Source organism: Pleuronectes platessa, chromosome 8, assembly GCF_947347685.1.
Source record: "Pleuronectes platessa chromosome 8, fPlePla1.1, whole genome shotgun sequence".
NCBI lineage: Eukaryota > Metazoa > Chordata > Actinopteri > Pleuronectiformes > Pleuronectidae > Pleuronectes > Pleuronectes platessa.
This window is the reverse complement of record NC_070633.1, coordinates 2,552,998-2,625,086: the sequence shown is the minus strand read 5'-3', so window position 1 is coordinate 2,625,086 and position 72,089 is coordinate 2,552,998. Positions and strand designations below refer to the sequence as shown.

The following is a 72,089-nucleotide window of genomic DNA, read 5'->3' as shown; positions in this document are numbered from 1 at the left end:
AAAGCTATTAATTAAGAATAGTAAAATAATTAATTAGAAATAATACGGTTATCCATTAATAATAGTTAAATAATTAATGAAAACAATAAAATCATCAATTAAGAATAATACAATCTGTAATCATTGCTTATCGTTGCGGGGCACCACCCTGTTTACAGGGACCAACGAGTCAATCTTTAAATATCAGTCTCAAATTATATAAGTTATATTAATAATCTCAATAATTAATATTAAAGATTATATAATAAACAATGAAGGGTTTTAAGTTCGAGCACAGGCTATAGTAATCCAGCTGTATTCACATACATATGTACAAATAATCACAGAAATACAAATACTTTAATTACAAAAGTATTTATTAAAAGGGAAATAAAGTTAATGTCATTCAATGATTCTTCATTTAACAAACTCCAATATTTCTAGGATGACAACAGCAGCAGCAGCAGTTATCACAATTGTCACACATGTAATACTGAGTATCTATGTATTTGTGTGGTCGTGTGTGTCTGCCTGTCTGTGTCTCTGTGTATGTGTGTGTGTGTGTGTGTGTGTGTAAGAAAGAGAAAGGGGAGTGGCTATGGCGTAATGACGAGATCACGTGGTGACGTCGTCTGGCCGAAATCAAGAGGTTCAAGTAATCTCAAGATGGAGGTTTATGACCTCTGTGACGACATGAGGTCGAAGACAAGATGGCGGTCGGTCGCCAGTTACACAAAGGAATATTTCTAGACAAAGACATTTCTTATCTCCTGGTTCTGGCGCCGGACGGCGTCGAGATGAATTTAGGCTCTTTTAGTCAAGATTTAGCCATGTAACATGAAATATGTAAGTGTAGGTTGGGACGTGTGTAAAAACAGGTTTAGGAGAAAAGAGACAGAGAGAGGGAGAGATAGAGAGAGATCAGGAAAGCTCTCAAAACATCGTCAGAGACAAGGTTACAGAAACTTTACCACTCGGTACTCAAATTGGAGTTGTGTACCGAAGTTTTAATCGGCAAAGTCTCTGCAAACCCAGTCGGACGATAACAGTGCTGCCATAGACTCTCCATAACGGCGCGAAGCACTTTAAAACATTTCAATACGGTACAAAGGAACCGGAAGTGACGTATCGTTTCGCCGCGTTTAAACACGGACTGAAAAATAGATTCGGCGATCTTCAAACAAACATACAATCCAATAAATGACACGCTAAGTATTTAAACTAGTTCTCTGCCAAGACAATTAATAAGCCTCTTACTGTGACCTTCTCGGTGTTGCATGCGCGGATATTCCGGAAGTCCAGTGAATGATCGTTGTTGAACCTCAGGATGCGTGCACGAACGGGCGGATTCCTGGAAAACAAATGAGTGAAGTCCTGGCCTCTTAAGCGGGGCTCCGGTGGGTCTCGTGGTTGCAACGGAGGTCAGTGCTGGGCCGAATAGAGCGAATTTCTCTTGCTCTTGGAACAGTATTAAACGTCGTTCGTCTTCTTCGACGGGATTCTGCTTCGCCCTTCTGCGACAGAATGATGCTTTGTCCTGCAGGGATTAACAGCTGTAGCGCAGTTGTGGATTGTGGAAAAGAAAGTCTCTGAGCTCGGCCTGCGAGCGAGTTCCTGTGCGCGGCCTTTTCAAGTTAAAATAACAAAAAGTCCTATCAAAATAAAACGTTGACTGAAGATAAAAGAAGGGCCCTGGTTGAAGTCCTTAGCAGGGAGAATGGCTGCGATTTTTGATGAGCAGCCCCTCTTATTAACCTGAGGAGGGCCAGCCTCCTTGAGGTGTGGTCATGGGATGATGCTGGCTTTAAGCCAATAGAGTGTCAGAGGTCAGATCAGAGTGGGAACGGCCAGGAGCAGAGCAGGGGTTTCTGGGGAAACCCCAGGGATTAAGTTACCACCAGAAGATACAATCTCCATGCTTGATCTTAGAGGGAAACTTTAGCTGGCTTCATCTTGGCTCACAGGCCTCACTTTTATAACCTATTGTGTGGACTCCACCACATGGTTAGTTCAGTAGGGACTCTTGCCCAACACTGTTAATGGGTGAAAAGCCTTCTGTCAATATCACACTGTCCCCAAGCCTATTTACAAGAATGGGATGTATCAGACAAAAAAGGATAAGAGTGCTTACTAACTGACTCTAATCAATTGCTAGGTGTTGTACTGATCACTCTTTGAAAGAAAATTGACATATTTTCACATTGTTGCACACCTGGCTAAATGTAGCACAGAGTGAGTGATTGGGGAATAATCTCCACATAGTTACAAAAACAGCTGGACGCAGCCTCTCCACATCCTGCGGTTGCAGACATCTTTGATTTCCTTTGAATGCAATGGATAGTCTAATCTGAATGGTGTTAGTTATGTTAAAGACTTTGTTATGTGTCATTCATAAAAGCAAAACTGGAAATAAATATGACACGAAAACAGCATCAGAAAAAACACTGTTACAGTTTAATAAAAAAACTATGATTATTATGACAGAGCCCACAAAGCTTTATTGAATGTCATTTAAATGGGAACGATAAATAAAATTGAAAAACTAAATGTGGAAAATTGGGAATATTTTAGTACCATGAGCATTTGAAACTGGCTATCTGGTGAGTGGGTGTACAGGTACCTTTAGTTCATTAGTAATACTTGGTCATTTGTGGTCTGATGCATGTTCAGGATCCTGACTACCCCACTAGCTTAAAACCTGTGCGTGTTTGCTGCTGAAAGGAAGCGATCTCTGGGTTACATTCATTTTGTATCTATGCTGGAAGAAAAATTATCACAATCATCTTACCTGGGGCTTCTAGAATTGCCATACTTTCTTTACCACAGCAGGCTCAGTGCAGAGCTAAAAGCTCCTAGGGTCAATTTTGGCAAGCATAGGTTTCTAAACCTTGAAGGGATAGTTCATCCAAAAATGAAAATGTACACATTATTTACTCACCACTATGCCAATGGAGGGACGGTAAAGTGTTTAAGTCCACAAAACAGTGTCTGGAGTCTCAGGGGGTAAACTTTGTTAGAGCAGAATCCAATACAATTTAAGTCAATGGTGAGTCCTTTTTGAGACGTAATAAAACAACAGAAAAAGACAGGCCTCAATACTGCTCCTGTGGTATCATCCAAGTGTCCGCAAGCCCCAAAATTATTCAACTCGAAACTACGTAAATTACATCGTTAAGCATAAAGTCCATCAGAAGTGGCTAAGCTAGTGGACGTTAGCATTTCCCCTGATTGCACTTCGTCGGAAGATATCAGGAACATTTAGGCTAAAAATATGGTGTAAATGACGTTGTTTAGTGTCGAATAGGAATGTCGGGGCTTGTGGACAACTTGTATGACACCACAGGATCAGTATGGAGGCATGTTATGTTTTTTATGTTGTTTTATTACATCTGAAGATAGGTCACTAATCAGCTTACGCTGTTTACACCTGAAATTCCAAAAGTGTTTTGTGGACTCAAACACCTATCCCACCCCCTATCGGCATAGGGTTGAGTAGATAATGAGTGAACATTTTCATTTTTGGTTAAAGCATCCCTTTAAAGTAGTCAAGGTTTGCTACCCAAAATTTGTTCAAGAAACAGGAGTTATGGGTTTATCTACTACTCTAACAGGACTGGGATAGCTGTTAAAGCTCTCTCCCCCATGTATTTTCCAACGTTTGCTCTAGTGTGCTCTATGGTCACTGTCTTCCAAGCCAGTATACAGGCGTCAGCAGTTGTTAGTGAAACTAAAGACAAACACACATTTAATGAAAAATGTGGCAGATATACTTTGAGATACTTTGATAACATTCTCCTGACTGACAGCTTGCTGAATGAGCTGTGTGCTTTTCTCAGTTCATGCTAGCGATTGGCAGTTTGAAAAATACTGGTTAAAATGGGATGTGACAGTTATATAGATATTTTCATGCAATTGTTAATGCAAAAGCAATTCAGTTCACACTTAATGATATTATTGATCGTACTATAAATTTTAAAAAAAGTGAGCACAGTAGCAATAGTAAATGGTGACCACGGATGCTGAGGCACTGCATCGCTGGATATGTTGTGTCCGAGATCACCCACTCACCTACTATTCTCTACTTCACTATAAAGTAGGGTTTTCAAAAGAAATAAATATCAGCTACTTATCGATAAAAAAAAATTGTATCGGATTAGCTTTAAGCTGAGAAGAGTCGACCAGCAACTATACATAAACAGTTATGTTGATGTTATTGTCTGTATTGTTATAATCTTTATTTTATTTTTTTAAATGTATGCTTCTTAATTTTTGGTAATCTTTCCCCTGTGGTATCGAAAAAATTCTATCGTGTCCTTTTCTTGGTATCAGTATTGATTTTTAAATTCTAGTATTGTGACAACCATATTTTACAGTGACTTCTATATAGAGAACTATATCATGAGCTCATCAGGAAAAGAAGAAAAACTACTTTTGGTCACTACGTGCGCTTTTTCTCTGCATCGGTAATCACGTCATTGCCACAGGATTTTGTACAACAACAGTGTCGGTCAGTGGAAATACACAAAATACATTTTAAATGTGCATTTTACACTTAGTATTAAGTATTATGTAAAAAAAACATGGTGAATGATCATCTTTTAATGTAGGAATACTCCTTTTAATGTAGTTCTAGCTGTGATGCACTGCTCGGCTTGTATTTACATTGATAAGACAGGTTGGGCTGTTCCTGCTGCGATCGCTCCTCTCGTCTCACCACCACGAGTAGTATATATTAGTCGGTTGTGCACTGTTTTTCATGATGCCTTATGAGAAATAATGAGTGCACTATTTAGGTTATAAAAACAGTCACTAAACCTTCAAACACAACTACAAATTGGCAAACTCACTATATAGTGTGCTATAGTAATGAGGGAGATATTTCAGACACAGCCAAGTTGTGGTCTATTTAACATTTGGGGATTTATAGTTAACAAAAGAAGCGAAATCCTCAACGATACTTTCAGTAACTGACTCTGTAAGTGTTAGTTCTGTAATGTAAAAAAAAATATTGTTTTGATGTGTAGGTGTTTATAGGAGGTAAAAATGACATGGATCACTACTTGGCAGAAAAAACACAAACTATTCAAACATGAACTCAGGTTGCCAACAAAAATTCCCAAAACGATGTCCTAATGAGGGCCCTAATTTGGATACCCTCTAAATTTGTACCATGATGACCCTCTTACTGCAGTTCTTAGCTGATGCCTTTTTTGTAAAAGAGAAAAAAATAAGAAAAAAGCAGTCCCACTCAGCAGGAGTTAGAAATTGGGAGACATTCATCACAGTCTGAGACCTTTGCAACATTTCAGACATGATCCATTATTTTGCTCTTTGATCATTATTACAGCTTCTCTATTACGTCAGTCTTTCATAAACAAGGAAGTGAGCGAAATGAGAATGTCGAGGCGTGCAAATTCAGAGCCTCAGTGTTGGACTTTGCAGGTAACTCACTGACTACACATTTTTAGAGATATAAGTGGACTTACCCTGGTGTAACATAGCTAATTTTACCAATGCGATGACATTTTTACTCCATTGAAAGGTCACCCGGACTCGGAAAACTCAGCCATCAACCATAATTGGACCCTTGTTTGAAATTCAATGAAAGCTGCATGGCAGAGAAAAATGAGATTTTGTAGAATGTTCTTTAGTTGAAACTTGTGTTACAAGATTGTTCTATGGTTGTCTGATCAAAAATCATCATTGGCTGTGATTCTTACTTAAAAATGTACCATTTTGGGTGTTTCACTTGTTTCATATTATGAAGGATCCTCATGTTCGCTGTTTTCAGTAATGACAACAAAAAAAAACTAGAAAAATACAGCCCAACCCAACATGAAATCTTTCCAATGCAGGTTTCAGAGAAAAAATCTTTTTGAGGATTGGCAACACCTTGAAACTCATCCTGTTTCTTTGAGAGTCGACCAATCAATAAAGGAGGACTCATCATCATTGGAGACTTTTCTCTTGTTTAAATGAAGCATGAAATATGGTTATATCAGATCACTGTATCTGATCAGTAGCAGACTCAGACTGTCATGCTGTTGAAGCATCAGAATCATTTAACATTTTACAGTTAACACTTTACTGACTTCAGTCTCTTTCGGCTCATCAGCCGAGACACATGTGATTTGGTGCTGTTTTTCTGCAGTGAAGCTGTCGCGAGACGACATGAAAACTTGTTTTCACTCATCATGAATTTACTTCCTCTGCCACAGCAAAAAGAGGATACATCCTGCAGGTTAAATTGGACTGGCCAAACACTAAGTGCTGCAATACCAGAAACACACTGAAACCCTTGGCTTCAACATCAAGGTGACAAACAACATATAATGTAATACGCAATAGAAGATTGTGCGACAGTGGGTTATGTGAGAAGTGTAGGATGGATAGAAGAAATATATTTCCAGAAAAAGAAATATCATATATTCCACAGGAATACTTTGACTGCTTTATTTAGCTCAGAGACAAGCTAGTTAATTGGCTTTGATATGTGCTAATTCTGTCAGGCTGTTATGTCATTTTTAACAACAAATTTCACATGAGGAATGAAAGTATAGACAAATGCATAGTTTATCGATAGGGCAGCTTGGTTTGGAATAAACCATGACAGTGCAGAAGAAGACACCATTGCTTTATGTGTTCATAATGTGGAATTAGAGGATGGACGTCTCTGTTCTAACAAAAGTCCATCCATTTGCTGGACGCTGCACTTTACCATTGCTGTAGTAAGTCAAAAGCTCCTGAATTTTCTGTATATCCCTGATAAAGTATGAAGAAGCTTTCCATAAATAAGGCAAAGTGTATTGTATTCATCACATCTACTGTTACTTTACTCAAGCCCTACTTCAGCTTTACAGTGCAGTGAAGTGCATGAATAATGAAGAAGCTTCCTGGTCATTTACTGATGATCTCAATCTCCATGTGATTATGACTGTTTTGGCTCTTGCTAAGCACTGGTTGTGCTTTGTGTGGTTTTTGCCTTCTGTACAGTTATATTTTCCAGCACACACTGCTCCCCACAAATAACCTTTTCTGTGGTATTAAATTTAAGTTTTTTTTTTTATAGATGTTTTTTCTTCTTTTTGTCTGTTTGTTCAGTTCTTGTTGCCATCACTTCTCAATCTGACCAGCCAGTTATTCCTCTCTTTGTCCCAAACAAAACCAGAATGTGAAACACATCACTTTGACTTCCACCAATGGTGGAATTCATTTTCCCACCCAGAGTAACACATTTATTCACCACAGCCAGCTCAGAGGTTTGCTGTGTATTTTCTTTATATGAGGGAGGTATTGGAACAGATAGAAGGATACGTTGAAGCATATTATGCAGGTAAGTCAGTGAGATAAGTAGTTACAGAATAGAAATGGAATCACATGTGGATTACTTGCAGATGTCCTTTGTGCTGTAAACTAATCCAGCAGCTTTCATATTAAATCCAACCCTGTGGCACATGATATAAACTGTAGTGTTAGCCAGCAGTATCTGCTGCTATATTTTAAATAATGATATCACTGCCTCAGAATTAATGTAATAACGTTTTATTGATGTTGGAGTGCATTATTATTACAAGACGAACTGTTTGAACTGTAGCCTCAGGTGATGGTACAGTATATTGACCTCTTTGTCACACTTCATTGGGGTTGGGCAGCTTGTGATTGATTTATTTTTATCAGGTTTGTCTGTTCATTGTCCTTCACACACAATATATCAAGAGTGGTGAGAAAATCATTATAACAATGCCAATCAATTTTATGTTATCAAAATTCAACAATCCCTTGATGGGGTTGAATGGTCTGTATTAGTTTAGCACTTGTCTAGTCTTGATAACCACTCAAAGCGCTTTACAGTACAGATTTTGTGACGCTCAGTCATTTAGGTTTCTGGTTTTCTGTCTTGTGTTTTCTATTTCCTGTTTTATTTTGTAGCCCCGCTGTCACTGTCTTGTTTCAGCTTCTCTGTGTCTCACTTCCTGTTCTTTGATTGTCTTCTCCAATCCTCATGTGGTTCACCTGTTTGTAATTGTTCCTGCCTTCCCTCTGTGTCTATTTAAGCCTCTGTGTTCCCCAAGCCCTTTGTCGGTTTGTACTCATTTGTCTGCCTGTTTCCACACGTATAGATAATATGGTTTGTCTGTGCTTGCTGTCTCGACCAGCTTCTCCTGCTTCGTTGTTCTCTGTGCGCTTTGTCGCCTGTTTAACTAGTGTAGTGTTCCTGTTTTGTTTCTTTCTTGTTTAAAGCCTTTTTTATATTAAATCCCCTTTTTGTTAACAACCTCTGCATCCTGGGTCCATCTCCTCCATCAAACCGTAACAGATTTCCATTCATCCATTCACATACACATTCATACAGTGCATCTATTACCAGTACTTTATTTTCTATAAGGTGCAATTCGTAGTTCAGCATCTTGCCCAAGGACACTTACGACCTTCTGGTTGGAGGACGACCGCTCTACCGCTCTACCGCTCAGCCACAGCTGAAAAGTTGCGTAAAAGTAGCAGTTGTTCATATTCCCTTGCTGGGCTCACCACTCACAACCAAGTTAATAAGTGTGTGTTAACAATGTAAACTGATGGTAAAGTAGCAGCACTCCCACTGTCGCAACAACCCCAGTCCTCTCTAAAGCAAGGTTTGACCCCTGAAAACCTGACATCACTGCCTCTGAAGCAAAACATAACAAGTGTGTTTTTTATTTGTTGTTGGCTGAATTTTCAAAACCCTATTGATAGACATCAGAGGAGTGGCAATGATGTACAATAAAAATTGTATTGTCTGAATATTACTGCAGAGAGCGACGCACTCAGAGAACACTACATATTGATTAGCAGAGAAGAAAATAACCTACGAAGCAGAACAGAAGTAAAGGTTTACAAGTGTTTAAACCTATGCATATCAGGTTATCTGTATATGTGATGTTGACCAGGGCAATGGAAAAACAGGACCAGGACATCTGAGAGCAGTGTCAGTGACAGAGGTATCTTAAAGAAATGAAGCAGACCAGTCTGCAACAGTCATACATTTACAGTCATTTCATCCTGTTGTTAAATCTATTTAACGGTAATTGATGATGAATCAGTAACCAGGAACACTAACACCAGCTTGTGACCATTTTACATCATGTATTTTTACAAACCCTTATTGACGACAACAGGCATGATTAGATAATCTGCAGTTACTGGAAAATAGGGTTGAAATGACTGACCTCTGTTGACTTCATACTTTCATCAGACTGACATCTGGCACCATCTTCAGCAGTACATGGCCTTCAATGCAACTTGCCTTGCTTTAAAATGAATGTACATCTGTTTTAATGGCATCTATAAACTAAGTGACACCTTTCAATCCAGGGAAGGTGTAAAGCTAATGTTGGCTTCTACTTTCTTCCAAAAGCAGCTACTTATTTAGCTTTAGTGCTATGTTACAATTACTGAACCTTCCACATTCCTTGTGGCTGATTGCTTTTAATGGGGTTTGATTGCATGTTTTGATTTAAAATCTAACCGAATTTTACTTGAACCAGAGTAAACCTGAAATGGCACCGAGGGTCGACCAATCACATAGATTGAAAAAAAGTAAATCAATACCAATTTTGTTTAAATAAAAGTGGGAGTGTCTGGGGTGCAGAGAGCTGCATCCTGTTGAAAATCTTCAGAAACCAATTTAAAAGCGGCCTCAGGCCGGTGGTTGCCGAAAGTTTAAGGAATTGCATTGTAGGGTGCTAGCCAAATAAGGGTGACTACACCCTACACCAGGAAGTATTTCAGGTATTTAGAAATAAATCAAATGTATTTTTAATTTTTTTTTTATTGAATTCTCACAGGCACTGACGGTCTACCAGGTGCTTTGTCTGAGTAAACTACTTAAATAGTTTAACACCTTTAAATTGTTTTTTTTCTCAGGATGTGGGAGGGGTTGGTGCCTAGTGGCCCATAATAACAAGCCACCACTGGTCAACACAAATATTTATTACTAAATGGTAATTTAATAAAATATTAAATTGACTATATCATAGTGACTAATAGGGATGGGGGATATGACTTCAAATCAATATCACGATTATTTCAAACTTTCAACCTGATTACAACTAATGAACGTGATCGTGACTTGAATCCCCCATCCACATGAGGCGCATCACTCGGTGCCAGTCAATAAGTGATTCTGCTCCTATACTCTAATCTGATCACTCACACGTAGAACTGATCCTTATTAAAACCTACTGAATTCATATTCATGTTGATGGTGAAATGGGGCGTTGCTTCTTCTGCAACAATGAGTTAATCATTTGTTAACATAATCTGCAGGAAAAACTTTTCTCCTGTCTGTAACAGTGTGCGTGTGTGTGCTTGTCTCTGTTGCTCTTCACACTATCTGATGATCACATTTATTTAGTTATTAATGGATAATGTTGGATCATGAATCTGGATCATTCTGGATATTAAGTGAGTGAGTGGAATGAAACCTGAAAGTTCTGGTTACAGTTTGTCCCTCTTTCTGCCTGCACTCTCCCAAGTCTGCATCGTCAACTTAAAGAGCCTAGCTAGCAACACTTATAGTTTTGTGTGTGTGTGTGAAGACTTTTTTTTGTTGCTGCAGCTCAGCCTCTGACTGATCTCAAAACTCACCATGCTGTTACTTTCCTCCAATGTCTCAAGTGGAGTTATAAACTTTTGGCATAAATTCAACTCTTTTGCTCAGCCTGAAACACTTTCACTTCACACACAGATAGCTGTTTAAAACATTTGTATCCTTCAGTGTATTGTGTATGTTGTGATCCATTTATTAAAATAATTTTCAAGTAAAAAATATGAATTTTGAGTTATCAGCAACATAATATATTTTCTTAACAGAATTTGTTGTTGTATGTGATTATATGAATTATATGTATTTCTTGGCTGGCAGTTCTGACTTTCTGGTGTCGCAGTGAAGCCATAGACCGAGGAGAGAGGCCCCAAATTCAGATACAAAAGACAGGCTGAAGTGGTGAAGATGCTTTCATCTAGATAAGGCCGGCTGACAAGCCGACGAGATGTCAATGGAGGCAGGCAGAAAAAAAGGCTGGAATATAAGGGGAACCAAAGCAAGTATCAGGAATTAATGCAGGGAAACCACATTGGAACTCATACTAATGACCTTTCAACGAGTGTGGGGCACTTAGAGACTAAATATTTAAAGAAGACAGGGATTATTGGAGACTAGTATGAGTGCAGGCAATCAAGAGTAATTTTACATTGCTATATTGATACCATTTACTTAAATCAAGGGTCTAAATACTTCAAAATCCATATCCTTCTATTCAGCTGAATTGCATTAGCTTTATTACAAATAAATGCCTCATTTAAGTCACCATACTGTACCGCTGCTGGCTTTTCATCCTTCTCTTTTCTTTCAGACCTTAATCCTTGGACCTTTGTATTGTATAATACAGTCCCTGACAAAAGTCTTGTCACTTATCCATTTTGTAGAAACAACAGCTTATAACCTGACTTTTAATTAATCCATTGGTTTTAGAAATGGCTCATATGAAAGCTAAAACCCTCCCAAATTATGTTTAATATACTAAAATAAATTTGCTTCACTGAAGAAATATTGTTCATTTAATGAACACAGAAAGGTCAGATTTTGGCAAGACAAACGTTTTGTCGCCTACAGAGTGTAATGTGAAAATTGAACAAATAATTTACTTCAAATACAAAAATATGTTGCATAACATCAGTGAATTAAGTAGTGGTGCTGTGAGATCCATATTTAATATCTTGTATGACTTCCATGAGCTTGAAGGACTGCATCCATACGGTTCGACAATGATTCATACAATTTATTGATGAAGTCATCAGGAATAGCAAAGAAAGCAGTCTTACATGCCTCCCAGAGTTCATCAAGATTGTTTGGTTTCGTCTTCCATGCTTCCTCTTTCATTCTACCCCAGACATGCTCAATGATGTTCATGTCTGGTGACTGGGCTGGCCAGTCCTGGAGCACCTTGATCTGCTTCGCCTTGGGGAACTTTGATGTAGAGATGGAAGTATGCGATGGAGCACCATCCTAATGCAAAATTTGACCCCTTTTATGTTTGGGAATGTAAGATGTAGCTAATACTTCTTGATATTTTAGGCTATTGATATTGCCTTCCACCCTGCGAATAACTCTCACACCCCCATACTGGATGTAACCCCAGACCATGATTTTTCCGCCACCCAACTTAACTGTTTTCTGGGTGAATCTCGGATCCATGCGGGCTCCAGTAGGTCTCCTGCAATATTTGCGGCCGCTGTGATGTAATTCAACCGAAGATTCATCTGAGAAATCCACCTTCTGCCACTTTTCCAGCGTCCATCCGTTTAGCAGGCTGTGGACCTTGGCAAATGCCACACGCTTTTTTAATTGCCTTTTGGGCTGAGGGGTAGAGTGGTTGTCCTCCAACCTGAAGGTCCTCCAACCTGAAGGTCGGCGGTTCGATCCCCAGTCTGACCCATCTGCATGCCAAAGTGTCATTGGGCAAGATGCTGAACCCTGAATGGCCCCCCATAGAATAACAAAGTGCTACAATTAGATGCACTGTATGAATGTGTGTGTGAATATGTGAATGTAAAACTGTACTGTAAAGCGCTTTGAGTGGTCATCAAGACTAGAAAAGTGCTATATAAATACAAAACCATTTACCATTTACCATTTTGTTTAGTGCTGTTCTCTGGGCACTGATTTGATCATGGAAGCCATTTCGAGAAAGAATTCTACAAACTGTCCTGGTTGACACAGGGACTTGAGGTGACCAGGCCTGGTGGAGCTCTGCTGCATTTGAAAAGGGGCTGGCCTTTGATTTTCGAACCAACAAACGGTCCTCCCGAGCAGTTGTCTTGCGGGGTTTGCCGGACCTGGGCTTGTCAAAAACATCTCCAGTCTCTTCAAATCTTTTTCTTATCCTTTGTAATTGACGCTGAGACATATTGAAGGTGTCAGCCACCTCAGTAGTGGATCTGGTCTTCAGCCTCTTGATAATCAAAGCTTTGGTCTCAGGGTGAATCTTAGGCATGGAGTCAAAGGTCAAGTTGCAGTTGATGTGAAGGTCTGGTGTGCTGGGGCTCTTTTTATACACACCCACTAATTGATTGATGAATTATTAATCACAGGTGATGCTGTAATCTAGGATTGGGTGCATCATATGACAAGGCGACAAGACTTTTTTCTTTGCAAAAACTGACTCAGTGGGCTTTACCAAGCTGTGAACATTAGAATGCTTTTCAGCAGTTTCGTTTGGCACCAAAACATTATTTCAAAAGCTGTTGGGAGTGAAATTAGCCATTTCTTGTATAAAAAAAAAAATGATTACAAATATATTTGAGGGGCACTTAAGGTCAACTTGTACCCAAGCGACAAGACTTTTGTCAGGGACTGTAAGTGGAGCTATATTATATCGAGGTATCCTGCTTGGTGAAACATTGGTGGAGAGACTTTACTCAGGACAGAGCAAGTCTCAAGGTCTGGCTTGGGGATAGGGGTTCGGAGGCTTTATGGAGCTCCCCAGCTAATGCTGTGGAGCTACCTTGTTGAATCTCTGTGGAGTTTGGCAGCTTTTGGGATTTGACAACTTAATGACCCAAGCTTTCTTCTCAACCGATAGATCTCTTGGGCAGTAGGCCAGTTCAAAATTAAGGGGATTGCTCAATGTTTTCAAGGTCAGGATGTGACATAATGCGAGCAAACTTGGGAGCAGAGACAGGCAGGTGGCTACCCGCCTTGATTGTAGGCCAACAATGGGCCCAATGCCAACTGAGTAGAGGCCAACAGAGGCTAGATTGTTTGAACTGGTTGGTTCCGAATAACTTGCCACCAAATAAAATGTCACTGATTGATGATCTGATCTAGCAGGCTGGGAGTAACCCAGTTGGGAAAAGTTGCTTGTGGGCCTGAACTTGGTCAAATGGGAAACAGATTTGGGACTTACAGATTTAATGCTAGCTGAATCAGGGGTGTTGTCAAGTTTCTAAGTCACTGATGCAATTGACTCTTGAACAAAGGTTCCTTAGACACTTCTCGGCATTTCTTGCCTTAGCTTTATACCAAGGAAACATGTCTGTACTGCAGCATTAGTGTTTGTGATAGTTCATTAAGTTCATCATTGAAAAAATTTCACTGGGTCCATTTTTGAACTGTCACAATGAAGAGGAAAGGACCCAAATAACATAGGCTGAAGCGTTGAAGGTGCTTTGACACCAACAGACACACAAGGTAGTCAGTTTAACAATGTAGGGAGCACAGAGAAATTAAAAAAGAAACATAGAATGTTTCAGAAACCTCTTTTTAATTCTACAACTTAAAAGAAGCTCACAGTTCTATTAAGTTAGTTCAATCTTGAATCTACATACAGCTGCGTCATGTAATGCACATGTCCAGTGGCGGTTTTGGGCATGGGCGAACCGGGCAGCCGCCCGGGGCGGCACCTTTTCATGTCACGTGGGGGACGGCACGAGCACTTAAAAAAAAAAGGAAAAAAAGTAATCTGGCCCGCGAAGCGGTTTTCTATTATCTATCATATCACTGTGTGTGGAATTGGCAAATTGGCGCCCCTGCAACTGCAGCGCCCCTGCTTGATGCTGTGTGAGAAAGGGGAGGGGGCGCGGGGGACAGTTCATCTCTGGGTCTCCCAAATGGAACGGACAAGGGGGGATCCACTGTATAGAGCAGTGATTATCAAACTGTGTGGCGCGCCCAATGTTTTAACGTACGCATCTCTTTAACGGCGGAGCAGTAAACAAATCGCTCTGTCGCCGTAGACAGGGGTCTGCAACCCGCGGCTCTGAAGAGCCGCCCCTCTGCAGTGGCTTCCTGAACAGTGTTGTGTGTGTATCGGACAGCACGTACACACAGGCGCCGGGGCTCTGCCCCCCGCTCCGCTCACTCTCTCAGAGACACACACAGGAGATCAGAGCTCGTTCACGTGAAGCAGGTCAGGGACAAACAAGAGACGGTGTTCAAAAACCAAGTTTAAAAGAAAGTACCATGAAGCCTGTCTTGCTCTTGGGTTCACAGTCAATGTGGTAGGACATGAGGAGAGACCAGTGTGAAATTTATGTCTGAAAACTCTATGAGTACCAACAAATTAAGAAGACTCTTAGAAACAAAAACAAATCAAGAACTTCCCTGACCTGCCATCAAAAACCTATAAATTATTCTTGATATTTTATATTTTATTGTATCTCTGCTCTTATTTGTATATTATTCTTAATATTTTATATTATTGTATCTCTGCTCTTGTTAACTTTTTTCTATATCTGATTGTATATATTTTAGCCACTTATATGTTGTAACTTATACTGCGTTGTGCGAAATTGTGTGCATTGATTTTTTTTTTTCGGGGGGGGGGGGGCAATTCCATGTAGAACTGCCACTGCACATGTAAGTCATGAGGTGTTTCCACAATTAAAACATTCATAATTCTGTGATTTCTCATCCGATTTTCAAGCTGTTCTCTTTGTTACAAATGACAGATGTGTATATATGTTAAAGAATGCTTGGTTACATTCCAAATCAAGTCTTTTTTACAAACATATGTGATCTTTTGTAGATGATAATGTTATATTTCTATAATATTTAAGATTAACTTACCCCAAACAATATGGTTCTAGGGGCATTAATTTTTTCGTATTTCATATAAAATGGTTGTATTGGTTTTTGCCATGCATTTTCTGTATCCATTAGGAAATAAATTATTATTTCATTGAAAAAACACTAAATCAGACTGTTAAATATATTCAGTTTCTAGAAAGCTTCATAATGTTGTGGACTTTTACACAGTGCCAGCAAACAATTAGAGATCGGCTTCTTCAGGATAACAATACCTAATAAGGCGTATTGTTTGTTTATTATTAATTTATTATTAATGGGTGTTGCTTCTCTACTAGTAGTGTAAAAAACTGCTGCTGTAAATAGCCTGTAAAGAAAAGTCAAATCAAGTTTATTATATAGCACATTTCATACAACAAGTGTAAACTGAATTAACTTAAATAGATTTTATCACTGCAACTAAATAACAAGTAAGTAAAAGGATCCCAGTGATATCAAATGTAAGTCTATATAAGAAAGAAATTAAGTGCTTATGGAAATGATTGAAAAATATGTCATCAGGCAAAGGTAACTCAGAGAGGGGCTAGGCAGAGACAGGCAGGGACAGTCACACAGAGGCATAGACATAGGTAACTCTGTCTCCAAGTTATGATGTAGACCACTATCGTATTTAGACTTGTAAAAAGTAAAATCATTAGTCTTGTCGGGTTGAACTCTGTAGTTATGATTATGGAAAAACCCTTATTTCTCTTCTAGGACACAGACTGTTCGGGGTCATTGACAGTGGTTGAAGGGTCAGATCCAGGGAGAGAACCAAGTGACAGGGGTCCAGCACATCATCTTTAATCTTACTGTTGGGGGGGACAATAAACAGAGAAATTTCTCAAGAGCAATTCCTGGAAGGGACAACAAAGGGGACCACAGAATGCACTGTAAATATATATATATATATATGCTGCTCACCAAACTGCCCCGCATCAGCCAGCAAATCATCAGCTCCAAGCCTTTAAAAGAAGACGATGTTGAGTGAATGTATAAAAATACTGTTATTATGCTGTAAAGGGATTTCAGACACTGCTATTCATTCACTGTTTGGTATGTGTGACTGCGGATGTGTGAGAGTTTTGTGTGAGAGCATTATTATGACCCAGTTTGGTCTGTGCGTAATATACAGTGAGTTCTGTGGTCCCCTTTGTTGTCCCTTCCAGGAATTGCTCTTGAGAAATATCTCTGTTTATTGTCATGCCCAGTAGTAAGATTAAAGAAACACCCCTGTGTGACAAAACACCAGGAGCCTTAAAGCCGGGGTTCCAGCAAAGAACCGTCTTGCACAAAACTACCCTAATATTATGTGATATTTGGTGTAAAATTAAAGACTAGCTGAAAGCAAGTGGTTTGTTAATTTAAGGTCTCTAATTTCAGTGACCCTGAATTAGGTCATGTCAGTCAGGCCTGCACAGAGGTTGGAAGAGCTTGGGTATGGGTAATGTCTCTCTGGCCGGGTGAGCATGAGAGGAACACCTCTCCTCCAGGAGCAGTGATAAGAAGAGAGTAGGAGAAGTGATAAGAAAAAGAGAGAGCAGAGGAGGACCTGGGGTTTTATTGGCCTGGTGACCTCATGGGTCCTCAGGCACACACTGAGTGGGAAGGTTTCACATCTAGATGAGAAAAAAAAGTCCTGGAAGCTCTCCTTTATCTTCAGGACAAAAGGCATCATGGGGTCAGGATTTGTCTACACATGTAGTCCAGACTATTGATCACAAATAGTAGGTCCCAACATTTGGAATGGAGATGATATTTTTTCTACTTTTCCGACTTTAGCCCCCTTCGCTAAATTTAGCCAAGTTCATGCAATATGACTTTCAAAGTTGTCTGAATACTGAGCAGTTTACACTACACAACTTGCTTTGTTGTGATCGGCAGAGTTCATATATGACGGACTGGTGACAGCGGGTCGCACACAACACAATCTTTCACAAACCCACAACCAGTGGGCTGTGTCTGCTCTCCAAACTACATGTGATTATGAAAACACATGCAAGATGTGACACGGTTAGTCCAAATGAGTAATCAGTTAAAATAGGAGTTGGTGATCCAACATATATTTCTCTTGGGTGTGAGTGAGAACAATTAAAGCTTCAAATTCCCTTCAAAAGCTTGAATGTTTGATGACCATGGTTTTGAATTGAACTGTGAATATTTAACATACATGCTCAGTATGAATGGTCTTCCATAGAAGACTCTTCTGTGATGTCCCACATTGCTGATGTGCAGCAGATGGCATTTGGGATGCTTATCATCCATCCAGTAGGAAAACAATGATAAACTCAACTAGCACTGATGTGGTAACAAAAGTTGAATCTTCCCTTCTGCCATCTACTTATGACAAACAGCTTTAGAAAATGTGAACAAAACTGATACATGTTCATTTATTTGATAAATATATTAGTAAAGTGTAAACTTTCTCCATCAGATGATTTTGAAATCTGGGAGGGAAAACTCTACCAGGGCCTATGATAACAAGGCAAAACAAAAATCTATCTACCTTATTCATTTCGATCGATCATACTTACTGTAATTTATTAAGAGAGTCCTAACAGTGTACTACAACCAAAAAGGTAAAATATTACAGCAAAGAAGGTGCTTCTATTTTTTGCTTTGTTTACCAATATAGCAAGTTGATACAGGCTGTTGACATATAGTGTGAGTGTGTAGGATTTACATTTTTATATCGGCAGAGAAAGATAATACACTCATATTAAGAAATGTTATTTCATTGGTAGTAGGGCTGGGCAATTGGGCAAAAATATATAGGACCCGACATTTAGAACCTCTAACTGACCTCATCCTGTTCATGTCGGTTAATTGAGTTAATACTTTCCCCAATGCATGCATTCATGAACTGTCAGTGTTATTAGGACATGTACAGTCCTTCAAGTTAACTTTGTGTTTGTTTGATTCACTCTTGAGTTTATGAGGAACATATTTAAAGACATTGAAAAAAAGTCCAACACTTTGTACTCACTCAGTTCAACTGCTTCATACAACACAAGAAATAATGTGACGTGCACAGGACATCAGGGTTAAAGTGTCCAGAATGATCTGGATTCCTGATCTGACATGTGATGAGCACACACACACACACACATCTATCTAAGTGACGACACTCATCGGGAGAATGCATTCCCTAGCCCGTTACCCCATCCTTAACCAACAAAACAAAAAAATGGTCCACGATTACAGACACACACACACACACACACACACACACACACAGGCACTTCTGCAGATTATGACACAAAGCAATGTTTTTCCTTTATTGTTGTAGAATAAGCGACGCCCTGTTCATGCATGAACATAAAAATGAATTCGTAAGGTTTTAAAAAGATCAATTCTACGTGTAAGTGATTAGAAAAGAGCAGAGGTGCAGAGTCTCTTGTTGTCCAGTGCTGAGTAATGTGCCTCAAGCGGGGCGGAGAGCATAGTATAATCATTAGAATTTAGGTAAAAGTTTGTAATAATCATGATATTGATTTTAAGTCACATTGCCCATCCCTAATTGTCCTGTTTTTGTTACTTTAGAATGATTCTTTTATTTAGGTCTTCTTCCTCATAGTCCACTATGTTGCACTACCATGTTTCTAGAGTAGCCCTTGGTCCCCGTAGGTTTTACTACAAACTTGGAGGTGGACGGTAGGGCGAGGTTTAGTCAGTTGTTTGCTATCTGTATCCTCACCACTAGAGTCATCTTGATCTTATACACTGAACATTTAAAGTCACATGCTTTCTCAGACCCTCTAGCTGCCATTCCTCTTATACCTTTATTCCTCACAAGTCATGATTTACAGAAAGCGTTCTTTTCTATCTCGTGTCTAATATTTATCACGATAAAGCTGAATTAGATGTGTTGTCATATTTCTGCTGGATAAGAAACTAGTAATTAATTTAATTAAAAATAAAAATGCGGCAATGGCTCTGATAAGGTTGACAGTTTACTACAATATATTCCCTTTGCCCATAATGAGCAGTATTGCAGATCCTGTACGATACACAAAAAGTATGTATGGGTCAGATGTGTGGTCCACCTAATGGATATTTGTCTTGATTTGGGAAACATCCCCCATGGTTAGCAGTCACTGCTTAGGTTTTACTCAGAGAATGTGCTGTGAATTGTTTTCTCTTAAACCTCTAGTACCTTCTTGTGTGTATTCCTACAGAAAGCTTAGCAAAGGCCAGCAGACAGCAGTGTTTTTGATGTGGTATTAGGCTGTCAACAGCTTTGACACAGAGCCAAAGTGGCCTGCTTTCTGCTGGATTCACTTGTCTGTTTAGCATTGAATAAAGCTGTTTTGATTAGTGTCTCAATAGAGATAAATAAATATCAAAGTATTATATAATTATTTGTAAAAAAAAAATATTTGGGGGTTTTGCTTTATCCATTTTGCTCCAAGTGAAAATGCTCTGGAACCCAGTTAATCATTTTAACATCTCTATGCTTGAATTTATTTATTGGCTTTATTTTTGCGAGAGTTTTACCAGTTAAAAAACAAGATATAGCATGTTAATTAGTCAGCTTTTGAGCTGTGGTCAGATTACCTGCCTCCTTGTTTCCTTTCTGTATGCTGTGCAACAGTTTATTAGATTTCTTCGAGGGATAGTTCACCCCAAAAATGATATTCACTGATTATCTGCTCTCCACTATGCCGATGGAGGGGTCGGTGAATTGTTTGAGTCTAAAACATTTTCAGAGCTTCAGGGGTAAACAGTGTTGCTTTTAAACAGAAAAAAAAGTACTGCTCCTGTGGTGTCATCCAAATCGTCATTAAGCCCCCACATTCAGATTCGACTGGAAACAACATCATTAGCATCACCTCACATGTTCTTGCGAGAACTGCAGCAGTCATTTGGAGGAGGAGAACACCTGATGTCATGTCCTCCATGTTATAGCGAACTGTACCTTGAATGCTGTTAGGCACCGGGATGAAATCCTCAGAGCGATTGTCAGACCTTTCGCTGGTGCAGTGGGCCCTGGGTTCCTCCTGGTGCAGGACAATGCCCGGCCTCATATTGCCAGAGTATGTAGGCAGTTCCCGGATGAAGAAGGGCAATGATGACATTTCCCTGAAGTAAATCTACCTATTGAACGTTATGTAATAAAATACAACCACAGACTGTCAAGGAGCTCGCTGATGGTCTGATCCAGGTTTAGGAGGCGATCCCCCAGTGTGATTTTGAATCCAGACCTCAACGGGTTGATGATTTTGGTTTCCATCGACTGTTGCTATGTCATTTTGTCCTCAACAAATTATACAATGTACATCGGTAAAGATTTTCAACTAGAATAATTTGTTTAAGGTTTTGACTAGTGTACATGATAGCAGCAATGGGGCTTGGTCAGTAAAATCAGGTTAACACTCACAAATAATAAGTGAGTGTTGCTGGGATATAAGATGTGGTACAAAAAAACTGCTGTAATATCATGGTATTGTCTTAAACCATTTCCCAAAGGCAGTGGTGTAGCGTTATTGTAGTATCATCTCGGCAGAAATGGACTAGTTGCTTTCTTTGAGATGACCATGTAGCTGTCTGAAAAGCAGAGTTTATGTGCTATTTGTACCTAACTGCACATATAACATGCTCGTATACGTGCATGGTTCATTTTTGGCTCATTTCAAAGGACATGTAACATTGTTCCTACAATGTCAACTTTACATACATTAGTCATCTATAATGACCACATGTTCAATATAACTAAATAGACCCTTTCATTAAGTCGAGAATGTTACGCAGTAGTCAGCCAAACAACTTACCAAGTAGTAAATGGACTGTAGTTATTTAGGGTTTTTGTAGTCTATCAACCACGCATGTTGTGGTTCAATATCTTTGGGGACATTCCAAGATACTTCAGATAGCATACTGAAGTCCCTTGACAGAGATCAGTCATGATATGCCGTGCATTGTTCGACATGTGAGCTGTGTGTAAATTAGTGCGGCTGCTTTGAAGGATAGCACAGAGAGAGAGAGAGAGAGAGAGAGAGAGAGAGAGATGGTCTGTGACTTGGGCACAGTGCAATATATGAGCAGGTTAGACTGTTAACCAATAAATATATTATACAACACCTCAAAGCTGCATGCTGCGAAATTGCTAAAAATATTCTTGTCCACCATCAACGACTGCAGTCGAATATGACCAGATGATGGTAAATTCAGTGTAATTCACGGTTTTACTCATTCCTGATACCTTCTAATGGAAAGGACTCCAATTTTGCAGTACTCTGCTTGCCTATTTCACCACATGCCAGCGCAATATACATTTGAGAATGACCAATTCAATTGCTGTTGCTGCCAAATTCCAGCGGCAAGGGAAATAACAGAGTTCAAACTGACTCAGGTGTTTTTAATTGGTCATCGGACTTTTACTGTGAAATAAAAAATCTTTAACTGAAATAAAGTCTTGGTTGGCAGTGCATACTCGGTTCTGTGTGTGTTGAAATGCTACTGTCAGACATTATGTTTATGACCTGAGCTTGACATGACCCCACATACAGCTGTGAACATCAGAGGACACTGTGTTTAAATCTGGAAATGGAGTGTCTCCTGTGAGATGAAATTGAATTTGTTTGTAGAAGTTTGAGGATGGAATGAGTGGACAGGTTCTGGTCAAAGCGGTGGTCAGGATCAAGCCATTGGGGCTGGGCCTGATGTGTGGACACAGTGAGTGTTGGGATGTGGTGCTCCACAAAGGCTGTTTGTTCACCCAACAATGTTTTATGTATGTGGTTAGTCTTTCATCAGCACACTCAGTATTCAATTTACATACTGTGTACTGATCCGGCACTGAATGTTAAGCTGTTTATGCTATCTCAGCCACTTTATTCTGACACTGAGATGTGTGTGTGGAAGTGTGTATGTGTGCTCTAGACAGATTGCTTTGCCCCCTCCGCCCCCTCTCCTGTGGTTGTGCAGTATTGTGTTCTGGTAATAATGATGGGTTCCGTGCCTCCCAGTCTCTCTCCCAGCAGGACAGACACATAAAAGGGTCCTTCTCAGGGTCCTTCTGTGTGTTGCTTTTGCAATTGTGTATGTGTGCGCGTTTGTGCACAATTTTGTGTGATTCTAAGAACATCATTTTCGGAGGTGCATGCTGATTGTGCCCCACACTGTGCGCGTGTCCAACCCATCAAGGTTCACATTGGTTCGCTCGCTCTTTGTCTCTGCCTCTATCTCTCTCGCTCGCTCTCTCTTTCCCTCACTCCCACCTCACCCTTTTTCCATCTATCTTTACGTTCCCTTATTTTTCCTCCACGTTTGATTTCTGCTGTCCTCAAAAAACATTTCTGTTCTTCCCCTGTGCAACTGAGTGATTGGATTTTACCAGGGTACCCTCTCGTTTTTGCTCGGATGTGTGGCACAAATTGAAGCAACGGTGAACGAAAACAATAGTTCCTCCTGGAAAAACTTTGAGTTCCCATGACCCCTTATTCCAAACGCTTTCTGTTATAAATAAATAAATTAAAACAAGTTCAGAACTTCATCCATGCCAGCCAACTGTGACTGTCTTGGCTGAAGACACTGTATTCTGCTACAAAAGAGGAGGACAGTTGGACAAGGAGGGAGAGAATAAGAATGAATCTCACTGAGATAGCTGAGTGTTTTTTTCGTCTGAAGCACACCATGGTGTGAAAGCACCCTGCAGGTCAGAAAACACTGTGGACCTTAATGTATGTGGTCAAACACACTTGTGCTGTTTGTTTTTCCTGTTTGTTTCATTTCATTGAGGCATATGTGAAAGCTTTACATTGAGCTCTCATGTTGTTTGATTCATGTGTGGTATGAAAGCAAAACAGACAAACAGGATTTTTTCATGATAGATTTAATTTATTTTTAACATGATTAAAAAGGCCAAACCCTTGTTAATTGATTCTATTTAACCATGGGAACTCTCCGGAGAGTTTTTCGATCACTTCAGCAATCTATGTCAGAACATGTATATTGTAGTAAGATGCATCTTTTCCATTCTCCTCATGGCTAACAGTATGTTTCTAGATAATATTGTAAGGTTACATATGTGTCAAGTGCCTTGAGATAATGTATATTGGGATTTGGCGCTATACAAAATAAAACTGAATTGAATAACAAAGCAAAGTGTCCTTACAACACAATTATAAAACAATGTTCTGTTGATAGAACACCTAAACTGCAAACAAGGTTAATTACTAGTCATTATTATGACAGGATATAGTGATTCATTACCAGTTTTTTATTTAAATTCACAAACTCCAAAACTATTTCTGTTCCAAAAACTGTATCCTTACATTAACCTTTGGAACTTTCATTTACTTTACATTAAACAAATGAGCAACAATGTTGATTGTCTTTAGTAAGAGATGTTTTATGTCACATAACCGGCGACATTTTTTCCTGATAGTAACTGTTAGCAGAGGATGCTTCAGCAAAATACAGACATCCCATTTGTCTGAACTCATTTTGAGCACAGACAGGAGAGAAAGTGAAAGTCTTCTCCCTGAATCATCTGCACTTTTTCACCCCATATCAGTCTGATATTTGCAGACTGCTGTTAGCAGCAGGGACAGCTGAGTCTACGGCCCCACATCTCATAGCAGAGATAATAACTGTTCAACAAACACAAACTGAGCTACAATCGGTCTTTGTCAGTCTCACAATTCTGTTCAACTCACAGTTGGACTGTCATAACTCAAGGTGCCTCATACTTTCTGTTAAATTATAAGTTAAAATCATAATCACAATTTATTGATTAAAACTCTCAGCTCTAACTGAAAGCTGCAGCAAGTAATCACTGAGGGGTTCTCAAACTCTTGCAAGCTGGGCCCCCCAAAAGCTGGTTAGGGGTAGTTGGGGCCCCCCCATCCCCCGCGGCCCGCCACCGCCGCCCTCAACTACACCACCATATATAGATAGATAGATAGATAGATAGATAGCATATTGTTATTGATAGGCCTGACATGTCAAGGTTTGGCCATTGTTATTGTTAGGCCCATACAGACAATTATTATTACTATTTTGTTATTATTATTGTTATTATTATTATTAATATTATGATCAGTAGTAGTAGGCCTATAAGTAGGCTTTTAATATTAGCAGCTATGTGAGCCAGCGCTTTCTTATTATAATAATCATCATTATTATCACCATCATTAAATTATTATTATTATAATTAATGATAATCAACAAATTATTATTATTATATTATTATTATCATAATAATAATAAGTGTTATTGTTACTATCATTAGGATACTGTTATTATTATGGGCCTCTTGTGATCTTTAAAAAAAATCTTGCAGGTCTGTCAACGTGAGACATGAGCCTGCTTTGCCTTGCAAAGGTCCTCAAATCTTGGTGCAATGTTTGACAAACATATCCTCAGGTCATCCTCGATCTGTGCGCGGTTGCGATATTTAGTTTTGAGCGCAGTCAGTCTGGAAAACAAATAAGACGACGAGAAAGGAGGATGATTTTTTAAGGCTATGTAGCAAAGCTGAGGGTATTCCGGCATCATTGCTACCCAGAATGACGAAAGAAGGGAGGTGGTAAACAGATGCTTTACGCCGGGTTCATACCGGACGCGGAAGCGACGCCAAAGCGTGGCGTAAGCGCTAATCCGTAGCGCGCCGGCGCTTGGCTGTTTACAAAGGACGCTGAAGCGATGCTGAAGCGCCGGGCAGCGCTAATAATATCACCCGTTGATCCAGTAGTATACAAGCATATACTTACTTGTTGCTCCAACATTAAGCAGCAGCGTCCCACTCCCAACATTTGTCTTTTTTAGTGTTGTCTTTATACAACATGTTCTGAGGATCATACAACTCACTGTACTTCTCCACTTCAATTATTAATTTAATGTCATCCATGTTGAAGAACTTCTCCGCTGTTTGCTCCGTTAAATGTCTGGTGTCAAGGGTAAATTCCGTATTCTCCACTCAAGCCTATGTGGAGAATACGTAGCCCCCCCCCCCCCTCTCTCTTTTTATCTTTATGACTGCTTGTGTGGCTGTAGTGGATGGGCAGAAGGGGACATTTAATAATGTGGTTGGTGAAAGTGGTAAAATTAAAACTCCAGGACAACAGAAGGGGAATTCAAAGTATGGGATGCACGTTTGATAATTTATATCATATAAAATATGTCATCAATATCGTTTAAAATCATTTTTCAGTGTGTTTCCTGTCGCGATACGCTCGCGTCAAGCGGAAAAAATAGACTCAGTGTGACCAGCACAACGGTTTAACATGGGAGTGGATGGGAGCCAGCTGTTATTTAAGGCTTGGCGCTGCGCTTACGCCACGCTTTGGCGTGGCTTCAGCGTCCGGTGTGAACCCGGCGTTAGTCTAGTGTCACTCTTCAGCTCAATAAGCTGCTCTTGCATGTCTATTGACAGCTTGTCTGCTGAGCAGAGAAATGGATCCCGAACCCAGGCGAATGAACGGTAGTCCTCTTTTCCAAAGCTTCTCTATTTGCGAAGCTTTGGCTTCTTCGCAACTGGCGCATCGGTTGCCTGACTTTTACGAATCGGAAACTTGTCCATAGTTGTGTTTGTTTGCTGATACAGTGTGTGTGATGTTAATAAAGTTCTAATTGCAATGTCGTGGTCCTGTGAGTGTGTTTGTATGTGTGGCTTTGAGCGACTTGCACACGAATAATGAATAAGGCTGTGCTAGGCAATGGTTCCTAACAAAACGAACAGTACACAATGTAGACAGGGACAGCACAGAATAGTATTCAAGTGCTGGTGTTTTATTTGTTGCAACACGGTGGATGATTGAAGATGTAAAAGGTAGGTGTTAAGGAGAAAAGGGCTAGCTGCAGTTGGAAGAAGTTAGCTAGCTAGAAGGCTAGCTCTTGGGGCTATGAGCTTTCTAAAAAGACTGTGGAGCAAATTACTCCTTAGATTAGGCTACGAATAGGCCTGTTGCAAGTACAGGAAGGCATTACTAAGGAAGGAGTGAGTTTTTAAAAAGACTGTTTATAAATCAATGAATATCTGAATTATAGAGGAAACAAGAGCAATCGCACAAACTCTGCAGGGTGTCGTCTCAATGAGGGTGAGCGCTGACCATGCCTGCAGTTACTTTTATACTCGGAAGCGTACGTGCAACTCGCGTTCAAATGATAACACTCCTCTTTTGATTGGTGGATCAGGAACGAAACAGTATTTGATTTGCATTTCGCCACTTTTCTTTTCTTCGTCTGTGACATCGCGCCCCCCCTGGAGAGTGTTCGCGCCCCCCACTTTGAGAACCACTGATATAGGGTATATAGAGAACTCTGGTTAAACAACAATAAACAGAGAAATTTTGCTAAAGTCACTATAAAATAAGAGGAACTCCAGATTTTTTAATTACCAAATAGTTTACTGTCACAATACACAGCTTGTGCTACTGCTAATTCAAATCAAACCAATTCAATAATATTTGGTGTGCGGACATCCACTGAGAAATGTCAGTCAGACAGGCAGAGATTCGTGCTGCTACCTGAGTTTCAGATTGGTAGGAGGGCCATGTGAGTGAATGACAGAGCTGAGAGAGTTGGTGAAGAGAGAGAAAAGGAGGGGACCCAGGATGGAACTTTGTGGGACCCCAGTAGTGGGAGGACAAGGTTCTGACACAGACTCTCTCCAAGTTAGAGAGCAGGGAGAGAGCCTGAAGGGAGGAAATACGGATCTGGTGGTTCAATGTGTCAAATGCAGCAGAAAGGTAAAGAAGGATGACCACAGAGGAGAGAGAGGCTGCTCTAGCAGTGTGAAGTTGTTCAGAGACAGCAAGAAGAGCAGTCTCAGTTGAGTGACCTTCCTTGAAACCAGATCGGAGAGGGTCAAGAAGGTTGTTCTGGTGAAGATAGGAGGAGAGTTGATTAAAGATAGTACGCTCAAGTGCTTTGGAAAGGGGAAAGAAAAAGGGAAGAACAGAGACAGGTCTGTAGTTGTTTACATCAAACCCGTTTAGGGTGGGTTTCTTGAAGAGAGGGTTCACTCTCTCCTCTTTTAGAGAGTTAGGGAGATAGCCAGTTGACAGGGAAGTGTTAAAAAGATGGGTAAGAAAAGGAAGAAGGTCTTGGGTTCTAGGATTGGGAGACAGGGGGGTGAAAGAGGAAAGAGAATGGGATGAAGATGAACATGAAGTTGATGGAAAGGTACTTTCACAAGGTGGGTTGGAGAATGAGGAGCGTATGTCATCTATTGTTAGTATGAGCTCTTTGACAAATGAAAAGGCCTGATTATTAAGGACTTTGTAAGGAACACGTTTTGCGTAACCTTTTTAGTGAAGTTGCACAGACATTGAAACCCATTTGTTTTGTGTCGTATAACTTCAATTACAACTATGTAATTTTGCCATATAAAATATGTCATGTTGCAAAAAAGCATGGATATTGGAATTTTACAATAACATAAAAATATTTCCACGAACAAATGCAAATTTTATTGAATAGAATCCACCAGCTACACTGAAGTAAGATTTGGTTTACAGTGACTGTTAATCGACGTTTCATTCTTGAACTTGTTAAAGCATACTTTTTCAGAGGGTCTCTGTATTTGCAGAGACACATATAATGTGAATTTGCATTCAGTCATTTAGTGCTCATCATGGGACAGAAGAGATATTATTATGATGAAACATGTCAGTTAAATTAATAAATCTCCAAGCATTTTGGATATGCTACCAGCTGTGTCTCAAACTATTTTAAATCCTGCTGTAATAATTTTGGCAACCCTTACTGTTCTGAAAGAAGTGTTTATTTTCATCCTTACTTGGATTAAATACTGTAATTTTTTGTAATATTGTTAAGGTGTGTTTAAACAGAACACAAAGCAGATGTGGGCAGAAATATTTGCATGAATTTAACTGCTGGATTGTTTGTTCACTCTAAACTGAAAACTGTACAGGCGTTACCTGACTGTGTCTCACACTCTCTCTCTTTGTGTGTGTGTGTGTGTGTGCGTGTCAGTGTCTCCGTTTCTTGTTTCCCACCAGTCCCTCTCCTTTGTCATCCTATCTGTTTCTGTTAATGAAGTAGATTCATAAAACCTCAGGACAGTTTCAGTGCACATTTATCCCACATTTTGCATGTGCACAGGTACATCTTCACTTAGTTAGTTAGTTCACAATCTAGCCGACCACACCTATTATCGTGCCGATTCATACAATCTCTTTTGGATAAAAAGGTCCAACAAAAAATGTTGAGGCAAATTCAAAGGAATTGCCACATTTAATGGCTTCACATGCAGGTGTTTAGTATGTGTATACTGCTGACAAACAGCAGTAAGAGTCAAAAACAAAGGTTGCTGGGAGATACCTTATTAGCTCTGTCCAATAACTTTATGCAACCTCTGCAAACCTTCGATACCAGAACCAACCTGTTGATCACAATTATCTCTCTGATAATTGACATGTTAATGTGTGTCCTGCTACCCGAACCCATTTTAAAAAGCATAAGCTAACCAGTCAACCACTTTAACTAGTTATAATTTTGCATGCACATGAGGTCACATTGCTTCAACTATACAAAAACAATATGGACTTCACTCTGTGGCTCATGATTGGGTTTAATAAAACATTTCGGGATGTGGACCTAAAGGGCCACAATAAGATTACACAAAATACAAATACAAATGGGATAACTGAATAAAGCTGTGTGTGGGGCAGCTTTAATCAAATGTAGAAACATGAATTCAATTGTAATTACTTTAGTAATTATTTCAATTACTCTCTGGATTGCAAAAAAAAACATTGGTTTAAGCTGAGTTCTCCACTCTGGAGTCACACATCCCGCCAAATAAAAGTCTCTTTTGCTGGCTGTGCTTGATGCCAGGATGGCAAGCACATTCTGCACAAACAGTGCCAGGTTACAAAACATTCTTTCCATAAGAACAAAACCTCAGCGTCGTTGAGGCTGCCACCTCACCCTGAGGCTGTATATTTCTGTTTCTGGAGTTCTCCACATCAGAGAAATATTCTACTGTGGAACATGGAAAGGGTCTGATTTCTGGTGGTGGGCTGAGGGTGAAAAGCAAGTGGCTTCCATGTTTCTCTTTTAGTTCTTACACCTACACCTGTAAGCACCTGACTCACAAGAAACACTGAAATATAAAATAGAAGGCTGCAGTTGTTGCCGAGGTTCTCCAATCACACAACAGTCCAGTGAATGGTTGGATTTCTGGATGTCTTTGGCAGAGTGTGAAATTATTAGTCCACACCATCGTCAAGTTAAGTCACTGATATTTTGATCTTGTGAAATGATTTTCAAAAATAATTTCACACCAAAATGTGATGTATACACATTGATTTTCCATATATATATTTTTTATTTAAAGGGGACATATTATGCCCATTTCACCACATTTGATATGGTTCCTTGGGGTCTTAATGAAATTTCTGTAACATTTTTTGGTAAAAATACCACAAGGATCATTTAAAACAGCACCTTTTTACTCTGTCTAAAACAGACCTCCTCAGATCGACCTGTTTTGAGGGCCCCGCCCCCCTCTCAGCCCGCCCCCATCTTACCCCACCCCCTTTCACCCCTCTCATCCCTCCCCCTCCTCACCCCTCCCCCCTCTCATGGAGGTGTAGGACATAACGTTTTTACCTCCATTAATTAGCCTGTGTGTTTGAATGTGTTCTCACTACAGAATGCATTCAACATCTATAGGGCAGATTATGGGCCTTTATGTCCAAGAGGAATAGAGCAGTAAGTTTTGTTTTTTTTATGCATGAGATATCAGTCATTTCTGCAATACAAATATGACTGAGGAATAAAATACATAAATTACTCTTCCCTCTGTATTACTTTGCTAACTGCTCATCTTACACGTGTCAATTGTTAACATGTTACATATCAAACATTAAAAGCACACAACTGTTTCTATAAACTTTTATTGTCAGAAAGATTGCTAAAAAGAATGCCACAGAGCTTTTTAAAAATAGTTATTAAACGTACTGGCTGGGACAGAGGTAATAAATACAAAAAATACCAAGTATAATGAAAACATTGATTACAAAAATACAATTTGTGCCATCAGTAGCCATACTGTAAACAAAGGAACACTTTATATTTGTGTGTCACCTTTATTCTCTAAATACAATGTAAACTTTGCTCAGCCGTTACAGGTATTTGGCGTACAGAAGCTTTGTGAGCTGGTGTTGAGGCCACCTGGGCCGGAGAATCAGGGTGGTCCTGCCCTCCTGCTCGGTGCTCCAGATACGCAGAGTGTTCCCTGATGCTCAGGGAAGTTATACAGGGTTCAGACCTGCCTATAACTTCCTGCTTGTCAGGTTTCTCATACTTAGCAGAGAGGTCCTCAGGTTTTGAGATCTTCAGCACCTCATTCACATATGGGGCCGGGTCCTGAAAAACCTCGTGAAAGATGAGGTCCAACAGGTTATCCACGTAATCTGTAATACAAATTGGGGAAAAAGTTGGACATTTTGCACTTTTTGTATTTATCATTTTCTTTTTATAATTATTTTATTCTATTTATCGTGAAGACGATAAATAAATGGTCTTTAAATCGTGAAGACCATTTAAAGACACCAGTTAATCGATATGTTATTTATGTTTCACATACTGTTTGTACATTGTTTGGCTTTTAAATAGAGCCTGTGAGAATCACGGAAGGTTGCATCTGCTTTCACCGGCTTTCTGTGCACTCGCCCTTCTTATGTATTACATCTGTCCCCCGCCGACACACAGGACAAACCTCAAACAGCTCCAGGAGGCAGTTTTCATAGACAATATATGTGGGTGTCTTATGAACAGGGTTGGAAGATTCCATTCTATTAGAACGACAAAGATTTCACCAAAAGGCTGCAACAGCTAAAAAAGTGTAGGATGGTAATCCATCTGATTATTGAAATGTTTAGATTAAATATTGAGTCACTCACGTCACATCTGCTGACTCAGTCAAGACTGTGATTGAGTCATCAGGATCATAGGTAGCATCCTGTGGCTCTCCGAAGTCCATACTTGAACAACTTGGGTTGTCCTCTCCCTCCTCCAAACGAGGTCTCTTACAGCTGAGGTCCCAACACCAACATCAGTGCAGCACAGTTTTCTGTGTGCCTATGATAAAACAGACACAGTATCCATGGAGTCACAACAAATGAGATGCTGTTACAACTTTAACACGGAGACACAATCAATGAATGAAGTAACTGAGGGTAAACCAACCTGTACTTTTGTAGTGAGGTCGCAGTGTTTTCATAGAAAGCTGCGTTCCATGTGTGCGCATCTGTGGTGGGTCCGTCTGGCATGCTACGTGATGTAGCCTAGCACCGTGAACAGATGTGCTTGCCTGAACACCAAAAGCAGCAATGTTATTCATGTTTGTATTACTGTCATGCATACAAGGATACAAGGGCACATTTCCCCAACTAGGGCTGGTAATGAATAATCGTTCTAGTCCCGCACATTATGACAACAACATACTCCGGTATCTTGAACGAGCGGCCGTAGCAGCAGCTGTAGCTGGAAGTTAGGTTCGTGAGTGTTGTGCGCTCTCCCCCTCCCCCCCCCCCCAAGCTCGCGTGTCCTCCCGTTAGTACTGTGCCGCTGATTTTTTCCCACGGCAGCACTGGGCTGGAAGTTAGCTACAGCCGGAGCTCGTAGCAGCTACTACAAGCATCCGTAGCTAACTTCAAGCTCCAGCAGCTACAACCGGAGCTCGTAGCAGCTGCTCCAAGCATCCGTAGCTAACTTCAAGCTCCAGCAGCTACAACCGGAGCTCGTAGCAGCTGCTCCAAGCATCCGTAGCTAACTTCAAGCTCCAGCAGCTACAACCGGAGCTCGTAGCAGCTGCTCCAAGCATCCGTAGCTAACTTCAAGCTACAGCAGCTACAACCGGAGCTCGTAGCAGCTACTACAAGCATCCGTAGCTAACTTCAAGCTACAGCAGCTACAACCGGAGCTCGTAGCAGCTACTACAAGCATCCGTAGCTAACTTCAAGCTACAGCAGCTACTACCGACGCTCATAGCAGCTACTACCGGGGTTCGTAGTAGCTGCTACGGCCCCTCAAGCGGAGGGGGGGAAGAGCGTGGAGAGCGCAACACTCACGAACCTGCCGTGCGATCACCGTTCAGTGGACTCTCGCCAGCCGTCCTTGATTAATGAAAACTCCTGTAAAGTCTCTCCCTATCCCCCACCACTACATACTAGCCCCCCACCGCCTCACACACGGCACAACATGCTAACGGCACTAGCCTCCACACAAAATGTCTAAAAGAAGCAAATACCAGAATTATTTAAAAAAAATACTTACATTTCCCTCGTCTTCAGTATTGCGATGGAAAGATGGCACCGACCCCTCTTTCAATAACAACCTTTTAGAGAATCCAGCGTTATATTGGCCCAGGTTGATAAAACAGTCCGATTCAAAGTGGTGGCAGGAACGTTGCCATCATATATGAACTCAATCCATCTCAATCTTGTGTCTTCTGAAGCTGGAGTCACATGAAGACATTTGTGCTGATTTGTGCAGCCGACCACTGAGCATCTCGGTTGTCGTAATTGATTCATGCTGCTGTTAGCTTATCCAAGTGTTTCCAAGGCTTGCAAGAATGAAATGGCGGACACCGGTGGACCGAAATTCTATAAAGTGGGAGGGTCCATCTAGGGGTGGGTCGAGTGGTAGTGGGGGAGTGCATAGAGCTATGGGGGAATGTACTAAATGGGCATTTTTCGACTATGACGTCTATTTCGGGGGAAATTCCATTGGACGCACTTCAGCACATAGTTTCTGAAATAGAGGAACCACAACAAATCGCGGGAGTGATTTTTTTCCAGAGTTTTTGGGACGGTAGACATGCCAGATACCCAAACTAATGTGTAGAAGCACTACAAAAGTGGAATTTTCATAATATGTCCCCTTTAAAAAAAATCTTATTTTTAAAATTGTAAGGCTACATGCATCAAGTTGCTACATGCATCACCTTGCTCCATTCTAAGTCTCTCTGTGTGTATAGAGTATATATAATAGGAGATATGGTATGGTATGAATAGAAAAAAATCAAGAGTACTTGATACCTATCGGATTTCTCAGGACAGATTTTGCTGTCAGGCCTGAAAGGTTGATTAAATGTAGGCATGTATCTGAATGTGTGAATTTGTAAAGGAAACGTTTTTGATAATGTATTGACAAAAATATAATTTGCATGAGTTAAAAAAGTTTTTGTAGTTGTAGAATTACCGTATGTGTTATTAAAATTTGTGCTGTAAAACAGACATTTACTCTCTGTCCACATCATACTGAAGTTATAGGCTACAAGCAAAACTTACAGCTTATCTGCACATTGTCCTCTGACGAGCCAATATGACAAAGTCAAACTGTCCAACTGGGCCAAAAAAGACCCGCCCCTCCTGATAGGATAAGACCTTCAAGAGATCTGCTAACATTAGTGTAGCTACAATGTTAACAGGTGCTATGAACCTTACAGGGCCAGGAGGAGAGCCCCCGCAGCCCTTGCAATTCATGTTGTTTATAAATTCAATTATGGGCGGCATCAAATTGTTGAAAGTATATTTGGTCTTGCGGTCGAAGGTTCCTCACCCATTCACTCAAAGCTGTGGTTGTCTAAACATGTTGCCTACAATGAATACATCTTTATAGCATGAGATTTACTACTTTGGAACCACTTTTTACTACATTCAAGGTGCCAAGAGTTAATTTCTCAAAGATGTTACGTTTTTAACATTTTTTTTTTTTGTGATTACTTCTCAATTTATGTCCTTCTCCATCTTTTTTCCCCTCTCTTAGATGCCTTGTCATCCTCATCACCAATTTTCTCCTACCCCTCCACCCTTACTAACTGTGTTGAAGCTCATCGGGTGTGCTCTGCTGATCTGCGGTGTGAGGCATTGTACCGGGGCTTGGAGCTGTGTGCGGCTGACGCAGCCATTTCTCCACTAGGGGAGCAGGCCACAGCTGAGTGCCTGGAGAGACGGGATGTTCTGCTGGCCAAACACCCCGCTCTGTTGGCCTGCAAGTGCCCCCGTGGTTTTCGCAAGGAGGAGCAGTGTCTGCGCATATACTGGAGGGTTCGCCTGCTGCCAGGTCAGTCCGGGTGCTGTTGGGGTGGAAACGGGTACTCATAACAATCTGTATGTGGATGCATATCTGAGCTGGGTTCCCATCCAGTATTTTGAAGATATAGACAATGTGTTAAAAAAAACTGGATCAGTCATCCTTGATCTAAATCAGTTGAAGATTACTGTACAAAATATTTAATTTGCAGAATGTAATTTAGGTGAAATTGATAATCAATCAATCAAATTTTATTTGTATAGCTCATATTCACAAGTCAGAATTTGTCTCATACGGCTTTAACAAGGTGGAACATTCCTCTGCCCTTAACCCTCAACAAGAGTAAGGAAGAACTACAAAAAACGACCAACATTTTTTAGCAGGCTAAAAAGAACGTAGAAACCTCAGAGAGACACATGTGAGGGATCCCTCTCCCAGGATGGACAGAAGTGAAATATATGCTACATCCACATTAGCTTATAATATTGTTGTTGCTTACCATCACAGCTCTTGGTAAGTAAAGGAAACCAGATTTAGTCTGAACTTGCAATGTATGCAGCAAAACTTACAAAAAGCACCTTCAAGACACACTTACTTTCACTGACTGCCATTTGTGTTAAGCAGCTGTTTAGCAGAAGTTAAAGAGTTACTCTTCTCATAGATATACATCTTTTTATATTTTCATCTCCGACCTTGAACACTCAGTATTTACTCCTTCCTCTTTAAGGCTTCTCTTCCTAAAACACAGATAAAATGTTAACCTGACTTTCACTGTACTTTTCAAAACTGCTTTTCAAAATGAAAAGTTACCCTCAGCACATTTGTGCAGGAATCTGATTGGAAATCTGAAAAAAACAACATCAGCAATTAAGATGACATGTCCATGACTTTTTCCTCATTTAATTGTAATGGGATCTTTTGATAGTGCACTAAAGTTTGACTATGAAACATATTTAATATCTTTCTTTCAGTAACTGAACGATGCCCCAAACTTTGCCTGTACTGAGTGATGTGTGATTGAGAAAGTGCTTCACAGAGATGAACTGTATGAGTGTGTGTGTGGATAGAATGGCGTAACTGTACTATAAAGTGCTTTGACTGGTCATCAAGTAAAAAAAAAGCACTATATAAACACAGACCATTTACCATTTATTTTCAATAAGCTTTGTACTTTTCACAATGTGATCTGGGTCCAAAGCAAGCACCCATCACTCACCAGATTCAAATACAAATACACATTGGCAATTAGTATTAATCAGCTCTTAATGCAGGATACAAAAGAACAGTATTTGACAATGCATATGATATTTAGAGTGTTTGATCCTCTAAATTGAACTTGATTGTTTCGCTCAGCTCTTAAAGGAAAGGGTCTCCTACAGATGTTGTGAATTGTGGGTAATACACATTCCCATTGTAGTGTAGGGTAGTTAGATTCAGACAAAATAAAATGTGCTTTCAGAAATTGTACCAATGTGCCTATTTGCCCTCTAGAGGTTAACATACATGGTACAATAATGTAAATGATTTTGTTAACAGTGCAGCTAGTTGTTTACACAAATATGTTGTTAAAAAGCAAATATAGCTTATATTCTGGCCAAGCTTGTGGCTGTAGGAAGTGCGGTTTGACCAACTCTTTTTTCAAAGTCATCTCACGGCCGGTCTATTAAATAAATGCATATAACATTATATCGGCGACATACATACTGGGGATCACAGAGTAGTAAGGTATTTACTGTTACAACTAAGCTAAGAACCATTAATAGCATCTTATGTATTGTTGCATAGCTCAAGCCGTAGTTGTCTCACAGTTTCTGACTGTCCTTCAAACAAAATTAACATTAGTATAGTATTGCTACAATCTGTGGATAAAAAATGTTCTGGCCACAGTCTGAAAATAATATGCAACATTGCAAAACTTACAGACTAATGAAGTTTGTCAGTTTATTGGTAGTCAGTAGCGTGGACTGCCCTTACACAACAACTCCAAGTGTTTTACAACGAAAGTCTCATTCACCCTTTAACACACACAATCACACACTGATGACACGGTAGTAAGAGGTTCAGAATCTTGCTCAAGGACACTTCAACACACAACACAGAGGAGGAGGAGCTAGACACATACTCTACCTCTTGAGCCCAGCATCCCTGACTGTCACTTGTTCAGAAAGCAGTCAGAAGTGCAGTGATGTGCATAAACATTTTTGCAGTCTTGGGGACATTGCCATTGAAATAAACGTAAGCCACTGGGTCTTCACTTCCACAGTTGACGGGAGGACAAAAAGGCTGTTGTGTTGGTCCTTGCATCCAACAAGAAAGCATTTTACATGCTCTTGTTTTTCTCTCTTGATGTCAAGAGGGGAGCAAAATCTGACTGGCATGTTTGCAAACAGTTTTACTGAATGATGGACCAAGAGAAGAGACTGTCTGTACACACACAAGAGACACACAAATGTTGAATAAGTGCATTTTGCATTATATCGTCCCTTTAAAGGGTAAGGCAGGTATTATCCTTTCCTCTTGTTGCCAACAAATCTAATGAAAATGCCAAAGCCAGCATACACATCTGTTTAAATTTTTCCTAACTCCCAGTGGTTTTTCTTCAAGATAAAAATCTTTGGAAAAAAACACAAAACCAGCAACTGCTGATAGGTTATAAAAATGTCGCTAAGCTAACCTCTATTCTCAGCAGGCATTGTAATGCAGCACCAGCCCGTCAAGTTTAACCTTCAATCAATCAATCAATCAAATTTTATTTGTATAGCTGTTGGGCAACAGCCCATTGAGTTGACCAGACAATAGGTTATAAAAGTTAGGCCTGTGGGCCAAGCTGAAGCCAGCTAAAGTTTCCCTCTAAAATCCAGCATGGAGATTGTATCTCCTGGTGGGGTAAAAATCTCGCTCCTGGCTGCTCCCACTGAGATTTGACCTCTGACACTCAATCGGCTTAAGGCCAGCATCATCCCATGACCACACATCAAGGAGGCTGGGCCTCCTCAGGTTAATAATCAATCAATCAATCAATCAAATTTTATTTGTATAGCCCATATTCACAAATTACAATTCGTCTCATAGGGCTTTAACAGGGTGTGACATCATCTGTCCTTAACCCTCAGCAAGAGTAAGGAAAAACTACTAAAAACCCTTTTAACAGGGTAAAAATACGTAGGGACCTCAGAGAGAGCCACATGTGAGGGATCCCTCTCCCAGGACGGACAGAAGTGTAATAGATGCCACGTGTAGGAAAACATCATCAAGATTAAAGTCTTCAAGATTAAAGATTAAAGTCTCTAGCAGCATTGATGAGGGTAAACCTCCCGAAGTATAACCCCAACATGACATGCCAAGCAGTCCCGCTGCAATCACAGTCCATGGTCAGCAACCAGTAGGACCACGATCCACCATCCAGACCAGACGCCACTCCAGACCTCAGTCACCGTCCACCGCCGCCCACCAGGACCCACCACGGTCCTGGTCCACCACCCGTACCCAATGCCAACGCGATACAGGGTCCGCCACCAGCACCACGATCAGCCCACATGACACAGAATCCGCCACACTGGGTCCACCACCGCGACCCCCGGTGCGTGATCCACAAACCGCAATCCATGGTGCGGCCACAGAGGCCCTGGATCTGCGGGTGATAAAGCAAAGGGATTCCGGGGAAGGGGGATAGGGATGGAGAAGAGGAAGGAGAAGCTGGAAAAAGAAGCTATGTGTGTCATGTGTCATAAAATAGAACAAGTAACGTTCTGCCGCACTAATTAGCTCTAACTACAAGCTTTATCAAAAAGGAAGGTTTTGAGCCTACTCTTAAACGAACAGATGGTGTCTGCCTCCCGAACTGAAAGTGGTAGTTTATTCCACAGCAGAGGAGCTTGATGGCTGAAAGCTCTGGCTCCTACCCTACTTTTAGAGACTTTAGGGACGACAAGTAGGCCTGAATTCTGGGAGCGGAGTGCTCTAGTGGGTTTATAAGGTACTAACAGCTCTTTAAGGTAAAAAGGCGCTATATTATTAAGGGCCTTGAAGGTGAGGAGGAGAATTTTAAATTCTATTCTAGATTTAACTGGAAGCCAGTGTAGCGATGCTAATACTGGAGAAATGTGTTCTCTTCTCTTTGTTCTCGTCAGGACATGTGCTGCGGCTTTTTGGACAAGCTGTGGAGTCTTTAACGACTTACTGCTGGAGCCTGATAATAATGAATTACAATAGTCCAGTCTCGATGTAACAAAGGCGTGGACTAGTTTTTCTACATCTTTTTGCGAAAGGACATGTCTGATTTTTGAGATATTACGCAAGTGGAAAAAGGCGGTCCTAGAAATTTGTTTTAAATGACTATTAAAGGATAAATCAGGATCAAAGATCACTCCCAAGTTCCTGACTGTTTTGTTGGAAGCAAGGGCAATGTCGTCTAGCGCAGCTATATCATTAGATAATGTATCCCTAAGGTGTTTGGGGCCAAGTATTATAACCTCTGTTTTGTCTGAGTTTAATAAGAGAAAATTGCGGGTCTTCCAGGTTTTTATGTCCTTGAGACATGCTCGAAGTTTATTTAATTGATTACTTTGTTCAGGTTTTATTGACAAGTATAACTGGATGTCATCCGCATAGCAGTGGAAATTTACCGAGTGTGTCCTGATAATGTTTCTTAGTGGAAGCATATATAATGAGAATAAAATTGGGCCGAGCACAGAGCCCTGTAGAACACCATGGTTAACTTTGGTGCGCACAGATGACTCATCATTAATTTGCACGAATTGGGAGCGATCAGAAAAATACGATTTAAACCAGTTAAGGGCGGTTCCATTAATGTTAATTAACTGTTTAAGTCTTTGTAATAGAATTTGATGGTCAATTGTGTCAAATGCAGAACGAGGACAGACACAAGTCCCTGATCTGAGGCTATTAAAAGGTCATTAGTGACTTTTGCCAAGGCTTTGATCCCCGACTGAAAGTCTTCATATATATTATTTTCCTGGAGAAACTCACACAGCTGATTGGCTACCACTTTTTCTAAGATTTTAGACATGAAGGGAAGATTAGATATTGGTCTCTAATTGGCTAAAACCTCTGGGTCTAGGGTTGGTTTATTGAGAATGGGTTTGATTACTGCTATTTTAAAAGACTGTGGTACACAACCTGATGATAATGATAGATTGATTGTGTTAAGTAACGAACTATCAATTAGGGGCAGAATTTCTTTAAGTAATAACCTTTTGTTATGTTTCTTTGTAAATTCATTAAAAAGACTGTCAGTGTAGAGTGAATGATAAATTAAAAAAATGGCTGTGGTGCAGAAGGTAGAGCACGTCGTCCTCAAACTAGAAGGTCATTGGTTTCAATCTCGGTGTCCCCCATTCTGCATGCTGAAGTGTCCTTGGGCAAGACACCGAACTCCAAATTGCTCTTGACAGCTGTGCCGGCCGTGTATGATGAATGGCTACTGTTAAGAACTTTGAGTGGTCATCAAGATTATATGACCATATATACCAAATATAAATACAGACCATTTACCATTGACTATTCATGTAATGTATAGTTGATCTTAGCTAGGTAGAAACAAATTATGATATTCATTGTGCATCTCAAAGGCTACTAGCAGCTACTTGTAACGTTAAGGTTTTTACTTTTTTTGGAGTGTCACTCAGTTCATGAATTGACCTTAGGAATCTGTAAGTATAAGTCAAGTATTAATTTGATAACCCTGACCATTCCATTTGATTTTGCTTGACAAACACTGATATGGATGATGCTTCAAATATATGAATTCCTGGAACGTCATTCCAGTGTGCTCAGACAGCACCACACCAATACAATAAATGCATCCTTTTGCTTTGGGCAGCAGCAGGATGGTGTATGTGGGATTTGGTGCAAGTAAACTAAAGTCAAGTCAAACATTACAACTATTACCAAACACAAATGTGCCTTAAGGGGATTTATAATCATTGCAGCACAACTTGACACCCTCAACTGTGGCTGAGGGGTAGAGTGGTCGTTCTCAAACCTGAAGGTCGGCGGTTCGATCCCCAGTCTGACCCATCTGCATGCCACAGTGTCCTTGGGCAAGATGCTGAACCCCGAATGCCCCCCCCATAGAATAACAAAGTGCTGCGAATAGATGCACTGTATGAATGTGTGGGTGAATGTAAAACTGTACTGTAAAGCGCTTTGAGTGGTCATCAAGACTAGAAAAGCGCTACAAATACAAAACCATTTACCATTTATCAAATTAATAATGTTGTATATTCGCTAGAGTAAATCATTTTGGCATGTGGTATTCCATGGTGCCCGTCCTGACCTGCAAATCTTCTGTGTAATAAACATATAATACAAACAAGAACTACATCCGCTGAGATTCCTCCATCAACATCAACTTCAAAAACAACATCGCCATCTCGGCTGCATAGAATATACCATAATAACAAACTAAATGTGAGAATATGTGTTTCTTCAGAAACCTCATAAGAATAACCTCTAACCCCCAAAAAGTGGGGAACAATTGAAAAAACCTCAGAATGAGCAGCAGATGAGGTAGACATGCAATATTTGTTGTGTCTATAATATGAAGTACATAGAAAATTCACAGTATGAACAATTAGAAAATAATTCTATATTAAAAATATATAGGAAGATCTAAAATGAGGATAGCCCTTACAACCACATGAGGCAAGCCATAGTAAGCACACAGGAGAAGAAAATACATAGAAGGGGGAAAAAACAAGGAAGAGGCTGGGACTCATATAGGACAAAGCTCCAAAACAAGGACAGCCAGGGGAGCGAGACAGGTCCCAGGATGGCAGATGGTCCAGCACAGAGAGTCTGACTGATAAGACAGGACAGGGAGAAGAAAACAGGCTGAGAGAGAAGAGCTCACAGTCTGGATACTCATGTGTTTGATGGAATAAACAAACAAAGGGCCAGACAGATTCAGGTGTTATCAGAAAATGTAAATTAGCCTTGCCAAAAGGACCCCATGGACTGTGCTTTATGTTTGTGGTTTGACACATATTCTGATTACAACTGACCCAGTACATGTATTCAAAGTGTTTAAAGCATAACTGTTATTGTATGAAGATTTAACGCTTGAACATGCAGTCAGACAGACATATATTAGCAGTAAGTTTGGTCCATGGGAAGGGGGCATGATAGGAAATAGGTCAGACCCTTTAGGATTTTGTAGGTGATAAGAAACAAATCTGATCTGACATAACAAGGGAGCCAACGAAATTAGTCTATAATGTGGTCAATTGTTCTGGATTCAGCTGAAGTTCTACCTGTAGCGTTCAAAATCATCTGATGACTATAGCACCAGCTTGTGGTTGAACTGAAAACATAATGGCAAGTCTGGATGACAGAGGAATGAGTTAGGGTATCTTCATCTATGGAAAGCAAAGACCAGCATTTAACTGAGTCATGTAGGTAATAAAGGTGCTGATCAAATAAGAGCATAAGATTAAATGTAAAACAAGGTTGTCAGACTTTATAGAAATAAGCACAGTTTTCCAGAGCTGCCGTTGATTGATCAAACCAGTGTCAGGGTTGGCCAATGACCAGCATCTAGGTTTGAACCGACTTCAGGAATCCAATATGAGCAGATCTTTCACCGCTTTTCTAAGTGCACTTAGTGGAATGACACTCTGAAAGCAAACTGAAAAGGCACATATAGATTACTATTAGACATTGCATTCCTGAATGTTTTTTTTTTTTTGTAAAGATTTGAGAGGTTTGGAAGTTGTAAGTGATAACACTGACAGTATCCCGAATTGTTAAGTCCCTAAAGTGGCATGAAATCTTTGAACAGTGTAGGGGACCTGGAGGTAGTTGGAAGGTTTTTACGCCAACGCCAACCTAGACAATCATTTGAGTCTTAACGTTCAAATAGAGACTATCTTGGATTCACTTTAATACTCAGCTGGTTCTGTAGAGGAAGCTGGAGATGGAACCTAATTTTCTGCACTATGCACAGAAGTTACGTTAGATATGGTAGTCCTTTCCTTTGCCTGTACAATTTGTATTTGTAAGATTAGTCATAGCTATCACTTAAGTAGAGTAAGTGTTCTTACACTGAGAATTAGTGGAGTGAAGTGTAAAGTATAGCACTACAAGTACATCAACATCACTACTTACAGTACTAATATGTAAATACCTATAACTTTCCATTACTGGTGACTTATACAGAAACAACAGGAGCAGGTGTTTTAACATACACCAAAATACAGATGAATATAAACAATAGATATATATTAACTCCCTAAATCCATAATTGCCCAATTTTTGATTATTAACTTTAACCATAAATATGTCACCTTGCCAAAGAAGACTCATATGGTAGACTTCCATGTACACACACACACAAACACACACACACACACACACACACACACACACACACATTAATACAAGCCTATCTGGAGAGCTGGTATGATGTGTGCATTAGTAAGTGAGCTAACACTAGCCAGCAGACTCCTTCTCCCCTGTGGCCTATTAGTCAGCGGAGCATTAGTGTAATTACACACTCCTCAGTTCCTAACGCTGCTAGGCTGCTCTAGCGTGTCATTACCATAAATATATATCGCCTGGAATAGGATTTACATATATAAACACTTTACATGCTATTACATTCTTGATTGAGTTTGTACTTTGGAATGTGTTTAAATAATTGGCACAAAAAACGGCTCGTCCACTGGTCAATCAAGGCTCAGCTAATGGTTTTCACAATTGGACAAAAGCCGCCCTCAACATGAGCTGATGATGAGTATTGGTCTTACCCGCATCTTGCTTATTACACATTTTATCCCTCATATTTTTATATAAGCACTAAGCAGCAATAATATTTGGAAGTGATATTGGAAGAAAGATCATTATTAAATGTAATTTTTTATTAATAAAATAATTATTTGCTTAAATAGCCTACCTGAGCAACTAAAAGGTTTTTGAGTGGTGTCATATCATAGAAGCTGACAGATATAGTTGGAATGATATAAGAGAAACATATGGTCTTTTCTTCACCCACTTTAGTCACACTGTGCTTCTACTTCTAGTTCTGGACTGATAGTAAAGTCAACCCGCACCTTGTCCAGTCAGGAAACGTTGAAGCAAGCACAACTGGGCTGTTTTTAGAACGAGCACTGCATCCTACTTCTTAGAATTGTTTGTATCCTCTAACTTTAAATTTAAAGGGCTTTTGTTTATGACCAAATATAGCACCTGCAAAGATAACAGTCTCATGAGCTCAAGGTGTACCATTGTAAGCATGCTAACCTACTTATCTAGCATTACTATAAACCAGGGGCGGGGAAGGTCTGGCCCCAGCCCCACACACAGACACATGGTCAGTGAAGCAGAGATGAGAGAGGAGACCTCTGTAATGTGAACGAGGCGGTTTGTCAAATTAGTTTAAGAAGAGTGGCAACAAAGGTATCAATACAGGGTTTCCACTACGGACTGAAATTATTACTGCGGCTTCTTTTTTGGAATCAGAGCAGAAGCACTGGTTAGCTTGTACCATGTACCAAGTTTGTACCTTCACACCTGTGCTCTCTTTACACTGTAACAATAAACACCAACACTTATCAGAGGTATACAGACACGTACAAATACAGACCCAGAAAAACACACACCTTAAGGGAACTCTGAAATACTAACCTAATACGATACAGGACTAAATGCTCATGTAAACCATAACCATATCGTTCTTGTTTGATATTTATTCTAGAGCAATTTATGTTAACAGGGCCTGAGAGTCCATTTTATTCATTGTTTAAGTCATGTTTTGTTTATTTTATTTATGTTTATGATATTTTAATATATTTTCCTTTTAATTCAAATTTCAGACTGAATATTCTTAAAAATTAAGTTCATTTTCCTTAAACAGGTTGTACTTGTAGGTTTATGCTATTACCTTATCAGTATATCAGTAGTATAAAATTGTTTTTAAGTGATAACAATAATATAATTTATCAAAATATTTTCTTGGACAATATATCTAACAACAAAATTTGTTGTCATGAAAAGCCTGCCTTAATATTTGTTATAATGCACCAAGTTTGAGGTTTCCTTTCATAGTGAAACATATCCAAGAATTATGGTATTGTAAATTTAAACAATCCCTAATTTAACCAAGAATCAAATCGAGACCTTGTGGATCAGAAACAAATCGATTTGGGAAATCAGTGGCGATACCCAGCCCTAGTTAAGAAATCACCAGTGTAATGTATATGGGAACTGTCATGAACAGGTTTAACAGTGTGGTTAATGCGTAGATATCTATGCATTAAACTATTGACTGAAATTTCGGCTTTGGCTCCTTCTTAGCAGCATTTTTATGACAGCTGATGATTTGTTGAGAGAAGACAATATCAAGCAAGTTAAGAAAGGCTTTGTTATCTGTAAAGCCATTGCCACTACATTGCTGCTGCTTACTGCGGTCACCTTACTCAATCGCAGTGAACAGGGCCGACTCAGGCCATAGGTGACACAGAAAACCTCTATGGCCTAAGGCTCGGAAAGTCAGGGCACTGAAAGACTAAAATGTACATAATTATTGTAGTTATCAACAGTTAACATTATCAACAAAAACTTTTAATTTCAATAATCTTGCATCCCTTAACTGTCGTTGACACTGTCTACCGCTGTGGGGATAATGGCTGCAATGTGATGAGCAATTGTGCTTCACTCAGCCCAAGTTAGTGGCATGAGGCTAACTGACTGTTGGCAAATTTAGCTTAGATCAGTTGCTGGAATGCTTCAATTATTAATAGTATAACAAGTATATGTTACAAAGATATTTCAACAAAGAGGTCCAAAGACTCAAATGAAGAGAATAAGAAAAAACAATAGGTACTGGATGACGTATGTCACATTGCAGTAATAAAGATTATGCTTTTGTAGCTGCAAATAAAGCAAAATACAGCCTGATCATCCACAGTACATGTTGCTGTGTTGCCATTTAAAGGGATTGTCTGACTGAATAAATGAAATAATGCAGAGTGGATTTATATGTATTAGAGCTGTGAAAAATAACGCGTTAACGCGTTATGATTAAATTACAGGATTAATTTTTTTTTTTTTTTTTTAACGCATTTAACGCATGCGCAGAAGGACCTTCCAATTCCGCCGTCTCTGCACTAGTAGATGGCGAAACTGAAGTCGAGCTTAGAGAAGCCTACCTCATGAGGTATATAGAAGAAGTCCACGCTGGTTTATTTACGTCCTCCCGGCTCATCACACACAGTGAACGATGGCAACTCACAGAAAAAGGATGTTGATGACGCGACAGTTTTTGCTGAATAAAGTGACACCCAGCGGGTCATAATGCTTATGTTATCGTGTCTTAACGAAGCGGTTCCCCGGTCTTGTTTCCAAACTGCGTTGCTAATTCAAAAGCTGCAACAGCTTGAAGCTACACGGAGGCAGCTAGCTTCCCCCCAGCTTCCACACACAGTCAGCACGGACACCCGATACTAACTACTACCAAGTGTTTGCTTCTAACCTGACGGTGTTTGAGAAACAGTGTCATGAGAGCCGTGGGATTAAAGTCAGCGGGTTTTTACGCTGTTCCCACCGCAGTTAGCATGGTGGCTAGCCCGCTAGCCCCGTTATCAAAGTTCGTTATAACCGTATGTGACCGTACACACATGCTGTAAGTGCTCTAACCAGCCACCGTCAGCCGGACAACGCCGCTGGCTTAACACACTTGTCACATTAATCATAGAGTCGTAGTTGTGATTTTGGTTTATTGTGATGTAGGTGTAGAACAGGAAGTTTCCATTCCGAAATGCTGGCGTTAGCGGACCAATCACAGCCAAGTGCTATCCGTGGGCTCTCCGTCATTTCGACGTGTAGTTAGAAAAATGAGAGCTGCACGAAAAGCTCTCCGTGGAGCCTCGGAGAGGCACGGAGAGGGCGTTCCACGTTGGAGAGGGCGGTCCTATCTGTCCGTGTCCGTCAAAACGGAGAAGCATACATTGGCCTTTAACCACCGCAACGCGAAGCATGTGTTGGTCGGCGAGGGGCGTTCAAGTGGAATGCGCCAAACCAGACTCACTCGCAGGACACATTGTGCAAAAGAAGCGGTCAGCTTTACTGTCAGAGAATTTGAACAAGTTAGTTTGCCTCACCAACTGGCTAAAGAACGAGTAGCTAAGAGGGCCTTTAGAGGCATTAGATTGTATCATGGTGTGGTTAATGGTTGTGTGACAAAAAATATAAAAAATGTCAACCATCCTATGGCTAAGAAGCTCAAATAATTTCTGTTTGATTTAAAAAAAAAAAAAAAAGTTTTATTCAACAACACAATGGCTAAGGAGCCCGAATATTGTTTAGGATGAAGATTATATTAATGTTCCATATGGAAAAGCAATGATAACTGCTGAAGAACTGCTGAGTTGCAGCACAAAAGAAAAGTTAAATGTCATAAATCTTGTTTTCACAAAAATATTCCGAGAAAATCGGTAATGTGATTAATCATGATTAATCCATAGAAACCTGTGATTAATTTGATTAAAAATTTTAATCATTTCACAGCCCTAATATGTATCTATATAGAGGATATCCAAGACTGGTGCTTACTCTTTGCTTCTAATAGAAAATTGAAGACTTGTGCATGTATGCAAAGATGTTTAAATTTCTAAATGTGCAGAGACAGCGTTTCCTTCAGGGACCCTCTGCACTGCAGGGGATACTGGGGGAGGTCTTTGTTCTCCTAATTCGTGTTTGAGAAGTCAACAGTCCCAGAAGATACACTGCACTACTGAATTTAGAGATGGAATCAAATGTAACAGCATAGTGTACTTTACACTCAGAGCAACATGGTTGTGGAGGCCAGTTTTGATGTTGAATCAATTATTTATTATTTAGGTGATTAGAACATACTGAACAAACGACTCGTGTTTACAAACATTATCTTTATGGTTTTCTACCACCATCATATTGTATATTGACTTCATCACTATTACTTTACACTGCCTTGTTTCATTATATCCTGATGAATGTAATCTTGACTCATTGTGTGATGACACTGAAAGGGAAATGACAGTAATCTACTACTCTAAGAGAGTAATCTTCAAACCTTTATTTTTAACTGTTGAATATTTGTGAATTTCTGTTCACAGATCTTAAGATACTGTATAGAAACCATTCAGCCTTTTACCCTTTTTTATGTGGCTATCACCTGTTTTCTTTCCATCTTTTACTATCATCTGTATTTGCAGAGCTGGTTTGTCCTTGGTTATCAAATCTTTGAGGGAGTGACCTGGACACATTTCCATGAGTGATCCACAGTTTCAAATATCCCACCCTTATGGGTCATGGCACCATCCCTGCTTTAATATGCCTCATCACATAACAGCATTTCATTCCTTTTCAAATGTTCCAATGCTTCAATGTTTTATTAATGATTTCTAATCTATTGGTCTCACTCCAAATTACACTGATGACATCCTTGCAGTGCTTTGAATAGAGGTCATGAGGAGCTTTATTGGTGTTTCTTTTATTTCCCTTTGCTGTCTTTACCTCTGTGTTTGTCATAGATTTGTTCCTTTCATGCAATTGTGGTTCACATTGTGATTGATAACTGTGTGAATGTGTTATTTTTCTCCAGGGGAGGATGAGCTGGAACTCTCTCCCTACGATGACACACTAAAGGACACTCGCATGGCCTCCTTAGTGGCAGGTAAAACACACTCTGGGATATTTGCACACACATACACACAGTCATTCATGTGGTCTGTCTTATGATTACATGATTTGAATCAGCATCCATCAGTTATACATGTATGTGGAATGACAGACAGCTCTATAGCCGTCCTACGCGGCTTACAAATAATGCCAGCTCATGAAACAAGCTGTATTAATCAATAGATAATATAAATTAATGACTGAGGGAGCTCTGCTTTTTGCATTTGTTTCCCCTTTCTTCTGTCTCACTTTATGGCCACAGAGTTTCTCCTTGCGCACACAGTCTGCTGTTGTTGGGAACTGTAGATTACATTATAGGTCTACTATTTTCTGAGGCTGTTAATTTGCATTATGGTGGAATTGCTGTGCTGGATTTGAACCCTGATTGTTGAAGCAAATTATTATGCACTGTAGACCCTTGAGTAAAATAAATGCAGTCAATCAATATCGTTTTGCCCTGCTGATTCTGGGGCCAAATTTTTTTTAAACCCTCATTTCTGTTTTTAGAACATGGGCCACACTGATAAACTCATACAGTTTTTGCCAATTTAACTTTTTCTCACTTGCTCAGCCTCATCTTTCATGCAACTGGATGGTGAGAACCAATGCCTGAAGGCGGCACAGGACTGTGGTTTGTACGAGAAGTGTGGCTCCCTGCGATCAGAGTATGTCCTGGCCTGCACCAAGCGGGTACCTGGGTCCAACCGGTGCAACCAGCACAAGTGCCACCGGGCCCTCCGGCGATTCCTGGAGAGGGTGCCTGAGGAGTACAGCCTGGGTGTCCTTTTCTGCCCCTGCACTAACACCCTGTGTGGTGAGAGGAGAAGGAAAACCATTGTACCCTCCTGCTCCTACCAGGAGATGGAGGGACTGCAACTTAACTGCCTCCATCAGCAGAGTTTCTGTCGAAGGGATGACCTCTGCAGGTGAGACTTTAAACTTGGGGCTTATATTATCAGTAACTTATAATATTTGAAAGGTCTTCATGACAGCTCAAATGTACTGCAGAACTGATCACATATATAAACTGTATATACTATATATAAAAATCACATAAAACATAGCAACTGATAGTGTATATATATATAAATGTACATATACATAAGAATGTAAATAAGCCAAATATGAATTTATTATCCTGAAATGCACTTACAGTCCTATCTAAAGGGAAAAGGCCATGGGAACAATGGGGCCAAGGCAAAAATATGAAGGAAAAAAGTGATATTGACACAGAGAAAACAACATACATTAAAATGTGCTATTGCTTCAACTGTACCTTAAAACATGGGACTGAAACCCACTGTACCTAAATTTACATGAACGCAAACACACCCAAACATACACTCACACTCAAATGTCCTGCCCATTTCTTGTTTGATGTTGAGTTGCTGTTTGTGTTGTTGCCAGGTCCAGACTTGCTGATTTCCTTAATAACTGCCAGCCATCTCCTCTGACGGCCAGCGGCTGTCTGAAAGACTCAGCAGGCCTCTGTCTCCGAGCATATGCTGGACTCATCGGTACGGAATGCGGGAGGGGGGGGGTGTTTGTAGTTACCTATCTACACATCTACAGCAGCTACTGTCGTGTTAGCACACAAGCAATTTTTAAAGTTTGATTATATATCAGATAAGCTTTTAAGTGACTTATAAAGACCATTTAAAGTTTTTACATATATCGATTTTTTTATTAATCATTGAAGCTAATTCTTTAAAAGTCCCTTGACCCGTGGCCCCGCATAACTGAACCAACCCTGCATGGAAGACTGGTGTTAGTTTGTCTATGATATTTGTTTTTTAAGACACACTGGCAAGCCCGAGGGGAGTGACTGCAATTAAGAGAGATGAAAAAGTAGTTGCAGTTAATCATCTTGACAACAAAATTAAATTTTGAATAGACTCTTTAACTTTAAAAAGATTTGATAATATGCAATCTCAACCAAAAATTGGCTGCACAGAATGCAACGAGTGGATAGGAGGAAAGATAGAACCGACTGGGAGAGTATTGGGTTGTAAGTTTGCGAAAGGGCTGATCAGACAGAGCAGAAGTGGAGGAGAAGCAGCAAGATAGAAAATGAAGACCCATGACCACTTACAAAATTTGTGGATACTGAAAATTATAGTGGTTTTTCTATTAGACTCACAGACACACAAAAAAATTGAGAAGTTTTCTGTTTTCCACTACAGAATTCAACTCTAGTAGTTGTATACCATTCTAATATGAATTGGAAAAGTTCAACCATTTCTTCTACAAATAGTTTATTCTACTGATTTGCAATGTGGGCGGCTGTGGCTGAGGGGTAGAGTGGTCGTCCTGCAACCTGAAGGTCGGCAGTTCAATCCCCAGTCTGACCCATCTACATGCCGAAGTGTCCTTGGGCAAGATGCTGAACCCTGAATGGCCCCCCCATAGAATAACAAAGTGCTGTGAATAGATGCACTGTATGAATGTGTGTGTGAATGGGTGAATGTAAAACTGTACTGTAAAGCGCTTTGAGTGATCATCAAGACTAGAAAAGCACTATATAAATACAAAAACATTTACCATTTGGATAAAAACAGTTGGAAGAAACATAATGCTGACTTGCTAACATTTTTCATAAATTTAAAAGAATTTTATCCAACAACTTGCTAATTCTTTTCCACTAACATATTACTAGTGTGTATTGATAATAAATTTAGTACAATATGCACAGATGAAGGGAAATGATCCGGCACAAAACTTGTTTATTAAAACCTGTTGATTTATGAATACATGTGTATTCCTGGATGCAGTCTTGTGTCTAAAAAACATGCAACTTTCATGGTATTATTGTTCTGCATGTTTATAAATTATGTTAAAAAACAGTGTAGTTTCAATCTTGCATTATTTTAGGTTCAGGGACTACAGTTACTAAATATGGCACATTTAAAGATACCCTAACCCCTTCCATTTTTTATTTGACCTTGGAAACTAAGCAAAATGTAATTCTCAAAATGTTGGAACGTTTTTAAGTTTAAGTGGTAAAAGTTCATTTTCAAAATCTGAGTTATATGATTCTATAATTGCGTCAAAGATGCATCAGCAGAAAACCCCATGTTTAAGTTTGAAAATGTTGTTTCAGCACCCTCAGTGAAGTCGACATCATGTTTTTTCTGCAGATAAGCTTAGCTGGAATTGAAAAAACCAAACTAACGAAACCTTTTCTGATTTGTGCCCAAATTGTTCAAAGTTAAAAGCAGTGGAGAAGCCGTTCAATACTGGCAGCCTTTTCGCCCATGGCACGATTAGTCTCCAGCTGCTTTATTAATATTTTGCATTTACTATGATAAAGAATTGTTGAAAAAAAAAAAAAGTAAATCCTTTGACAAATTTTGCCCCTTATCACCTACAGGTACCATCATGACACCCAACTACATCAGTAACAGCTCCGCTGACGTGTCACTGGGGTGCAACTGTGAAGGCAGTGGTAACCAGTGGCAGGACTGTCTGCGACTGCAGCGTATGTTCACCGAAAACACCTGCCTGCGTGAGTCTGTCTAAAGTCTATCCACATGTTTCATATACTATTTTATATGCTATCTCAGAAGATTATCTTATCAGATGATTTTGATCAAATTTCAGACAGTTAATCATATTTTTTGTTTAACCAACTGAAAAAATCAGTCAACTGCTTCAGGATCCTAGACCGGGATTTCCTTATCACCTGCAATGGACATAAGGCAAATCTTGCTGTTTCTCAGGCTTCTTAATGATTAGCATAAAAATATGACTCCTAAAGATTGAATAAATAACATTGACATTTTATGTTCTGGTAAATATTAGACATTAAGTGATTGGTTGGTTCTTGAGGTCAATAGGTTGACTGGGAGAAATGGGCAGGTGTTATGATCCGAGTAACTTTGACAAAGGGCGAGTCATTATGGCAAGATGGCCAGGTCTCCACAAGACAGACTATCCCATATGCTCCGAATTGTAAGGAGGTTTGCTGTGATTCAAGTTGCAGAAAATTCAAATGATGGTGAGTGCATCATAGCCAACTTTGTGTGTGGCTTTGAGGCTGCAGAACTGTTAGGAGAGCCTCGCCAAGCAGGTATTTTCCCAAATAAATATGCATTTAATTCAATTATTGCAAAATAACTGATTCATGAAACACCTGAAACTGGGTCTTAATGGGTCTTATGGGTTTGTAGGCAATTTATGATTAGATTACTTTAAGGTGTCTACTGTGGTACTTGATACAAGTTCACTTTAATCCAAAATGGGTAGTAGGTTGATTGAATCAAAGACATATCCTACAATGCATTGAGACAAATCCTCATTGGCGAGGTTATTGGATGTTTTAGGTCTTTCAACATCATACATTCACCCAGCTAGGGTTGATCAGATCCTGTTTTGTAGCCCAGTAACTTGGGCCCACAAATCACCATTGACCCAAAACCATCTGAAGAACCATTTATCTGCTTCCATGTTGGTCTTGATGGCTTTCTGCTTTTGCAGTCTCAGTGATATCTCTACCCGGCATTTTTTTCCTCACATTTAAACGCAGCTGGAGATTCTCTGCTCGGACACATTTACAACAACAACAACAACAACAACAGAGTGAGCTGGGCTGCTGGCACATACAGTGAGGACATCCTAATCTGATAACACAGATTCTGAAATTAAAAGAAAAACTTTACACATCCAACATGTGCATTCACCACTTGTTTATGTTCAGTTGCAAACTGATGTACCAGTGAAGGAGGCGACTGAAAAGTATTCATGGCTTAAGGGAAAGCTTCCGGGGATACAGCCCTTAATGCCCAAGCCAGGCGATGCCCATGGTCCCAGGAACATTGGTCCTTGGTTCACTGCAGCTAATCCAAAGACATCTGGAGCCTTGTCTACAGATAAACTCCCCCCCCCCCCCCTTAAGTCCAGTTGCGGCTCCCACTTTGCACACAGATGTAAGCAGGCTAACTGCTGATCTCAACACTTTACCACATCACATTCAGGGTTAGATAGCTACTGTCCTTACCACCTTATCAATGCCAGCTGTGGGAAGGCTCCCAATAGCTTTAAAAATTATAAAGCTATCAATTAAGAATAATAAAAGAATCAATTAGAAATGATCCGGTTATCAATTAAGAATAGTTAAATAATGAATGAAAACAATAAAATCATCAATTAAGAATAATACAATCTGTAATTATTATTTATCGACGACGGGGCACCACCCTGGTAACAATCAATCAATCTGTAAGGATCAGTCTCAGTTTATAAACGTTCAATTACTAAACTCAATATTTAATATTAATGATTGTATAATGAACAATGAATGGTTTTTAAGTTTGAGCACAGGTCATAATCCAGCTGTATTCACATACATATGCATAAATAATCACAAGATACAGATACTTTAATTACACTAGAATCTATTTAAAGACAATAACATCAATATAAATCAATGATTACTATTCTAACAAAACTCCACTATATCACAGATAACGACAGCAGCACTTATCACAATTTAGAACAAACATGTAATACCAGTGGTACATCTATGTGTGGGTATGGGTGAGTCTCTGTGTGTGTGTGTGTGTGTGTGTGTGTGTGTTTGTGTGTGTGTGTGTGTGTGTGCGTGTGTGTGAGAGAAAGGGGGAGTGGCAATGGCGTAAAAACGCAGTCACTTGGTGACGTAGTCTGGCCGAATTCAAGATGGTAGTACACTCACGTGATTCGAAATGGATGATTAAGTTAATGGGACCATTCAACCTCAGTGGGCGTCTAGAAACACAGTGGGGGTCCCTGAAGGACACAGGGGAATCATCAACCAATAGGGGACAAAACTCTAGGCTGGCTTCAGCATGTGTGGCTTAAGAAAAACTCTAGAACTGTTTTTTAGTCTTGTGTAGGCCTTGAACTGAAACCCATTGTGTGGACTCTACCCGATCACCAGATTGGCAAATCCAAGCCTTAAATTTACCTGGTAGGCCAGTCCATTGTGGTTGAGGCCAATCTCAAGCTCTATGTTTGTTGCCTGGATTGCTGCTACAATCAATGATCTTGCAGAGACTCTGGACTGGTTTCACAGTAATTGATTGGATTGCAATGCCATCTTAAAATAACTGAAACTGCTTTCTGTCTCTTCAATACCATGGCCCTGGAGTTATCAGGCTTGATACTGATCTGTTCGCAGGAATGAGCTAAGAGCCTTATTCTCTTGTATATAAAATTACATTTGAGTATGAAAGTGCAATAATATTAATTTGAATAAAGAAATTTAGATGTGATTGTTAAAAATCTTTTAAAAAGAAAAGAAAAAAGCAAGTTTTGTAACTGTTACAGACTTTATCAGTGGGGTAGTTTGCCTGCCCATAAATCAGTAAAATATGCCGTTGCTCTCACTGATCTGAAACTGTGAATTTTGGAATGACAGTTGTGAAGGAGCCCACAACAATCGGTTAGCTAGTGATAACACTGAATATAACTATATGTTTATAATTTAGTTTGAGTTAATTTTTTTGCTCTGTATATGGCCTCCAGTTGCTTGCAAACATAAAGTTTGGGGCAATGACAGATGAACCAAATAAAGCTTGGTATTTGTAAACTGTCTCTGAATGTGATGGACTAGATGCTGCTCTTGTTTCTGTTCTTACATGCAAAAGTTGTACGCCACTTGAGGCTATGAACATTGTCAGCATCATCTTTAATAAAGTCTTATTATAATAAAGTTTCACTTCTGCCATTTTCACTTAGGGCAACATCTGTGTGCTGTATAGTTAGTGAGAGATGTCACTGCCCCTTGCACCGATTTGAAGAGATGTAATTGGAAGATTACTTAAATTTAGAAATAATAAGCCCCCCTGGTAGAGCTGCCGCCCCATGAGGTTCGATCCCAGCCTGCGGCCCTTTGCTGCATGTCGTGCCCCATTCTCTCTGCCCGCCTTTTCACCACTAAACTCTCTCTCCTTACTATCAAATAATTGCCATAAAAGCTCTTAAAAAACTCTTTTTTTTAAAAGAAGTCTATTTTCTTAATTTTTCCAGTGAAGAAAGATAACCAGAGCTGATCGATGCACATTTTTATTGAGCACCAGGGACCGTTTTATACTGAAAAGCATATTTCCCTCTTTGCTAAGAAGTGAGATGGATCTGAACTGCCCTAGTATAGTCGTGTTCTCCCTGGTTATCCATACAACTTCCAGTTGACATAGTTCTTTATCTTCTGATGTTTTTCCTTTCAGCTCGTCAACAAATGTTCACGTCTGCTACTGTTGAAGGGTAGGCTCACATGTCACTTGTATTTGCACCATTGATAAAAATCTGAATCACACTTCCCGTCTGTAGGGGGATCCTGAAAACTTGTCTAACATTGTCCTTTAATCGGGGATCATATGGCTGAACTGGGAGGTCAAACACCAAACATTGTGTTGTGAGGCAACAGTGCTATTTAATTTAATAACATTTTATTAAGTATAGTGGTATATGTATATCTTACCATACATTACCTCAAAGCACTTTAGATAGTAAGGTAAGAGACAACAGAATAGTATAACCACAATACAATCTGCTAACCACAGCTAACCACTGTGCTACAATGCTCCACCAAGCCTCTAAATTTCATTATAAATACGTTGTAATTGATTTAATCTGCCTGCTTCTTGCAGTAAAGTGAATGTGCTGCCTGCCTGCAGTGTTGTCATCATAGTATTGTTCTCGGATTTGGTGTCATTGTGCCTGTACAGACACTCGAACAAAAACCTGCACTAAGAGGCTGACCATGTCCCGCTTACCACACCCTCTCTCCAGCCCTGTACAACAGATGTACAATATCATTTTAATCTTCTGGTACGATACTTAACATTTCCCATTCTTTCTATAAACCCTCATTTTATTTTGTGCTTCATATTTTTGTATGAAAAATATATAGTGAGGAACTTTCTCGTTTGCTTCACCTCTCGATGTGCGATAATTCACATCACTTTCACCGTCTACGGAGAACTTCCTGATCTAATCAAAACATCTGCTTTTAACCCCTGCCACTGCTGTTGTTGCCAAACCTCAGTGTACAGTAAACCACATTAAACATTCTTTGGGGAACTCTGTCGATCAGATGTCCACAACACTATTGTTCTTGTATTTTAATGATGGAATGCATTACAGCTCATGATCCTCCACATGCCATTTATCTCTTAAATCTTAAGAAGCAATTTAGATAAAGAATTGGGGGATTGTTGAAAATATAGAAAGTCCCATTTGAAGTCATGTAAACTATTGTTTTCTAAGTTATTGTTCATATGAAGCCTGTTTTAAAAATGTATCTCAGCCTCAGAATTATGAAATCAGAATGTATGTGTCACCGTTAATGATACTTTGAGGAACAGCTCAAAGGGAATAATTGAGAAAAAAGACTTTGGTGTGATGTCTGCTGAATCTGTCTGGGTGGTAGGCTCCTGCAGCGATGATCACAGCTTGAACCGATCTCTGCTTCTTATATATCAGCTATACAGCATAAGCATTCACAAGGGTGTCAGACCTTTTTTCATAACTAGAATTAGCATGTGTCCTGCGTCATCTGATCCCAAGTGGACAGCTCTTGAGTTCAGGTGTGAATGTGGCCACAATGCATTGAGGATGTTTTGAGATCTGATCACACAGACCACAGGAGGTCTGGTCTGTCTATATCCACACTCTTCTAGCAGGATGTCAAGGAATGTACTCTGGAGCACATTGAAAGACCACCTACTCAACCGATGAATTTACTCATTTGCATTCTCAAATTGAAAATCGCTTGCTTTGCCTAAACAACATTTAAAAATTGGTGAAAGCCCAAAGAGTTCCAGTACAAGGGTGTTAAACATGTTGGGTGTTAAACATGCCGATTTTTTCTACATCCCTATGTTTAAAAAAATAAATTCCATTTGGTCTTTGCAATCTAAAATGATGGATGTTTTTAGAGCCAGTCAAGACACATTTGGAGATGCATTCCGATGCCAGGTGGCGTATTAAAACTGCCAGGTATAAACAGGGTTTTACAGTCTGTGTCTGTAGCAAGAGGCTTCTACAGGGCTCAAGAGGTGTGACATGAAACGCTAGAGGCTAAAGACCTCTGGCTGCCACTCAGTCACAGCAGCTGTCAATCAAACTGTCAATACACACTGAGCCTGCTATGTCCAAACAATAAAGTCTGGATCAATGCATCAATGCACTTCCCATAAAGCTCTGTGATTCATCAAACTGCCGACAGCTCGAACAATAAAGCTGCCAAATAGATATGAAGTTTCACGCCCACCCAGCTTCACAGCAGTCCAGCTGAGCCAGCACACACACACACACACACACACACACACACAGACACACACACACACACACACACACTGGCACTGACGATGCTGTGTCTCTATGCAGGTAATTCTATCAGTTGGATGGGGAGCCCTGGCTCCATGCCCGCAGACGTCACCCCCCCTCCTGCTCCCAGGCCCTCCCCATTTGATCAGGAGGACGAGCTGCTGAGCAACAACCACCTGCCTGAACACAACAACATTGTGAGTACACTTTAATCACAAACAACTCCTATATATCTTGGTGAAGGTTGCAAAGGTTCTGCAAGTAGGGGAGAGCGGGGTAATGTGGGACATCGGGTCATGTGAGACACCCCCTGTATCTAGGCAACGGGACACATTTGTGGTCATTTGACCATTATGTTTTCAAGCCCCTCCCATCCCCCCCTTGCCATGAAGGAGAAGTTGGTGCTGGTGCTGTGGAAAGTATGTTTTTTCACAACAATGTGTTTTTTGCATGTAAAAGTACATTTTCTTGCTTTTAACTTAATAAACTGTTGTGTCAATAACAACCCTCAAAAGATTCATAAAGAAAAAAGAGAAAGGGAAAGTAAAATCAGTAGCCTGGGGTGCAGTATCTGAGGTAAAGAGTTTTGAATTCTGTCCTGTTAGATAATGTGAGTCTGCCAACTCAGTAACGTACAGACACTGACAGACACACAGAGATGCAGAAAAGTGCTGTCAACATATGCTAGCTGTATAAGCTGCCCTTGTCCAATACTGACCATTAAATAGTGCCCAATCCAATTGTGGACCTGCTGGCTACTGTAACCTTGGCCAGACTGGTATGGCTGTGGCTCCGTGGCTCCCAATATGCCTCAGTGCCCGAGATAATCTTGGCCTCCAGACAAGAGGGGATTCCAACTCTCTCCTCCTCAGTTGCCCTCCTCCTCTCGCTCTCTCTATCTCTCTCTCACGCTCTCTGTCCGTCTGTGTCTCTCTCCCACTGAATGGATTAGATGAGGTGCTGGTTGGAAGCAGTGCATCAGTCAAGCTTCATTAGTATGAATTTATTCATGCCCATATGTCTCCCACCTCTTTCTCTTCCACCCAAAATCCCCCTCTACTCTCCTTTCTTTGTTCCTCAATCACTCCATCCCACCTTTTCTTCTTTTACTCACCTGCTCGACATCTCCTGATCTGTCTGTCACTCAGCTGCTTGTTTCTTCAGGGGAGCTTTTGCTTGTTTCTCTAAAGTGATTTTTCCAGAGTTTGAAAGGTTTCACTTCAAAAAGATAAGCATCCTCTCCAGCAGTGGAACTAAAAAACGTCACATTCAAAGGCAGAGATGAGTGCTATTTGTTTTAAACGTTACATTTCTGCAGAGAATGTGTAGTAAGGTGGGATGTCATTTTGCGTTCCTTAATTTTACTATTTGCAGAGATACTCATGTATGTATGCATCAAATCAATTATTCAATAAATACAATTTTATTGGTGCAGCCCATATTCACAAATCACAATTTATTTGATATGGCTTACCAAGGTGCGCCATCCTCTGTCCCTAACCCTAAACAAGAGTACGGCAAAAACAAAGATAGAACCTCAGTGAGAGCCACATGAGAGGGATCCCTCTCCCAGGACGGACACAAGTGCAGTAGAGATGCAAGTAGCTGAACACTTCAACCAAAAGAAAACATCCAAAATAAATTATTTTAAGTATTAAAATAACAACGGCCTCTTGTTACACAAGCAATCACACCTCCAACCAATTCCCAAAAGGCGGCAGGGTTGAAAAGTGAGAGGAAAATAAAAGAAGCAACTACAATCATAACACAATTGCCCTGTGAACATATTTGACATGCCACTGTGCATTCACCAAGATTCAGTCTAGAGAAACATAATTCTACCAATAACAAGTTATTGTTCTAAGAGGTCCATCATATAACAGTGCACACTCACGTCCCACGTCACGACAAACTGAGGTAACTGCATCCAAAATTTTTTGTAGTTTTCCAAAACCAGTGATCTGCAATCTAACCCACTCCAGGTAGTAAATGGCCCAGGTGTTATATAAAACTGGCTATTTTTTCTTCACAGGACTTTGTCTTTTCTTTTCATGTTCATTTTTCTGTGTTCGACATAACAAAAGTTTTCAGAAAAGATTCATCATCCACTTTTCATCAGGGTGTTTCATCCTGCCTTTGTGAACTTTCTACACACTGGTATTTAGATGTGGACAAATCATATATGTCAAAAACAGATTTGTTTCAAGTCAAGGCACAAGTAGACATTTCCTTTAGGTGTCGGGGATTTATTTACCACTGACTAATGTATGGAGCTAAATTCATGCAAAATCTTGACAAACACATTCAAATTCCACACCATTCACTTGCAAAATACACTACATATTTCAAAAAAATTATGCTTCAGAAACAAATAGCCTTCCCCATGTAAATGTATAAAACAATTGATTCACTCTAAATAAAAAGAGTGATATTTTACAAGTATGACACAACCTGCTGTTGTTGCCTGGAAGTTGAATTACTCAGTACATGTGTGAGAAATCCTCAATATGACACAACACCGGAAAAATCATGACAAAAGTCACTTAATATATTTTGTGTCATACTTGTAGAATATCTGCTTTTTGTCTTAATGGGATATATATTTTGTATTTGTAAAGCGGAAGGCTATTTGTTTCATTTATTAGAAATATGTAGTATATTTGTTTGACAGGTGCATTTTGTGTTGGCTAAATAAAATGCATTAGTGAATGGTAGGAAATTAGTAAAAACTTGTTTTGTTTGTTTGTTAGGTTTTGGCATGATTGTAGCTCCATTCTATTGCCTCTGTTAGAGTTACTAATAGGCATAAGAGCCTTTATTTGATCAACTTGGTCTCTACAGCTTTTTTGACTGCTCTCTTTTCTGGTATCACAAGCTATGCACTGAGCTCGTTTTTGGTTCTCTCTCTCTGTTATCAGAAGTTGAATAATTACATATAATATGATCTGTCGCGGAATAGTTTGTAGGAAGTTGGCACGAAGGTGGAGTGAGGGACTTTTCATTACTGTAACCATATTTATAAATGTTCTGTATACTCTTTAGCCCAGTTATCTTTAACATTAATTAAAAATGTCACTGCGGTTTTGAGGTCCACCACCAATAAGATATAATAGTAGTAGATTAAAGTTATAAGACTGTTAATAAAAGATAGTGACTAAGAATAGCTGTGCAAACCTTATGAAAGTTGATGTTGATCAGAGGAGGCTCACTCTGTTGGTCAGGCTGTATATTTTTAACATTCCATCTTAAATGATTGTCAAAGACTGTACATAATACTGACTGGAATCCTTTTCACAAATAATTAACTAAATAATTTTCAAATCAATACAAAGGGGATACTAACATACCTATAATTAATATCTGCACCCTGAAGGAAAACTGGATAACTGCCTTGTTTACGGCTTCTGCAGCTGTCACACTAGATGATGAAAAGTTAAAACCAATCAAAAATATAAACTGCATAAAGCAAGCAGGCATCAGAGGCAGTATTTCAATGGAATGATAGAACAGAATATTATTATCAGTAAAATAACTATTTGCACACAAGATCCTAGCATGGGCCTTGGGCTCCTCCAGATGCTGCTGCCTAAATTGAGGATGAACAGCTGGGCATAACTTAGCAGTGTATCATATTCATCAATAGCTATAAAAGTTTCGAACAAAGACTTCTGTTGATCAAAAATGAACACACAACACATTTAAAGGTCCCATATTTCAAACTTTTGATATGTTTTTTTTGAAGTTTTGATATACATAAGAAGATTTATTTCCGCCAAAAACCAGCTCAAAATTGTATTACATCTCTTACTTGCTTCTCTCTGGAGCTCTAGAGAGAGGTTAATTAGCCAGTCAGAGCTACTTTCTGAGTGACGCACATGCAGCAAACCACAGCTTGCTACTGTAGCCTCATGAAAGTTATCGGATCAACTCATCAAATGCAAATGGAGATGGCCAGTGCTGAAATTAGACGGACAGTCATATTCAGACGAAGATTAAATGGCTGGTTTGGTGTGGAACTATACACCTCCGCCTTGGGCCTGGTTCCACTGCAAATGCCTGGATTATCAGTTGCCATTTGGATGCCCTCCCATGGTGTTGCAGTATCGTGGTCCAACACAGGAGTGCCTGAGCCTGCTGTCCTCTCCTTCAGCTCACTCTCCTCCGCTGCTAGTTCCTACAGGAAGACTATTTACGTACCAGAGTGCATTGAGACAAGTCAGGGAAGCATGCAAGTCCACAGAAATGTTATCCATCATGGACATTAGGGAGGTGGGTGGTTGGGAAGCTGGGAAGGCTTGAATTGTTTTGGACTGTCACTGCAGATCAGAGACCAGCAGCAGCGTTAAGGCAGGTGCAACAAAACAATGTATACTATTGGTGGCGTAATGGCAGAATACTGTGCATGGGTATAATATGGCAGAAATAGGCTTTAAAGGCATCAGGCAGGGTATTCATTGTTCTGAGCTCTAACACAAGTTGGTGGAAAGGTTGCAGTCCACATGGACATTCATAATTATACTCTTCTTCGCTCCAATTATCACTGGAAAACCACAGGACAGAAGTGTTCCCTTCTTTCAGCAGGAATGATAGAAGGAGACACCAGTCCTACAATCATATTGGTTGACTGCAAGAACTTGTTATCTCTGGTTTCATGCATGAAAGCTGGACATTCCTCATACCATACCTCAAAAAAAAAACACAAGCCCATGTAAAGGCCCAAGGTTGCAGCCATACAACGTTTTTGTTTGAAAATGCATAAATTGTAGAAGGACATTAAGCAAGAGCAATGTAAGAGGGATGTGATATGCAACAAGAATGCAATAATTAAGGATGAACTGGTTTATGCTGGGCTTGTTTCTTCTTTTTAAATCCTCTGGTTTGATCCCTGCCTCGGAATCAGTTATTGAGTGTGTGTGACTGCATACATGCAGTAAATACAAAACAGAAATAAGACAAAATTCAGTGATAGAACTAATCAAATTTCATGTCAAATTGAATATATAGAGAATTCATTCTTTCTAATCATTTTAAGTTTTATTATCGAATACAAATACAGTTTGACCAAATTAAATGAGTGTACCCGACACACAGATCTACACATATTAGAGAAATCAAAGTAGATCTTTACCATGGACTTTCTGAACGTTTGGGTGAACATTGTAATAGCATTTTTTTTAAGCACTGTAAAATGTGAAAATGCTGACATCCCCACCAGCTTTGACTTACAGTCTCCTCCTTGCCAGGTGGTGGAGAGCGAGGAAGAAGAGGATTTGACACAGATAGAGGAGGAAGGTGATGAAGGCGACCAGTTCGACGTCATCCCGCTGTACTCAGAGAGGGCCACTGTCTCCAACCTGGGCTCCTCTGGGACTGGGGTGGCTGCATCCCTCAACACCGGCCCTGCTAAACCCATACTACTGCTCCTTCTGCTCCTTTCTGCCTCGTTCAACTGGGGGTAGAGCGAGGGATAGCGCAAATACACACACACACACACACACACACACACACACACACACACACACACACACACACACACTCACATGTAACAGACCCTCCAACAGTCCTGGACTAATTGAAGTAAAATTATAAGAAGAAATGGACTTCACCTTTTGTCAGTAGCATCCCCTCACTTCTTCACTCCTGCCCTCGTTCCGTCCTTCCCTCCTTTGACAATAGCACTTTGGTCGACATGGTCTGACTGCAGCTGCTGTGGTGTATTCATGTCCTGAGAGCATAGGAGACCTTGCCGTTGCAGGACCTTCACAAGCTGCCATCAACCGATGAGCATCATGCTGCTGTTCCACACGTAGGTCCAGAAATATTGATTCAACTCGAAAAGGCCTGCTCAGTTATTGGCAAGTTAACACTGGCAATGTTAGCTAAGGTGTGTCATTGTGTTGATTGGCTACATTCTTGCTCTGTCATACAGACAACAACTCCAAACAGATGTCCCAAAAGCTGATGATTTGAATGTCCTGTAATTTATAGATGTGATTTGCCAAGATGTTTGGGGGAAAGTGGAAGTTAGGTAAATATATGTCACATCAAACTTTACAGTTTCTAGACATTACAATAGACTAGCAGAAGTAGCCTAAAGTGTGATTATTACTCCTTTCTCATAATATATTATCCATGATGCAGATTCAAATGGTAATAGCTGAATACCCAGAAAAAAAAGAAACAATAGATCCAGTATGTTTGTTTTAATGGGGAATCTACAAAAGGGAACATCTTAAACTCATACACTTAAATGTATTGAATCTATAATTTGCCTGTCCACTACTACACACTACTATGATGCTGCAGACTTTTATTGAAAATTCTGTTTTTATCTTTTTATCTATTAAATTGCTACTTTTTATGTTACAGGTGTTTTGTAAATATGTTGACTTGAGATGCAGCTATCATTACCTATTGAATGTTAACAATGTTATTACAAGGCATTTCACACACTCATTATTGTTCTCGAAAAAAATGCCTGATTTTTTCTGTCATTAAAATCCCTGGGCAACTGGTCCAAAAATGACAAAAAATTATTAAAATGCTTTCTAGCCTCTCTCCCCACATTACTTGGAAATCTGTTCAGTAATTTTTTCGTAATTTGCAGAGGTACTAATTTCACATCCCAACACTCTTCCAACTTTGCTATCTAACCTTGTCACTCAGTCAGCTACACCCACATCCATTCTTTATAGTCCAGCAGAGTGTGGAGCATAATGAGTGAAGAGTCACTAAAGAAATGTTGTGACTGGTGCAGACCGGGTGTTTTTGTGCTTGGATGTGAATCTATCACTAATGTAGAAATGCCCCAAAGCTGCAGTCAGACCTTGTTTTTCTTTCTTTTTTTCAAGGAAATGATTTATATATTTATTTTTACCTATTGATGGATGATGATTTGTACCCCTGGGTTTGACTTACCTGTATATGGGTCAACGTAACAACATTAGAACAGGGAACGGAGGCTGATTTACGATGCATCACTCAAACTTTATCATGGTGATGAATGGAGTGATGTTCTCTCCCTGCCGCTGTCCCTACTCTACAGCCATGGGGATGGACAAATTACACACTTGTCTCTTATTGTTTAATGAACATCAAGTGGCAAGTGTGTGATATGTGTTTATGCACACTGGCACTGGGATCAGCCAGAAAGATTGCAAAGAAAATTGGTTAAAGCTTTTTGTTCTAATTCAAGTCTTGCATGTCATCATTCTCACACACTTCTACACAGCCACACATGACATATAGATGGCCACACACACACACATTTGCAAATATACTGCCTGCCATATATTCAGCCGATGCAGCTCTTTCTTGCTTCATTGCTCTGTCCCTCGCCTTCTCTACCTCCCTGGTGACTCAGGACCAGGGCCCAAGCTGCCACAGGCACCAATATGAATAAAGCCTTCATAATAAAAACAACACACTAGAAACTATATGAGCTCTAAAATGGCAGAACAAATCAAATAGCTCCCCAGCAGGCAAAAGACACGCGCTACTTCTGACACCAACAAAGAGACAAAATGAAGCGAGTTAGAGAGAACGAGTGGGAGAGAGATGTATGGAAGAGAAATTAGGGGGAAAAAACAAGGCCAAGTCCCTGTGTGGTCTTTGTGTGTTTGATGTTTTACTTGTTTATAGTTGGGGGCTCATAATCAGTCCCTGACAACATCTCTTTATCATCTGACAGACTCCTTGGGGGGAGGGGTGTGTGTGTTGGGGGGTGGCGGGTTGGTAGAAGTGGGTAGGTTGGGGGGTATCAGGCAATGATAGAAATAGTGCAGTATAGAGAGAACAGAAGGGACCCCAGAGCAAAAACACAGCAGAAGGAATCGCCAGCTCTTGGTTTTCTGTGTCTTATAAATCTTTTGCTGACACTAATTTTTGCCTCATTCCTTCCCATTTTTGTGGAACGTGTACAATTAACTTCCATCTGCAGGGGAGCCAATGATGGTGGAGGGCAAGGAGACAGAGGGAAGGAAGAGGAGAGAGGGAACTGAAAGCTAAAGAGAAGAAATTGTGATGTGAGGAGAAAATAGAGAAAAGGGAAAGGAGGAATTGATGAAAAGGGAATGGGGTGAAAAAAGAGAAGAATAAAATTGATAAAAAGCAGACAGAAATTCAGACAAGAGACAGAGAAAAATGTAGATGAGATAGAAGGAAAAGGGAAAAGAGAAAGAAAACAGAAGATGAGATAAGAAAAAGGACTTTGGAAGCAGTGTTGAGGTGGAAGAGTGGAAAGAGGATGTAGGAAAGGTAGAAAGGCAAAAGAAAAGGACAGCAGAAATAAAAGGAGTAGTGGGAACAAAGAGGGGTCAAACCATAGGAAATTGAAGTAGAAGAGATGTGGAGAAAGACAAAAAGTATGCAGCCAGGAGAAGGAACAGTGAAGAGGAAAAAGAGGGCTGATTTGGGAAGCCACTGAGGAAAAACACTACAAAAGAAATGAAAGGATGAGGACAGAGAAAGAGAGAGGTGAGAGGTCTCCAGTATACCTTAATCTCCGTTTCTCTTAGACTGAGAAACACACACATCTCAAAGGTCTTTCTTCCTTAACACACTCCTCAGACAAAACCTGTGTCGATCAGAGAACCAATGATAAGAGACAGAGTGAAGCTCTGTGGGCTCTTTCAAACTCTGCAGTAATACTGATGTTCTGTGAGCAGCAGTTTGCTTCAGTGTTAAGTGTCATACACAGCAATCAGGCACTGTGATCTGACAGAGGATCCTGATTAGAATGAAACATTCATTCATTGTAATGACTCTGACACATCAAGTGTTTGCATTCAGTGACAAGGGTGTTCATCAGGCAGACACAGGTCATGACAGTTTTACAAAGGTTAAAGAATTACCACCATCAGATCATCAGACTTAAATCATTCATTGTCAAATCCGCCTCAAAGAAATGTTTGAAAGACAAATTCTATATTCATCTTAATGTCAATAAAGCCCATGAAAAGACTCAAACTATCTTGTTAACAAGTATTCTGTACGTATCCAAAACCAAAAACCTTCATTGTTGTTCAAAAAACACAAAGGTAACTGGACCACATGTTCTTTTATTTTCATTAACAAACATGCTGTCGTATATTATATTACCCAGTGCCCCCAGCCCCCATAAACACATGCACACACACATACACCATTCTGCTACAAAAAATATTAGAGCATCACATGTGGATCAGTTGCCGTCTCCAACAACTGCAGTGTATCCTTCTATTGGTTTGTTTGTTAAAAAAGAAGTGTGCAGCTGTTTTGCAAAATTACAGAATCTTTAAATGAAATGATATGTTATAACATATATATTTATGAAGTGCTCTTTCAATATGAGAACTAGTGGGCAGAAAGAGGAGTCTATGATGGGTTGTTTCGAATATAAGAAGACGAGTAATGGATCATCGCCCGGGCCCTTAACTAGAAAGAAAGGATTCTACCAGTTCTGTGACATAATTTAACTTTACACCAGGTTTACTAATAATTAAAAGGCAATGTCTCTGCAAATATACTACCTTCTAAATTGATGGTGATTGGTAATGTGACATTTTTTTTTACATTTGCTCCCTTCTAGGCGGGCTAAAATGATATATCAGTAAAATGTACACATTTCCCATTAAGTCAGGATGTTTCCTAGCAATGAAAATGATCAGAATGTCTTCAGGACATAGGGCAGTGAAAATGTGATTGTTTTTTAAAAAGTGGTCTTGTGTCTCACTTTACCCCTAAAGCCTGAAACATGCTTCTGCGACTGCGTCTGCGTCTTTTCACGCCGCTGTGGCGCAAGACTCGTTGTCATTCATGCTTCCCCAACCGTTGCGCGTCTTACAAAGCAATTCCGCGCCAGAACACTAGGCGGAGTAATGCTTTTTGTCGAAGACGACCTGAGAGACGCCTTCTTTCTTCTTCATCGATTGTTTATTTACATAGCTACTGCGGCTCCTTGTAGCCTTTTTCAGGCGGACAAATACGCCAGTCAGTGACGGGTTACACAAGTGGACATACTTTCGGATCTTTTCTGCCAAACGCTCTTCTATTTGGTCCATATTCATTCTTCTAAATCTCCCGTTGTTTCTGCCTGTATTATGGGGCATTAAACCGGAAATGCAGCTCCAGAAGGGATGTAGAGCAGACCAATCACAGCCTTGCGGGTTGAGTGAGCTTGCGGAGCTTTGCCGTAAATTTTAGAAAAGTGGGGCGACGCCCGTCAGCACGTAAGAAGGGATACATAAGCACGTAAGGGACCCGGAAGGGCTCTTGCGCTTACGGGCCCGTGAAAACGCAGAAGCATGTTTCAGGCTTAAGCTGGGGTAAAGTGAGACAGACCAGAGAAATCAAGGGGGTAAAGTGATCCACTTACTTTTTCCACTTTAAAACTACCATAACAACACATGTTGTAATAGTTAAAATCCTGACAGCTAGATTGACAACCACACATTCCAAAACTAATATCGGACTAGTAACAGAATCATGGGGATTGGTCAATTAAGCACATTTATGATTATTATGATTCATGTGATCTCTTGCACAACCTAGCTTACCTGCACATTGTTTCTCTGTCCAATTGGCAGGGACAGGGATATTGATTTTCTCTACGTATTCAAATGCCAGTTCACGGCACTTAACTGGAGCAAGGCCATGGAACTGGTCAGCTAGATGTTTCAAGTGTTTGGCAAGCTCCTCCTCCATCTCATCTGTGAATATTCTCTTTGCCTCAGCTACTGCACCCCAGGCTATTGATTTTACTTCACCTTCCTTTTTTTCTTTATGAATCTTTTGAGGGTTGTGTTATCAATATTTCTATCCCTTCCAGCTTTTCTCCATCTCTGCGAGGGGTGTTTTGCCCCAGGTTGTCTTCCTGATGTAGTTTCTTGGCATGATGACTTTTCTACAATGTTTATGACATTAAAAATAAAACATATGTAATGTAATATAACACTAAAATATAAAAGACTAAACTTAACTTGTGCTTCATGGTGGGGTAAAGTGAGACACTGTCCCACTTTACCCCAGAGCATTTGTCTCACTTTACCCCACAGCCACCGTTTTAGAAAAAACAACATCTCCTAGCAATTCAGGCTAATCTTCAGCTAGCATCAATCACATGGTTTTATATGTTGGAAGTTCATCAACATGTATGATATAAGTTGTTCTACCTGAATCAATTTGTTTTGACACAATAGTTGATTAAGTTCAAAGCATTTTTTGTGAAAAAATATACTTACCACAGCACCAGCACCAACTTCTCCTTTATGGCAAGGGGGGAATGGGAGGGGCTTGAAAACATAATGGTCACATGACCACAAATGTGTTCCGTTGCCTAGATACAGGGGGTGTCTCACATTACCCGATGTCTCACATTACCCCGCTCTCCCCTACCATTAACATGTTATTCAGAGGGGTCATGTTTGGACCCGTGGATGTAGAGGTTTGGAGGGGGCACAGCCACCTTTCAGATGTGCCATTGTTGTGTCCCTTACACTGAAGAGTCTCAACCCCCACTGCTACAGAGCACTGTTTGCTTGTTTATTTAAAAATGCATTCACAGTGATGAATACATTCTGCCTTCCTACTGTTGGCAAGTTCAAGTCAATTCAATTATATTCTATTTGAACAGCACCAAATCTCAACATACATTATCTCAGTGTTAAAGAGAGAAGCTCAACAGTTTCCACAAGAAGCACTCACTTGAAATGGGGGATTGAGAAGAAAGGGGGGGGGGGGGGAGTTATATTAGTATTTTATGTTAACGCTTGACTCCCTGCTCTGCTAAGCTTCATTTTTCCTTGTGGGGAGTGGCTGGCTGAGTGAGCTACGTATGAAGTTGACAGTGCCCTGCTCAAACACAGTAGGAATCTGTGATTATACCATCTTCTGTGCTCTGTGTGTTACAAGGAAATAATCATCTTAATATGACAAAAGCAAGCATATCATGTATAGTAAATGACTTCGAAAGGCAATGAGCAGTTCTCTCAGACTCAACCACCACCCAATAGTTGGGGTTAATTGAGATCAGCAGGGGAAGGCAGGCGATGGCCCTTTACCGGGCACCATTGTTCATCTTAATTGTTGTCTCAGCTGTTTGTTTTCGGGGCCGCCACATACTGGCAGGACGACAAGAGGGATGGACAAAGGCATATAGGGAGACAGTGGAGCAAGAGAGAAAGGAGGGAGTGGACAGTAGTGACTTACATTAATTTGTACGGAAATAAACAAGCGAGAGAGAGAGAGAGAGAGAGAGAGAGAGAGACGTCAGAGGGAGAGAGGAATAGAAAAATCTTTGTGTATGTGTGCTTTGAAAGAAGTATTTTTTTTATTGTTCTATTACGATGCAGTAGATTTACATGCATGGAAGGTCATGCATGCACACACACTCGCACACTCCATATTAGATTTAAGATTTAAGTGTGTCTGCTTTCTCTCTCTCTGGTATTTTAGTATTCTAATCCATCATTGGCCTGACATGGGGATGCTGTCTCTCTCTTTTCTCTCTCTTTCTATGTCTCTCTCTCTATGATTCTGCACATACACGGCATCCAGACGTAAGATAAAGAGTGAGCAGGGGGAAAAACAAACTCCACAGCAGGGAGAGCTTTATCCTGAGAGATAAAGCGGCAGAATAAAGCAGCGACAAAGAGATATTGAGGAAGTGGAAAAGATGAAAAATGAGTCAAAGAAGGGGAGCAAGGAGCAAAAGCGCCAGAAGAGAAAGAAGGGATTGGAAATTGAAATGGTAATAGCAGGGAACGACAGAAAAATGAAGGCAGAGGGAAGAGGGGGTAGAGGGTGGTTGGATGGGTGAGAGAGCAAAAGATAGAGACGGAGAGATGTGTTGCAGTGTGTCGCGGCTGAAGTCCACCCTGCTCCATTTCACACTCTGTAGGTCCTGACGCATCGGCGCTGAAAGACACAAACACACACACACACACAACGCACACACGCGAAGGCTCTGTCCCTCATTTTCAATTTCTAATTCACACGCACACACTTGTTCCATTTCTCAGTCATCCACGGAGATAAACAAAGATGCACAAGCACAAAGTCACAGTCACCAAACTGAATTTCCTGCAGCTTTTGCCCTTGACTTCTCTCTGCTTTTCGGATCCCTGCTGAATCTATTCAATGGGATAAAGAAATATTAAAGACAAGTACTCAATGTGTATTACATAATCTACATATCCAAGAAATAAATAAATTATAATACCATTCACAAATATATGCAGCCAATTTTAATGTTTAACTCCTCACAAATGCCCCCGAAATGTAACATATCTACAACAATTGTACAAATTGATACATCACAAACTAAATAAGTATCATAATCGTATCGGAAAATGTTTATTAAAAAAATTAATTTGTAAATTAATTCATTTTTTATTATTATTCACAGATGATTGCAGTTAAACATGTGCACCAATCCAAATCAATAAGCACAAATCAGTAACATTTTCATGTGGAGTTGTGAGATTGACTCTATCATACAGTACAAATCTTTTCTTTAATTATATTTTTACAGACATTTTCAATCAGTATAAATAGTAAATTAACATTGTTTTCAGTTTTTTCCCTAGAATAACAGACAAACAAGCAAACAAAAAAGTCCAGCAATAACCCTCACCAGACCAGACTCTGGAGCATCAATCATGTGTGTGACGTGATCAAACCCAAATTCATGACTCATACAAGTGCCTCCAGATTAATAATTTTGTTAATTCCAATATTGAATTAAAATGCGTGTGGTCCAGATGTTTAGTCCATCAGTCAGCTTAAAAAAACTGCAGTTACCATGGCAATGTCATGCACAGATCAAGCATATCTTATCAATGTCTCTAAGACACATCTGTGAGTACCCAATATTGTACAAAAATGTTTTTTACACATTGTAGATCTAGATTTTCCTTCATTTATCAGGCTGACATCTAACAGTGGAGGGGACAGTGAGGGGAAACCTGCAAACACACACACGCCCAGAGGTGATGCAAAGGTTATCAGCAGATAATTGTCTCCATCTCAATACAATAGAGGATAATACGATTCTAATTGTGGATGTGAAAACTGACATTTGAATAACCAACAGTTTTTCTTGGTAGCACTCTACAATAAGATACACACCAAAGAATCAGTCCCTGAATGATAAGCGGATAGAGAACAGATTGGGATGTACTATATTAATGAATAAATAGTTTATGAATATATCTGAAATAAAGTAAAGACTACGGTCATGATAAGCTCATGATTAAGTTTGAATCAGCTGCTGAGCAGTACAAAATAGTGAACAGACATTCATTACTCATTACTATGTCATTAGTTACTCTCTTTCTGTCAACCATTAAACAGAAGGTCAGCAGTTTGAGCCCCATTTCCCCATTCTGAATGCTGAAGTTTAAAGTCTAAACCAACTGAAGGTTGTGTCAATAGTGTATGAGTGATGTGTGATAGAGAAAGTGCTGCACACGCGTAGTATGTGTGTATGAATGGGTGAAAACTGTTGAGTAAAGATATTTGAGTGGTCATC

The 72,089-nt window shown here is 40.0% G+C and overlaps 1 protein-coding gene and 1 long non-coding RNA gene across 2 annotated transcripts; one reads left to right on the top strand and one right to left on the bottom strand.

Moving 5' to 3' along the window:
• Positions 1-30,523: 30,523 nt before the first annotated feature.
• Positions 30,524-32,068, bottom strand: LOC128446307 (uncharacterized). Its single transcript, XR_008339567.1, has 4 exons — positions 32,003-32,068; positions 31,745-31,868; positions 31,459-31,636; positions 30,524-30,969 (listed from the first exon to the last, which is right to left on the bottom strand). It is a non-coding gene; the product is annotated as an uncharacterized LOC128446307 (long non-coding RNA).
• A 1,063-nt stretch (positions 32,069-33,131) lies between these two features.
• gfra3 (GDNF family receptor alpha 3) lies at positions 33,132-63,946 on the top strand. Its single transcript, XM_053429417.1, has 8 exons — positions 33,132-33,189; positions 34,328-34,624; positions 48,195-48,266; positions 48,843-49,197; positions 49,679-49,788; positions 51,642-51,776; positions 57,641-57,777; positions 62,824-63,946. The coding sequence occupies exons 1-8, from the start codon at positions 33,132-33,134 to the stop codon at positions 63,037-63,039; spliced, it is 1,380 nt and encodes a 459-aa protein (XP_053285392.1). The 3' UTR covers positions 63,040-63,946.
• Positions 63,947-72,089: the final 8,143 nt, after the last annotated feature.

What these genes read in the sequence shown, in the direction of transcription:
- gfra3 (XM_053429417.1), top strand. Translation starts at nt 33,132, where the DNA reads ATGAAATGGCGGACACCGGTGGACCGAAATTCTATAAAGTGGGAGGGT. An exon ending in GTGGGAGGGTCCATCTAGGG is followed by an intron (nt 33,190 to 34,327) that starts GTGGGTCGAGTG and finishes CCCCTCTCTTAG; the next exon opens with ATGCCTTGTCATCCTCATCA. An exon ending in CGAAGGGATGACCTCTGCAG is followed by an intron (nt 49,198 to 49,678) that starts GTGAGACTTTAA and finishes TGTTGTTGCCAG; the next exon opens with GTCCAGACTTGCTGATTTCC.